Here is a 70,639-nt window from a genome sequence, read left to right as displayed (position 1 = left end):
AAACCAACTAAGGCTGAAAATGTTTTTGGAATAAAAGGAAAACACTTGACTTCACTGATGGTAAACGGGAGTGCTACTGTTAATTAGATATGGTTATAGGGGTATTTTTATTTCTGTGCATTTGATTTTTTTTTTTCTCTCAAAAAGAGAATAATGAAAAATCAAATCTGTCCACCTCCAGCCTGTTATGGTGCTTTTCCATTACACAGTTTTAACAGTTCTCACCTCGACTTGACTCCAATCAGGTTTTTTTGTTTTCCACGACAATTAGTTACCACCTCGATGTGGGTGGAGTTGTCAGAGCAAGGCAGCCTGAAAGTCCCTTGACGGCATATGTTACGGCAGCATACTCGTCGTATGCTCATCACTGTTTAGTTTTTCAGCTTCTCTGGATACATTGTAAATGTTGCTCGTACCCGTGAGCGGCCATCAGCTGCAAGACCCGACAGATGTTCTTGCTGCAAGTTGCTCCGTCAAGCTTTTTCATTGTTGTTTTTGTGTGGCACCCAGCATGGATGCGTCTAGACCTTGTCGTTTGACCACAGCACTGGTTAGCTAGCTGTTTTCTAAACCGGGCAACAATTTATTTCTTGTAAATAGCTATCATTGCCAGGTTTTTGAAAAATGGCGGCTTTAATTTTTGTGAAGGAGTCGCCCTCATGAACCATCCTGTGTCGTCACTCGCTGTCCAAATTTTATGTGGTACAAGGAACTACCACTTGATGGAAAAGCTTGAAAACAGATTAGAGCCGAGTGCCGCTAGCGGAAAATCCCATAAGTGAACTCGCCAGAAGTAAGGAAACCCCATCCATTCCCTCCATGCTTTACTTCTTAGCTCCACTTCTCAGACAATGCAATCAGCCATTTATGACATCACAAGGACACTGATAGTACTCCCAGGTTAGTGACCACACAGCCAGATATTTTTTCTCTCTAAATCTGTTTGGATTTGTTTTAGCAGGAGGCTAAATCTTGCTTCTGAAGCTAAATAGTGTTTTTGCAGAGGGCTGTAAACAAGAGTGCTAAATACGTTGTATTCTTTCGATCTTTGTATTTTTTTCTTGCTTTCATAACTCATCATGTGGAGAACAAGGTAGATCTGAAAACACAGATCCTTTCAAATATAAAACATTTGCCAAAATGAACCAAATCATTTTTTTGTTTTAATTATTTTTCTTTTTCTACCATTGGCAACTCAGCCGGCCATAATTCTAAAATTGAACTGATTGTGCTGATGTGTTGAATTGACGTTGGTGCCTCTTAACACCTCTTTTGGGATTATTGCACCATTGATTTGTGGCTAAACTTTGGGACCAGAGGCCGTCCCTGAGAACTGAGAGCTCTGCCAACGCTGCTACCCACACTGTGACCGCACACTTGTGATGTCACCGGGCTGCATGGAGGGCGAGGGAGCGCCGGCCTCGAGTGCAGAGGAGCAGACTCCCTTGCACCCTAGAGCAGGTTGACTCGGCCATGGGTGAGCAAACTCATACCTGGGTCAGGAGGTTATGGTTGTTCACCCCTCTGAGGGCTTCTGGTTTGACGATGTTGGGCCATAACTCCTGGCATGAGTCATATTAATATGTCATGCGTGCGTAGAGCTTATCTTGCACCAGGGAACATAAATTACAATCCACGCCTTTAATGTGACTGGGAGCAAAGCAAACAACGGAATTTCAAGTGCAGCTCCCTTGCAAAAGCACCGCTAGCTCTCTATTGTATATGCAGATGTGTGCGTGTGTGTGCTTTTTTTTCTTACTTCTTAGTGCTCTTGTTCCTAGAAAACTGCTCTACTTGCACTCATCCTTGTTATAACCCATTTCTTCTTGCTCGCTATGCAAATTTCTCCACTGTGGGACGAATAAATGATTATTCTATTTTTTCGTAGTGTATGGAAAGTTAACACAAAGACTTTTGTATGTGCAACAACTGACAACGTACAGTCCAAATATGTCAAATTCGACCATGGTAAATAAAGAAAAACAACAAACAGCTAACACTAAATATTGGAAATGACGCTGAAGGAAGGACACAGCAGTATCACATAAATACACAAAACCATACAAACTTACACTTAAACCTCATTAAGGAAGTAGAATATATCATGTAAAGCACAACAAAAATTGTTTAGGGTGATGATCTTTTAAGCACTAGATCCAGAAACTTATTTTTATTAATAATATTATTGATTATTATTGCTTCTTTTCTCTCTTTAAAAAAAAAAAAACAGTGCAGGACGTGCATCATCCACGAGTAGTCGGCGCTCTTCATCCTGCTTTAAAACGCCGCCTAAGTGCGATTCAGTCCGGAACATACGGAATGTGCGTAAAGAGGCGCTCATGCTGGACGCAAAACGCTCTGCCCACCGGGCGCCGTCGCGTTCGCTGCGCTCCTCTCCAAGGATGATACCGCGCGTGGATGCTCTCGTCCCAGACCTCCACCCCGAATAATCCCGGCGTCATCCCACTCCCGACGATCCTTAATCTGATCGCGGGCTCTCACTCCACTCCCCCCCCACCCAACCGCCTTCTATTTTTCCAATTTTTTTGGGCTCTGTTTTGTTTTGACGCTCTCCACCTCGGTTGCGTTGCGCTTGGATTGTGATCGTCTTCAGCCTTGCCGTAGCCCCCCGCGTTGCGTTGGCGCTGCGGAATAGCCTGCAAAGAGCAAGAGGCGGCAGCTGCGCACAATCAATTCAAGGGGAGGACGGAAGGGGAGCGACTAAAAAAAAAAAAGAAAAAAAAAAAAAGAGGAGCTAGACGCCGAGGTTGGATAAGTGACGATCCGGAGGACTGAAGGGGACGAGAGGAGAGATTTTTTTTTATTTTTTATTTTTCCCCCCCAAAGAAAGCCAAACGCATCGACCTTACACGCCGCAGCAAGCCGACGCGCTTTTTGTTGTTGTTGGAAAAAAAAAAAAAAAGGTAGGTGGATTGTTGCACAGGTGGAAGACGAAGAGGGGCGAAATGGCCGGCGTGATTATTGTTGCATTTGTTACCTCATCTGCATGAATGCGACCGAGTAGAGGGGCGAGAGGAAAGAGTGGGGGGGAAAGGCGGCAGACGATGAGACGGGCAGAGGAAGCTGAATAATGGAAGGCTCAGAGGCTGCACAGATGCGCGTTTATTGGGGTAAATATTTCATACGAGCAAAAGAGACGGTCGGCGTCGATGTCAGCTGGATGGGGGAACAAAAAAAAAAATCCGCGCCAGCCTTTTCAGATATGACCATACAGCACGTCTCTCGCTGTCTAAATTTATGTAATCCCTCCATGCCTTCCATGCGTCCACATATACCCCCCCCTCATTAAAAGAAAATCTATACGGATCATTCTTGGCTGCGGTCGTGTTGTCATTAGCGCGAGGCGAGCGGGGGAATGGGATGCAAAAGCCATTTTGTAATGCAGCATGTGCAGAATTTAGGCCCATTCGGAATTTCAATTGCGCTCCGCGAGAAGGTGCGCCGCCGTAGCGAGCGCAGCTGCATAGATGAATAAGGCCATTCTGTGGAATCGTAGCAGATATTATGCCAAAGGCTCGTATGATGAGGAGAGGCTGCAGAATGGAGAGGTTCGAGACTGCGGGGAGGAGGAGGGGGTGGGGAGGTGTCTGGCTGTGCGATATATGTCATATGTATGTGTTTCTCTTTCATGCCTTGTAGAAGTTATATAATTTTAATGCACATAACGTCACCGCCGGTCAGGGATGCGTTGGGTTTTTTGGCACCGACCGGCTGGGTTTTTCTTCTCTTTCCTCTCCATTTTGTTGCTCTGCTGGCGAAATGCGTCTCATCCTAGCCCGATTCCCACGTCCTGAATCAATCTAGTGTTGTCATAGTTACAGCAGATGATGTCGGCCCTGCTGCACCTGTGTCGCTTGAATGTTCCTCCCCGACCGTCTTGTGAAAACGTGGGATCTAATTGGGGCCCTGCGTAGGTATGAGGCAGGAATCCCACGGCCTGCATCAGGTTTATTGGGGGTGAAAGAAAGAAAAAAAACAGAGAGATGATTATTTTTATTTATTTATTTTATTTTATGTTTTTCGCTTTCAGCCTTTGCCTGAAGCCTAACAACGGTGCTGCGGGAAAGACCGGGGCGCAGTGATACAATCAGGTGTTTGCGATGATGTGATTAGTTTGTAGCAATTGGTCAGCAGGCCTTCGCAGCTAATTTGTCTTTTCACAACTGAGCGCTTTCTCGGGGCCTGATGGGAGAATCGATATCCACATGGACTGCAATCTGCTCCCGAGACATGGAGCAAAGGCTGGGGATTGAGACAGAAAAATGTCCGGCATGTTATACATAAGCTTGGAAGCAGACGATGAAGAGCTGCTTGTGTCAGATACCCCCCCCCCCCCCCCCCCCAAAAAAAAATCCAAATTGTGAAACACCAGAACATGGCTCGAACGGCGGATAGGTCAAGGCAACAGGCGTCCGTCCAGGCTGGTGGATTTAAGGTCTCTCCATGAATATAATCTTCACCCCCAGTATGGACTCGACGGTCCAGGCCGTCCCTCTCGTCCCTGATGCAACTACACAATTCGGTTGACACTGAACGGCTCATCCTTCAGCCGCTGCCAGAAGGATCCGGTCAGACAAAATGGCCTGGCAAACGCATCTTTTCCTGCAGCGCCGACGCAGCCAAAGGAAAACTCTGTTTTTTTTTGGTTGTTTTTTTCTATCACGGCGAGCCGCCTCGGTTGCAGAGCAACGTCAGAATCCAGAGCTTGTTGAAAACATCTTTGTATTTATTCGATTTACACGTATACAGAGAGCATACATTTATGGGGGTTTAAAAGGGGACGGCTGTTGAGACGGGAAAAATCCGCGAAGGACGTTGTTGACATTCAGTCCCGGTGCCTGAAAAGATCGAATGAAAAGCAAACTCTCCTCCGGTATGAATAATAATGAGCCGGGCCCGATGTCTAGATTGTTATTGGTGCTTTAATGAATACCTTGGATTTTGCTGGATCGCTTTTGTAGATTTGGAGTAATTTTTGACTCTGGGTGATACGGGTATTAGAAGATTGTACGAAACAAAAACAGGAAAAAGCACAATCACCTGCTGGATGGGGACCAGGAAAGGCAGCGACGTAAAAAGCGCCGTAATGAGCATTGCAGCAACTGGCTCACACACAGTCACATTCAGCACTCCGCTTTAGCGTCCCATTGCCGTAAATCTGCCTTTTCTTGCTCAGAGAACCAGTGGATGTGTCGTTATTTCTTTGTGCCACTTACAGTTGGGACAGATGCGCATGTGTGAACGTGCGCGTGCAAGTCTGTGTGTATTTGTGGGATGTGCCGAGCATCATAAAATGTCTATTTTTAGCCCGCGCTCCCTTATGAGGCTCCTTAATAGCGGCTTTAGGAGTTCTCAGATCTAGGCTTTTTGAAGGAACGACTTCGACCCCATCTGCAAACGTTAAGAGCCAAGGTTCAGCTGAGCGCCTCTGTTTTGGCTTTAAAACATTTCCACACGGCGCAAATCGGCAGCTTGACGCTCGCTCTCTCCACATTAAAAGGCCCCGCGGAGACTTTTGACGCCGCATCTCGACGAACAGAGAAAAGGTTGTCAGAGTAACAAATCTTCAGGTCAAACAAACGCTCACAGAAATTGGGGTGTTTTGCTGTCGTTCTCCAGCTCAGCTAAACACAGTAATGTGGAATAGGGCCCGCTGGACAGTTGTGGGGGAGGAGGAGGTGAGGGACAACAAAAAAAAAAACAAGATGGTGAGTGAGCAGGTTGCCACAGCAACTGTGTTTCTAGGAGCGCATGCATCGTCGCTGCATTGGAGAGGAGGACTAAGGACCGCAACAGAGCCTTTTACATCTAATCCTAATCCTATTTACCAGCCGACAAAAAAGATTAAGAAAAAAAAATCTTAAAAAAAATACATCCCGCAATTAGCTGGTAATCTAAAACGAGGGTTAATGCGAGGCGTGGCCATAGGTGGGAGAAGTCAGAGTGATTTTGTCTGTTTGAAAATCCACCACAGGCTTGTGACTGCCAGAGTTGCGGTGGCCAGATTGGAGTGCCACGAGGAAACGATGAACACTTTCTACTTGGTGTAATCATTGTCGGGGGAAGCTGCCCAACCTTTGCTAAAATTAGTGAGTCTGCTGATGCCTCCAAGCCATTTGTGGATAAAGATGGATTTGACAGCAAAGACGCACAAAAGAGCCATGAAAGAATTTCTGCTTTTTCATTTTTTTTCCCTCTCGTCCTTTCTTGTGGTTATTTATACATGTTGTCGTCTCATGTGCTTACGTGCTCTTTGTGGCCTGCAGTGTGTGCGTTGCTTTTTAAAAATGATAATTATTATTATAGTATTTCCTGTTTCTTAATTGCAAAATTAGCACTGTTGCTGCATGCAGAATTTGGTGAATGAAAGAATCAAGCAGGAGTCACACTGGAGTCACACTGGCAGCCGTGATTGCGTTCAACAACCTCACACTCCTGCAAATGCAGTTATCTTTTGTAGCCAATGTATATCTGAAGAGAGTGAGAAAAGGAGAGATGAGAATGTCATCTTAACAAGGCCTGTCATTGCTCCTTTTTCTGTGGCCATTTTCGGATCATGACCTAGACGCTTAGCACAAAGAAAATGGCAGCTGACTCACACCTTCAGGTACGGGGCGATATTGACTTAGTTACCTCTTCGAAGGAGAACGACTGAACTAACTTGTCATTTGCTCTGGTGACACGAGGCTCCGGGGAATTAAACTGAATTCACGTGTGTGCGGCTTTCTCGTATTTTAAAGCTACTGCACTTACTTGACCTCCTTTCCCTCTCTGCTTTCTCTCCTCCACCCCCATCCCCCCTCCCTGACAGTGAGCAACAAGAGACCTCCAAGAGACGCCCGTCTCCCGTTTGAATTTGCTCCCAATCACTTGGCATGGGAAGGAAAAATACAGTTTTTCCCAGCATTTGAACAGAACAAGTCCTGGAGCAGTCACAGAACCATGAGCAAAGAAAAAAAAACTGTCTGTTAGACGGCGTTCAATTTCGCCTGCAATTTTTTTTTCTTAACTGTTAAATCCTAACAGTGCAAAACATTTCACAGGTTTACAATATGAGCATCAAGATAAGCACTTAAATTCCCTTTTTGTGGAGGTGACTTATCAACATCATAGCAATAGGGGTGGGTCATGACTCAGTTGCCATGCGTCTTGTCATGGTGACCAGCCCCTTTACCCCTTCCCCCCTCCTCTGGTTGGTCCAGCTTCTGTTGTGGTTCCCCAACCATGGGCCTCAGCTGACAGGGGCAGCACCGCCATGCCCCACCCTCTGTACCTGCTCCAACCAGGCCAGCAGGGTCATCTGTACAAGGAAGAGCTTGGATCAAGTCCCAGACAGTATATCGGAGAACACAAGATACCTCAATCTTCAAGAGAACACAATTCAGGTAAATATGGCTCAGTCTTCAAGCACACCATTCATAAAGTCCGGGTTGAGATTTTAATCAAAATATTCCAACTTGCTGACTAAACATGAATTTTGACCACACCAAATCTAACCTTTCCACAACATGCCTCCATGATTGTGTTTCCTAACCAGGTGATCAAGTCTGACACGTTCAAGCACCTGCGGCACTTGGAAATCCTCCAGCTTTCGAAGAACCATATTCGGCAAATTGAGGTGGGAGCTTTCAATGGCCTTCCCAACCTTAACACACTGGAGCTTTTTGACAACCGTCTCACAGTGGTGCCATCACAAGCCTTTGAGTACCTCAGCAAGTTAAGGGAATTATGGCTACGAAGCAATCCCATCGAAACTCTGCCGGCATTTGCCTTTCATCGTGTTCCCTCTTTGCGCCGTCTAGATTTAGGGGAACTCAGGAAGCTGGATTTCATCTCAGAGGCTGCATTCGAGGGTTTGGTCAACTTGCGCTTCTTGAATCTTGGCATGTGCAACCTGAAGGACATCCCTAATCTCACTCCGCTAGTACGACTAGAGGAGCTGGAGCTGTCAGGGAATCAGCTGGGGATAGTCAGGCCCGGATCCTTCCAGGGCCTGGTGGCTCTTCGTAAGCTGTGGCTAATGCACTCCAGAGTGTCAGTTATTGAGCGCAATGCTTTCGACGACCTCAAAAGCCTGGAGGAGCTCAACCTCTCCCACAATTCCCTGCATTCTCTGCCGCATGACCTCTTCATCCCGTTACACCAGTTGGAGAGGGTTCATCTCAACCACAACCCCTGGGTCTGCAACTGTGACGTTCTGTGGCTCAGCTGGTGGCTGAAAGAAACAGTTCCCAACAACACCACATGTTGCGCTCGCTGCCATGCTCCCCCACCGAAAAAGGGGAAGTACATTGGGGAACTGGACCAGAGCCACTTCACCTGCTATGCCCCAGTGATTGTCGAGCCACCCACTGACCTGAATGTCACGGAGGGCATGGCTGCTGAGCTGAAATGTCGCACAGGAACCTCCATGACCTCTGTGAATTGGTTCACTCCCAATGGCACTCTGATGACCCATGGATCGTACCGAGTCCGGATCTCAGTGCTTCACGATGGAACGCTGAACTTCACTAATGTGACAGTGCAAGACACCGGGCAGTACACTTGCATGGTAACCAACTCTGCTGGAAACACCACCGCGACCGCTGTGCTCAACGTGTCCGCGTCAGACCCCAGCAACAGCTATAGCTACTTCACAACCGTCACTGTGGAAACGGTGGAGACAGTAAGAGGAGAGGAGGAGAACTCGGCAAGACAGTATATAAATGAGACCTTCATAGATTTTCCTAATCCCACTGTTCAAAGAGAGGTGCTGGGGGGCCAACCTGGCATCACCATTTCACCCTCTCTCTCCTCCCTTTCCTCGCTGTCTCCCAGAACCAACCGCGCCACAGACAACCCAGTGACTGTGTCCATAATAGATGTAACTAACATCCCGGGCCTGGATGACGTCATGAAGACGACCAAGATCATCATTGGCTGCTTTGTGGCCATTACATTTATGGCAGCCGTCATGTTGGTGGTTTTCTACAAGCTCCGCAAGCAGCACCAGCTACACAAGCACCACGGTCCAGCCAGAGCCATTGAAATAGTCAACGTAGAGGATGAGATTGGAGCCGGGGCCGGGAGCGGAATCTCGGGTGGTTCGACCATGAAGTCCGGTGGAGGTGGTGAAGGAACCCTGAGGATACACCGCCCGGAAATAGCCAACCTCTCCAGCATTGGCCGCACGGATACTCTCAATCACTACTACAAGACCCATCATTTTAACAACAACGTGATGGGCCTCAGTATTGGCCCGGAAGGGATGGGACCAGGTATGCTCAACAGCAAGGGCCAGCCGATCCAGGATATTCCCATCTCCTGTACATCAGTCCCGATCTCTACGTCAAATTTGCTCTCCTCATCAGGCAACGGCACCAACACCAACTCGAGTTCCATGTCCCCACCGCTCCCAATGTCTCTCCCCATGCCTACTATGGGCCTGCATGGATCGATCAAGGGTTTCATGGGTCAGAGCCAGAACCCTCAAATGGAGCCACTTCTCTTCAAAGGGAACTCAAAGGAGAATGTCCAAGAGACCCAGATCTGATTTAAAAAGATAAATAAAAACGTAAAAAAAAAAAAAAGAGTGTAGAGAGAGAATGAGCAGGAGTACGAGACAGAGGGAGAATTGACGATGGGTTTTATGCACAGAACGATTAGACACTACAGTGCATTGACATTACTCCGGGAGCAAGGATAGACTGACACGGCAATACACAAACACATAGACTTATCCGTGACAGTGTACTGAGCCAAGGATTACCACAATGGGTCACTTGTGTTTGTAGTAACGATCATGGCCATGGAGAGGAAGGAATGGACATCGCTACAATGTAAATCTGTGCCAAAGCAAATGTTTTTTGCAGTTTCTACAAGCTGTGTCTGGTGAGGAAAAAAAGAGAAAAAAAAACAAGCCTTTCAGAGTAATCAACCCCCGAAATCGTTGGCCAGCAGAGATGAAAGACATGCACAGCACCCACCACACTGATAATTCGAGATGTTACAGAACAAAATCCCAGCGACACTTTTCTTCCACGCGAACACAAGCCACACACACACTCTCTCTCTCTCTCTCTCAAGTGACTCTATGGACTCCCTCAAGGTGACAGTTATGTAGGCATAACATAGATGGACAAAAAGGTACAGTACAGTACAAACTACTGTGAAAAATCCACAAATTATATAAATATATTTTCATTTAAATATGTATCATTGCAGACTCCGATGCAAAGATATTTTGGGGTGTATAAGCTGGTATAGTTTGTTTCTTTGTGAATATCAGGGGGTGGCAATTACTGGAGGTTGGTTATGACACATGTTTTCAGTTTGGCTACTTCTCAGAAACATAAGGGCTCAATTGCAACACTCATTGTGACTCTTTGAATTGGCTTTGTGACATGAAGTCCATTTAGGTTGTAGAGCAGCAAATGCCGATCTCTGTTTGACAGACTTTTTTTTTCTGTTGCTTCAGTAATAACCATGACAGACTTTTGTGTTCTGAGAGTGTATTAAGTATTTTGTAAAAGCCAGCGACTTGGTATTTGAATCCACAGTTCTTATACTTAAATGCCAGCATCAAACAATGGTGAAAACAATGTTAAACAAAACGCAGTGAGGTAATCTGATGCAAAGAGGAGCTGTTGACAGGCAGAGTGTTGTTTGAATCAGATAAGTAGCCGGATATTTGCTTTTGACAGGACTTTGATACGACCTTCTTGCTCACGGTTACCATATTTGTGCCATAAAAATGCTGTCACAAGGATGGTCAGACATCTAACTACAGCAGCATTTTAAGAAGGGATTAAACATCCACCTAAGGGTGATTAGAATGAATGGAAATGTACAGTATATTAATAATAATAATGTCTGGTTGTATGACAATTGTAAGATCCACATTTTTACAGTGTAACTTTCATATGTTAAATGCCATTTACGCTTCTTACATTTCAACTCTGTATTTCTTTATTTTGTTAGTTTGATATAATGTGTACAGTTGTCTAGCCATGTATCATTACGTGTGAAATAAATCAATCATATATTGGGTTGTGGCTGGTCAATATGGCAACCACACAAGAGTAAAGAGTGAGACATTCTGCAGGCGCCGCTGTGCTAAACCTGGACTGAATGTATGGTTTGCGGTTTAGACATTAGTCACGCTGTTAATGATAGGCCACTCTGTTAACATGGTCAGACAGGCTGTTAGTCACTTGCCTATAGATGCTTTATGGACACCACTTGCTTCACTATTTTTAACGGAGGATTGGTTTCCTCAATACAGGCACTCTTATGCAACTCCCCATGCTTCTTACTTTTATTACAGTTTGCAGAGACGGGAAGGAAGCGAAGACCAGAATAACATGACGTCATTTCGTCAAACAAACCCAAAATGTTTGTTGCAATTGAGCACAAACTGGACATTTGAACCAGTTACCCCACACGCTTATGTGCATCAGGTTCATCTTTGAGGTTTTGACTGCAGTGCAGCTTTGTTTGCGGTTCTTGCTGTTTTGTTTTTAAGTCTTGTTTTTTTTTTTTTTTTCATACATATATATATAGGAGCTGTTTTATGTGAGTGATAATGGATTTCTCGCTTATCAGCAACAAGCCCACACGTACCGGAGGAAAGAGGGATGGGATCGAGATAGGCACGGCGCTCGTGATAGAGAAAGTGATGGAATCTTGCAGAATCCAACTGGATTGCGCTCTCGTAGAGGTTAAATCCATGAAAGGAACGCTTTCTCTCCCAAACACACCTGCTTAAATCCTCCTCCGATTTCATAGTAAAAAAAAACAAACAAAAAACGACCAATCAAGCAAGCGGGGGGTGAAATGTAGCCACTCCGGGTCAACCAAGTGTGCTCTTCGGTCGCCCGGATCTCATCTCCAAATTCATAGTCAATGCAAATCTGGTGGGGAGGATTGGTCTGCAGCCCTGCCGAGACACAAATGGAATATAAATGAAGGCTAAAGAGACAACATATGGCCGCTCCCTTGATGTGCCACACTCAGTGGCCCCGCCGTCGGATTTCAAACGGCATACTAAACCCTGCCGTTATCCCGAGCGGGAGCGCGTAAGCTTCTTTGGCGAAACGCGTCTTACCCCGACTCCATCGCCGTACCAGTGTTTAGTTGTAACGGTGAATAATGGCCATATACATGTTCCGTTTGTACCTCTGGACGTGACTCACGTTGAAACCTGCACAGTTTTTTTTTTTTCATCGCCGTCGTCGTCCTTACTTAGGAAACGCGGAGGGGCTTTGTTGCTGCTTATAGTATCGCCGCCGCTGCTGCTCCTGTCTGTAGAGGACACGGTGGGATTCCAAAAGAGGTCCATTCTTCTGCGGTGTCAGACAAGTGTTTGTGTGTGTGTGTGTGTGTGTGTGTGTGTGTGTGTGTGTGTGTGTGTGTGTGTGTGTGTGTGTGGGAGGGAGGGAGAGAGAGAGAGAGAGAGAGAGAGAGAGAGACCCTTTAAATCGCGGATCACAACCTCGGGACCTGAGTGCGTATGTGCACACTGGGGCTGTTGTACCACACTGTGTTATATGGTGGTGAACTGATGCAGTTTGGCTACAGATGGCGTTTTGGCACACGTACCTCCCCCACTTCCTCCCTCCACCACCGTCCCCTCGCTTACAATGGATGCTTCAGCCCAGATGACATTTTCTTTTTTCTTTGTCCGATGCAAAAACTCTTCAGTGAAATGGATTATCATATCCCAGACATCAAATTGCAAGACAAGAAATGGACTGACCTTTTTTAAAAAAAAAAAAAAAAAAAAAAAAAATTTGGTTGTTTAAAGGTAAGCAGTTCTGTTTGAAAAGTCTATAAAACAAATGGCGCTGGTCTCTTCTGAAAGTGTGTTTTTTTTTTTTTAAAGGACAAAGAACAGTGACAAGCTATATAGAGAAAATATTAGATCTATTTAGTACGAGACAATATTTGGAGAAAAAAATACTATTCATTTTGTGTTTCTTTTCCTTTTCTCTGCCAGTTGTTGGTTGTATTTCCGTATGTGAAATTAATCAGTTGGGGTCTTTATGTATTGTCATTAAATGTGATTCTTTTCACACGTTCATCCAGGTCAACGGTGTTGCAGAGGAGTGATACCTGAGTTATGGCAGGATCACCGCAAGCTGTGCTTCAATGACTGAGAGGTTTTATTCTTTCACTGCGATTTCTGTGTCTCTTAATCTCACGCCCGCTGTGAGGAAGTTCATCTCGCTATCGGAAGCGCACACCGTTTTCATCCTTTGTTGTGATTTCATCATGCGGAGCAACAAAACTAACTGAAAAAAAAATGAGTTAACAAGTTTAACATGAGGATGTTTCACATAAGTTATTGCGTGAAGTTTTATAAAAGAATATGACCAAGAAAGTCTGAAGAACACCTGTGTTTATACTGTTTTTTTTTTTCTTTTTCCAGCTTGTTCAAATATTCATGAAAAGAATCCACTGAGTGTGGAGCTGTGTCCTAAATCACATACTTCACTCAGTAAACTCGAACGTGGTAGACTTCAATTTGATGCCCCTATTGTGTGGTGCTCCAGTTTTTCACATTGGAGGACAGGAATGACAACTTTTGTTTCCACATTGTCTCCTTGTCTTCTTCTTCTTCTTTTCTGTTTTTAAAGATGAATTCCCGACAAGCAGTAGAGACAGTGAACATGACATTATTGAATACATCCAACATCGAGGCCAAGGCGCATCACAATCTTGAAACATGCTGCTGTAGACGGTAGCATATTAGTCAGCATGCTAATGGCATAATGCAGCTTCTGTTACCATTGCCGATCTGTTGTCGAGTGTGTGGACTGAGCATCGTTCCACACTCAGTTCACCGAGCATTTTGAGTGTGCAACGCGCTAAACAGAATTTTTGAAGACTTCTCTTTGTGAATGCACTTTCCACACTACTTTATTCAAGCTATTATCACCTTTACTGCAGAAGGATGAGAATTAGGAAACATTGTTTGCTTTGGTCATCCTGCTGTATGCAAAATTCACATTCCAGTAGCTGACAGAAAGACAAGGCGTTTATTTTTTTATTTTTTTTAATGATTCCTGCTCTCCACTGCGATTAATAATGTTTCTGGAGCAAAGTTCACCAGCCCATGAGCCCCTTGCTGATTGAGATCCTAATACAAAGTTATTTGACTAATTGATTAAGAGAGTCGGCCGTACAAGTACAGTCATATTAATTCAACAATTCGACACCATAATGTTCTGTAATTACTACAGCATGGCGACTGACTCTAATGAATCAAATGGTCCGTCATGTTACATTAGCATAATTTTAGATTAGCCATTGCCTTTTTTCCCCCCCTTCCTTCCACCCTCCCTTCTTCTCCCTCAGCATATTGTGGTGTATCTGACTAACAAACATGCCAACGTAACAGTTTAGAGAGGTGGAGAGGGGTAAAATACACTTGTCCTGGTGTTGTCAGTGGTAGCAGGGAAGTGTGTTTGACAGTGGTTGCCAGCAGACAAGACAACTCATTTTCATGCCGGTCAGCGACGTGCAGGGCACGCGGGGCCTTATCGGTGCATCATTATTGCGACTTCGTACGCCAAAACGGTCAATGTTATCAAGCTTTCTTCCTCCGACCCGCTGCGTTCCCCGGCAGTTTCCATTTGATGTGCGCTTCCAGATTTGATATTTTTAATCCGACTCTGAACCTGGAGCTCAGGTAAAAGCGCGCGGGCCCACAAGAGGTCTCGCCGCACTGCCGAGCCTCGGCTGTTGTTTCATAACCGCCGTAATGAAACAACAGCCTCCAGGGAGTCCTGCGCTAACAGGGCATCGGCTGTGAACCGTGGCGGCGATGTTGAATCATATGTTTGGATAAAAGTGATTTTACTGGACATGCCTCGGAGGATTGGGGGTGGGGGAGGGGAGCTGAGATGCAAAATGATATTTATGAATGAAATTCTACTTGGTCTCTGGAGATTTCGCCTCTCACGAGAATCCCTATCGACCAAACGTTTAAAGCACTTGTACATATGTCGAGATGCGAAGAGAGAAGACAGCCGCTTGCATATGCGCGTGTTTCAGGTAGTGGCATTTTCCTGAAAATGTCACCCAAAGCGAAGATTCAATATCAAACGAAAACCTTGAGGTGACCGGATTCAAAGCTGCGTGCGTTTTTGCAGCTTTTCTGACGTCCTTCTCTCTGTCTCTTCGCGTGCGTCGTTCGCATTCCGAGCACACGCTCCGTATAATGAGTGCAAATGGGGGACTTGCATTCGCTTTTCTCCCGCGATGGCTGAAAAGGGTATAACGCTCGTATGAAGTCGGGAAGGGGGTGGAAGGGTGTGAGAAGCGAGCCAAGAGTGTGCATGCAGCAAGGAGTGGGGGGAGGGGGGAAGGGAGGGTAGGCGGGAGAGAGAGAGTGGAAGGGGGCTGGGGCAGATACGTTATTATGCGGTAAAGATCAAAGAAAAGTGCAAATATATTTAGAGCATTCTGTCATCCGGGCCTGGATGTAACGTGATGTTAGCTGAGCTCCAAGGCGCCCAGTTTTAGCCCCTGCAGCGCATACATGCATGTACGTGCACAGGAGGTGTATTTATTTGCATTGCCTCTTGTAAGTCAAAACCATGAAGCCTTTTTTTTAAAAGACAACAAGAGGCTGATGTAGCTTGGGACGGGAAAAAAGAAAAGAAAAAAGAACTAGCATACTCCCCGTGCAGTACATCTCTGCATCCCTTTGCACGGCCCCCGCCGCAGTCGTTCCCCTCCGTGGCTGCACTATCCTCTCCTCTTCCCTCCGCTGTCTTTTCCCCTTCAAATTCAATAACCTTCCAGCTGCGTGTTCCTCCAGGGATTCCCTGGCAGCTCCCCCAAGCCCAAAGACAGACTGCCGAGTCTGTGGGGAACCTGACACAACATAAACTCCGCTGTGAAGCAGAGGTGTCAGAGTCTGTGGGCTGCATCCGCGCTGATCGAGGCACCGTGAAAAACAGGGAGGGGGGGGGGGCGACTCTTGCAGCTCTGCAATTAAGAGGCCGTATGGGAGGGGGGAAAAGAGAACGTGTTTAACACAAACGTGGCGGGCGTGACGGCGCTCTGTGATTTGCTAAAGAAGGGAAGTATTTGGCAGTGGTGTCCTGCTACTTTGTATGCTAACCCGGACACACTTGTATGTTCCAGATGCGAGTGAGTGTAGAAAAATAGACTCTCATGAAACGTCACGTTTGTGGTAGCAAATTTTGAAATGAAGACCTTGTGTCATTTTTGTGTATGCGTACTGTTGACAGTTAGCTACCATTGTTTCTGGGCCTAACATTAGCGTGCTAGCATTTGTCAGAAACCACCACTAGCTAGTGTGGCAAGGCGCAGAGGGCCGGGGCGAGCTTCAAATCCCAGACTCCTGCTAGCCATGCGCGCTTAACCATTCGGCCAAAGGGATATCCCCAAGTAGCCAGGGCGCACGTTCAATTGAAGGCAAAGTGACAGGACCGCCACTGTCACACTAGCTTAAGTGCAGCTAGCGCACATTGTTGTTTGTTTTTTTTAATCAGGAATCGATCTTGCAGCATGTGATTTTCAGACATTTACCCCTGATAAATTGTCATCTTGAGTTCTGAACATTTTTTCAGCAGGCCAGATTGTAAGTATTCATTAAATGCAGCCGCTAGTTGTCAGCCATCAGCACCATTGGTAGGTGCAAAACCTTCAGATCTGGCCGATCTGGGACAATACTGTTGCTGCATTCGAGTGTACTGACACAAGTGTGCAAATTTATGTTCGCTATCTGTTTTTATGACAATGGAACGCGAGCAGTTGTAAGCAGGCTTCGCTCAGCCTTCGAAACCAAAGAATCACAGGAAGTATGAGGACACAGTGACCCAGTTTGGACTTTATTTCACGTAAGAAGCATAAAAAAAACGAGCTTGAATCCTTTTGATTTCCATTCTGCGGTTTGTTTGAAGACTCAGATTTTGACTGTTATTACACGGAACTGTGCTGCGCGAATTATGAGCCGCCGCTCTCGGAGGGCTTTCTCACTGTAGTGAGCTCACTTTGCTTTTGTTTTCCCCCCCCCCCTCCCCCCGTCTATATTTGGAAACCCTTCTCTTCTACCATTATCATTAAGAGCACTGCAGCGAGCCGCTGGCTCAGGAATATTGTTTCTTCCCCTTTTCAAATGAATAATCGAGATAGAGAACGAGAGAATGTGCCACACCGGTTGCCGTGTTGTGTTACTTTCTAACGGGGCCTCTCTGTAGCATTGTGCAGCAACAGCTCCTGGCCTCTTCTGGGGATATCACTCAAGCCGATAGAGCAGTCAACCTCACCGACAGGGCACGTCACCCGGAAAAAAGGGAGAGAAAAAAATGTTCCGCTTTTTTCCGCTAAATACTGCTGATCTGATACAGCTGTGTGTGAACCACTGAGGCTGTGTTCTGTGTGTGTGTGTGTGTGGGGCCCTAGATTGTTCCTGGATTAGTTATGCCAGGCCTTCATGGTGTGTGACATTTCTCCCTTCCCTTGTGCCCGAGAGCGACGACTGTTATTTATTCATGGAATTATTTATATGCGTGTTCATACGACACAAGGAATGGCTTTTCTTTCCCTTCGTGAGCATCGCTCACCATGTAGAAAGAAAGAAGCGAGGAGAAGAAGAAGAAGAAGAAGAAGAAGAAGAAGAAGAAGAAGAAGAAGAAGAAGAAGCTTCTGCATGTTTCTCAGATTAGCGACCTGCGGCTGTGGGTCGGACACAAGGATGTCACCCTCTTGATGTTGAGTTTCTGCTCAAAAAACAAAACAAAAGAAAAACTGCATTGCACAGCGAGCTTCATCGTGACGCTCTGTAATCACCAGAAATAGTTTTAAGGAAGGATTTTCCCCGGCAATCGTCAGTGCAGGAAGACGTGATTTAAGGAAGTCGCTTTCCTGTGAATATTTGGTTTGCAGCATAAATTATGAGGAGGCACTTCCTGCGTAATTACTGAGGGGGGAAATATGTCACAAATTGTTCCCCAAGCGCACGGCTTCCTACACACAAACAGGCCTTGCAGGCGGCTGTGTTGATGTTGTTGGGTTATCACACTTACTTGGCTATTGATTCTCCATAACTGCAGTTACAGAATGATGATGAGCAATGATTTTTTTTTAATTTTTTACTTAGCATCCGTAATGTTGTGACACGTTTTGCTCTTTATGGCTCTCTGAATTATGCATCCATCTTCACCGACTCGATGGCTCGAGTAATACTCACATACGCGGCTGTGCAACTCCAAGGAATAGTTTTACTATTTCGGGAAGCACGGCGTTCGGTCGCCTTTCTGGAAAGCGCACCAGAGGATTGGTCCTTTCACGCCTGTGCGAAGCCACAGGAAGCAGCGCTGGATGTGCTTTACACAAAACTCTTGGAAAAGAAGGGGGGGGGGGAGTAGCGTATTTGCATATTCCATGATGTGTTCTTTGATTTATTTTTTTTCTGCTCAAGATTTTTCTTCCTGTAAGGGACAAAATTTGATTGTATCCTTCTGTCTGTTTTCTATCACTGCCTCGCCTGCAGCCCCAGCCAACGGGTCCTGGGCCTACTAACTACTAACTGCTAAACCACTGCAATCAGTTTCTGCCCCAGAAAAAAAACAAAAAAAAACAAAAACGATTCCCTGTGATTTTCAGCATGCCTGCTGGATCCTGAAGTTCCATAAAAACAAGATCACGATTGAGGGAAAGAGCAAATAATAGGTTGAGAGGAATCCAATCGTAATATACATATATACATATGTGTATATACATATACACACACACACACACACACACACATTTATATCACATTATATTGACCTGCTCTTTGAATTTCGAGAACTTAAGGCTGGAGCCAATTAAAGATCTTTGCTAAACAGGAACATTTAAAAATAAGATTTAAAAATTAGATTTTTTGATCTTTTTTTGCACATTGGAAACACGCATTTTTAAGATGTAAGTAGACAAAAAACAAAACAAAAAAGAAGAATCCACATAAGCCAGCCTTGCTCATCATGTATCATGAGGTTTGACGCTGGACGAGGATCATGAGGGAAAAAGGGGGGGGGGGATTTCCCGGCACAGGTTGGCCAACACATGATGAACAGGAGGCTTACTCATCTCTGCCCCCACCCCACCCCCAACCCGTCCAGCCCAGCTATCTTGCGCATTCCCCTTTTGTCCTAAAGAAGGACGTTTTCGCCCCATGGGGGATGACAATATTGACATCAAGAGATGAGTTATTGATTGAGCGCGGAGGACGGCAGAGACGGACGGCAGAGACGGACGGCAGAGACGGCCGACAGGCGGCGGCTTGTTCGCCGAGCAGCTCAAACATCCGTCTGCGTTCGGGGCGCACGCACAACACAACGCAATACTTTCCTTCCATCGTGATGCGTATCTGTGTGGCTCGGCAAGATCGACCCACCAGGGGGTGGAGGAGGAGGTGGAGTGGTGGGGGGGGGGAATCATAGAACCATCATCTGCCCGCCAACAAATCTTTACATGTTGGAAATTTGATGCAACACCACTTATGGCAGTGTGTTGGATGTGACTTCCAGCGATCACGAGATGGAAGCGGCTGAACTGAACTGGCTGGGATGACGACACCGACAGGAAACAGCCGCGGGGCCTTCGGATCGCTTCCTTTGCACCTTCCATCAAGGCACATCTTCTTGTCATGTGACACCCCCCCCCCCCCCCGCCCCCTTGCTCCGCCTCTCGTCGTCCAACCCCCAACCTCGATTTACAACCAGCTGAACGTTTTGAAAAAAGGTTTTTGTTTAAAGTTTTTGTTTTAAAGTTCAGCTCGTCCGGGACCAAGCTGAACCTTCCGGTCGCTTCCAGACGATGGCCAGGAAGTGACCGGAATCTGATGATGCAGGCGGCAGATGATGCGGCATTGGTCAATGTCACGGAGGGGGGGGGGGGGGGGGGTGTGAAGAGAGAGAGAGAGAGAGAAAGGGAAGAAAGATTGAAATGGCTGATGGGAAACATGGCTCATTCTGTGGGAGAGATCAGTGACCGCAGACACACACACACACACACACACACACACACACACACACACGCACACACACACACACACAAATAGATTCCCACAGGCAATTATGCTAATGTGGATGTGACATGCGATTTATTTATTTATTTATTCAGCAGCAGCAGCAGCAGCAGCAGCGAGAGGGGAATTCACCAACACTCGGCTGCACCTCTGCTGCTGCCGTTAGCATTAGCGGCGTTCACACATCATCCCCTCATCCTCGGCTGCTCCCCCTTCCTCAGCCCCACCGCCATGTCTCACCCCCCCCACACACACACCATCCCTCCCCCCCCCCCGCCTGCGTCCTCTCCTTCCTGTTCTCGCTGCGGTGTTGCTATAGCAACGGAGAAATGTGGGAATACCTCCGTCCTTCAGAGCGCGGGAAAGGGGAGGCGTGAGTGCGCGCACGCGTGTGTTCTGTGTGTTTGTGCGCGCGTGCACGTGGGGCGGAGGAGGAGGCCGAGAGGGGGGTGAGAGGGATAGAGGGAGGGAGGGGACAGAGGAGGGAGGCAGACAGAGAGATGAGCCGAGCGGAGGAGGAGGAGGAGAGGACGGGAGCGTGGAAAAGACTGTTAATTAAAAAGACGTAGAGGCGAAGTGTCTCTCAGGCCCCGCCCCCCACTGCTGAGGCCCCGCCCCCACGGCCCCGCCCTCTGCTCCCTCCACCCCTCCAACTGACATTCAGCCCCCGCGAGGAGATGGCGTGGGCGCCCTCCCTGTCCCCGGCCGTGGGTGGCCGCGCGGCTCTTCCGGAAGGAGGTCGGCGCCGCGTCGAGAGGCCTCGGACGCCGCCGCTGCCGCCGCCGCCGCGTCTACATAGAGCGCCACACGCTGGGCCCCCTACGCACGGCGCTTGATTGACGATCGCCGCGTCTCCTGTATGTCTCCATTTGTAGTGAGGCTGCAGTTTCCATGACAACGCCCAGACTAAAATAGCACCCCCGCTTTCTTCTTCACCCTGTTGCCCCCTCCCCCCTCCACCTGCCCCCCCTCCCCAGCCTTTCTCCCCTGCTCGCAGTAGACTCGGAACTGTTCATCGCTGATCTTGGCCTTGGTTCTATCAGGCCGAGTCGTCCCACGCTGTTCATCACCCGTCCATTCATTGCATCAGATGCGGGACACACACACACACACACACACACACACACACACACACACACACAGTCACACCTGCTGCGGCTGGCAGCGCCACCAGCATCGCCGCTTTATCCTGGGGGAAAAAAAATGAAAATGAAAATAAGTAATAACTAAAAACAAAACCCCAGCGCGCCCACACCCAACCAACGCGATTACCTGCTCCTCTTGTTTTCAGTCTCTCCGTCGCCCTGCAACGGATTTCTGTCAATGTGCATCATCCCTCTGTGTTGCCATGACAACGGTCTTGAAAATCACTGCAATTATTTCAACAAAGACAAAACACACACATGCACACATACATATATTTGTGTGTATATATACATACATATGTATGTATTTATAAATATACATACATATATACATACATAACAGCTGCTTGGGGAGAAGGATCGATTGTTGGATGGACTGACGGACGGATGGGTGGATGGGTAGACAGATAGATGGATGGATGGATAGATGGACAGATTGGATGGATGGATGGATGGATGCGGACGGAGATGTTTGCGAGTGGCAAGATGCAGTGTAAAAAGTCAGTGAGTGACCCACCGGTGAACTATTGGCTGTGTATCAACTGTCAGGTTCTCCACAGCAGAAGTGTGTGTGTGTGTGTGTGTGTGTGTGTGTGTGTGTGTGTGTTTCGGCACCATGTGGTCCAACTCCTCTCTTGTCCCCCGCCAGGACCCTCGAGTAATACATGCGATACGTCAGTCAGTCAGTGCAGGTGGATTCACTGACCCATTTGTGAAGATGCAGCGGCTTTATCAAAGGCGACCTGTACCAGCTGTGCCTCGTGCATGTGTGTGTGCGTGTGTGCGCGGGCTAGTGTGCATATCCAGAGCAATCCGCTCGCCGTCACAGCCATGGAGGGGATGATCCGCATGTTGGTTGAAGGTAACCAAGCAAGTACTTTTGTCTCCCGCTCCCACCACGACATTTCATGCTGCAACCACATCAGGTATAAGAAAGCTTTGGCTTATGTACTTAGCATGCAAAAGGGACAGGTAGCAATAATAATAATAATAATAATAATAATAATAATAATAATAATAATAATAATAATAATAATAATAATAATAATTATTATTATTATTATTATTATTATTATTATATATAATGATATATTATATCATTATATATAAGAATAGTAAAGTTGCTCAAATGCACACTGTACTTGGAGAAAATGGGGTTATTCTTGCTGAAAAACCAAAAAAAGCCCAGCCCTCCATATGCTCTCCCCGGCCCTTACTGAGGTTATACATTTTTAAAAACATGCCATTAATATGAGGCCTCATTAAAATAAAGGACGCCCGATAATTTTCCCCGCGACATTTTCTATTTTCGATCCCCGCCAAACAGGGGCGGACCGGGAGAAAGCGGAGGGCTGTTTTCAGCGCAGATTCAGCTCCGCGCTGCCGAGTACTTACAGTAGCACAACATGTTTCCGCGTGTAATTATGTGTTTTCCATGCTGATGATGGATTGCTGGGGCACGGAGGTCTTAAATACATCAGGCGAAAAACACGAAAACTGTTGACAGAGGGAAATATTGAACTGTGCCATTTGTTTTTTGTTTTTTCCTTTCGTTCGCATCAGCCGAGTGACTTTTGCTTGACTGGATTTGAAACGACCTCCTTTAAAGGACCCGAGTGTAAAATTCTAAAGACATGAAACGGAATCACAAAATAGACAAAGTCACTGAAAGTGCTGTGATCAACGCTGTGATATGTTTTTCCCATTATGCCAAATCTACACACTGGGGCTTCCAGCCCGACTTGTCTCTGCGGGATCATATACACACGTTCTTTATTCTTTCTTTCTTTTTTTCTCTTTAGATCAACATGACTTACGTCTTATTAGCAACAATCCACCTCGGCGCAGACTACACTGCGTGGCATGACAATAGATGCTATCTCGCGCCGCTTATCGACGATGATGTCAGCCTTGTATGGCACTAAATCTTCACACTCGCTAATCCTGTTGTGTCCCATAAAGCTGCTTTGATACTAACAGATACTTACTCGCGTGTCGAGTCAGGGAAAACACTCTGGGCCCTGTAATTTTGAGGCCAAACCCACGGCGGATGACATAGCACATCGTAATGAATGTTTATGGCCTCCAGGCCCGGTGTGTGAGCGCGCAAGAGTGAGTGTGTGTTTTGTGTGCGTGGGAGTGCGATTTCAGAAGCTTATTGGTGCATCTTAACTTGGTTCTCTTGAAAGTTTTCTTTTTAAATATTTTGATATTTCGGTAAAGCTGACTCTGATGCGTGGGCACCGAGCTGAGACAGGAGGTCCTCCCTCCTGATGGACTCCAGTCTGGGATAAGAGATCCTCCATGCAGATACGGAGGTAGTGAGTTACAGGGTCCAGAAACACGCCTATAAAAGCTCTTCCCCCTCCGGCACTCGTTGTCAATCCGAGTATGAGTGAAGATTCGGGACGGCTCGCTCTGCAACGCTGTGCACCAGAAATGCAAAATGTGTGAACACGCGTGCTGAGGTAAGTGCTTGTGCTTGCACTTTTTCCTTAAATGTGCTGGATCTTTTTTGACAAGGCCTTTGGTTGTTGTACATGTAATCACTTTTACCTCCTGTAATGATGTTCCCATTTATCCTAAGTGCAGAGTGAGAACAAAGTCTCTTTCATTGTGCTAAAAAAAAAAGAAAGAAAACATTTTGGCCAAATTTCTTTTGAAGATTCATGTGCTTCTGTTGCATCAGAATGTCAATGGTTTTATAACCACAGTGATGAAATTTGTTTGAAGCATGGTTGGTCAATTCATTGGTCAAATGTAATGTTTTTAATGATTTAATAAGTAATTTGGGAGATGGATGTAGCGATGATGTGCTTTTACAGTTCATATCCAAAGTTTCAAATACATATTGACCACTCTTGTATATTCAACCTCTCAGTTTCAGTTAAAATAAATAATAGTATCTATATTTATTCAAAAATGGGAATATTCAAAAAACTAAAAGAAAACAAAATGCAAAACTCAATCACTTCTACCTACAGGAAGCCGTGAAGCCGGATTGTGAAGATATCCAAAAAATGTATCTCAGAGATGTACAAATGTATTATCATTAACACAATTCATAATTTTACAAACTTAAATAGTGAAATTTAATTTTCTGTATGACTTGTGCCAAACAGTCCTTGTCATGTCAATTTATTTTGAAACACATTAGTCCAAAAAATCTGACACAATGAATGTGGAAGCGTCACACACTCATAGGTGACACTTCTCAGGTATTTTGGAACTTCCACAGCGCCGACATCTGCTACCGTCCCATCCAGAACTGATGCTCTCCATCAAAAATAAATGTTCTGAGAGGGAAAAAAACCAACTGAGATGGATTCGAGTGATAGCCGCCATTTGGATTTCTTAATAATTTACGTAACAAATCACATAAATCATTCAACTTTATTAACATAAAACAGAGCATCTCTCAAAACGTTACACAATAAAACATCTAAAAATAACCGCAAGTGTGTGACGTGCTGGTCTGCATGTCTAAATGGGAAAAAAAAAACTATCTATAGTGGGCGGGGCCGAGGGCCCAGGCCAGAGCCAGCAGTCAGCCGCGGCAGCCAAGTGAACAACCCTCAAAGTACTTCGGCCGTCAGTGCACTGCGGTGGCTGAGAGGAGGTTCACAAAAAAATTAATTACCAAAGTCTTTATCTTTGTACTGGAGCCTGAACTCCTCCCCGACGCCAAAGGCACTGTTAATTTCAAGGACCACTTCCTCCACAGCCACGTGCCGCGGCTACGTTTGCCTCGCGCCGTCTTCAGTGCCAAGCAGGCCCCCAGACTCCAATATGGCGGCCCATTCATTTGAATGAAGTTGCTCACCCAGCGCGTACGCCCAAAAAGTTTTTGACTTCCTCATTAGTGGGCGCGCAGAGCATGCGCATCATGGATGCATTATAAGAACTGGATACCGGACTGGCAATATGACAGCGCACCGATTTTTCCCAATGGCCACTCGAGGTACTACAGCAAAAAAATCCCATCGAACCAAAAAGCATTTTTCCCAAAGACCGCAACACAAAAAGAAACGCCTTTAAAACAGCTGACTGGATGACTGTGACCTGAAACGCGATTCATAGCAAATCGTTGTAGATTTTTCAGTTATGGTCTTGTTTAAAAAAATGATAAAGGCCAGGAAATCACCAGAAAAGACTTTATACCCAGCGTGACTTCACGACGTACGTACGTCTCAGCTTGTTCTGATTGGCTCCGTCCTGACGTGTCTGTAAGTGACGTTGTCCAGAATCATTCTGAATGGCCAAATAGATCATGTGAGTTACAGAGACGTGATGCGAAGTGACACAACTGTGCACGCTCTATGGGCCCATTAATGCGGAAGTCATGAACTTTTTTGGCGTATGCGCTTGGTGAGCAACGTCATTGATATCAATGGGCCGCCATCTTGGACTCTGATGGCCTGATGCGCACTTCACACCATGCCGCTGTAACTCCCGTGATACATCAGAAAGAGCCTAAACACAGCAACACGTATTGACGCTGTGATTAAACTCTTTTCTGCTGATTTTCTGCCTTTTATACTATTTTTGAAAGTCTACAAGACCATGACTGAAAAATCTGTAATAGGACGATTTGCTGTTATCCGCGTTTCAGGTCGCAGTCGTCCCGTAGGCCGTTTTGCAGGCGTTTATTTTTGTATTGCGATCTATGGGCAAAAGGCTTTTTGAGCCCATGAGATATTTTTCTGCAGTACCTCGAGTGGCCACTAGAAAAATAATCGGCGCCAGTCCGGTATCCAGTTATTTTTTAATATATTCCACGGTACCAGCGATTGAAATGAATGGGCCGCCATCTTGGACTCCAGGGGCTTGCAGCCAAGCGGTCGATAGCCGTCAAGGAAGTTGAGGGACGCATAGTTTGACAACAGCAATTGAAGCCGCAACAAACTCACTTTGAGGCCTTAGCAGCCACTCAACAGCAACTAAACAACATAAAATGCATTTTTAAGTGTAGTGTGTGTGCCTGTGTCTCAGTGTGTGCGTTCATTGCTGGTCCTTATGTTTCTTTCCCCTCCCTAGATTGACAACACGGGGGTAAGAAGATGCGGAGGCTCCACAAAACTTTCTGCTGCCTCCTTGTCCTGTGCTGCGTCGGCTCGCTGCATTGTCGAGTGCTCAAGTTTGTCGTCGCCGTAAGTCCGCTCGCCGCTGCACCCCCCCCCCCCCCTTCATCCGTTCGTGCTAATAAGATTTATCCGACCGCCGCTCTTTTGAATCTTATCCGCGAGTCGCTTCGGATCGCGTGAAGGGTGACGCCACTGTACGTTTGCCGCCGATTACTCTGCTCCTCCGAGAGTTGTTACATTTACACATTTATGTCACAGAGGATTACTGGGAGCCTCCAACAGGGCCGAGTGTATCTCCCCCAGACATTACTACTTTGTCCATAAACCTCTTTGCATATATCTCCTCCACACTAGAGCAAAACACATTGGGAATCACGTCAAAAGCCTTTTATTCCATGTAATGAAATATGCATTGCTTAATTTATCTGCTACCTTCGACCTCACATGTTGCTGTTGTGTGTATGTTTTTTTTTTTTTTTTTTTTTGCCATGTTACTTTAACTAAGTAAAAGAGTTAGTATTATCTTTTTAGCTCGTCACGCTGTGACTAAGATCCTGTTTCACAATAAGCTTCAGAGCCTTGACGATGAAATTTCACTTTTAATGGAAAAACATTTTGAATTTTCACTTGGATGAGTAATGCGCTTCGACATTGGTCCGTTCCAGCTCTTCTTTATCTCGCAAAGTTTATTTTGTATGCATCACAAATGACGATGACTGTGCTTAACTTTGGAAACTCTGGCTTTGCTGCTTGTTCAAGGTTTGTTTTCAGTGCTGAGTCACTGACACGTGCCTGTAATCCTGCTTAATCAGCAAGTGTGTCATTTCACCCCCTCAAAAAAAACCAAGTCCTCGGGTTGATGATGCCGACGGAACCCGATGATGTCACCAAGTCGACTCCTCCCCTGTCTCTAAATCCTGCCCTGGCTCCGGCTGCATTTCTCTCAGAGCGAAACTGTATCCATGTGACCGAGACGAGATCTCTGTTCTGACTTTCAGGTGTTCAGACATGGTGATCGATCGCCGATCGGGTCATATCCCAGGGACCCGCACGGGGAGAAAGTGTGGGCTCAGGGTTTCGGACAGCTGACTGAGGTATCGAGTGTGATGCTGAGTGGCTGAGTCATTTTTAGAGATCACCCTCTTTGCTTGTACTCGGGATAGAAATACCCAGATCAGAAATACCCATTTACAAACAATGTAAACATGCAAAATCAGCCCAAATATATATACGTGATCTCATTGCAACATTTGAGCAAAGGTGACAACAACCAAACAAAACTGATTTTGCCTGCAAAACAAATTATTAAATAGTTCACCTATATTCCGAATACAAATGCAATCCAATGTTGTTGTGTATCAATGATGCGGTAAAACAATGGCATAAAAAACAATAATACTACATGATACGCAACTACAGTACAGTAAATACAGTACATTTCGGTTCAGGTTTGACCTTGAAGAAGCTTTGCAAAATACTGTAAATGCCTGAGGTGGAGGAAAATCATGTTGCTGACTTTTAATTAAATTCCCTCCTGCTGTGACACCGTTCTATTTTCAGGTTGTTATCCAGTTTACAGTGGATAAATATATTGTGTGCGGCTCTGGCGGCGCCCATAGAGAGGGCAAAATCTGATATTAAGGAGTAGTGAAATAAATCTTCCAATCAAACGTCCCAAATGATGCGTTACTTACTTTACCAAGGTGTTCCACCAATAATCTGCACGTCTCCAGAAAACTGCATGCAATTCCAGAAGTCAGCTCCTTGTGATGTCACAAAGGGTACTGCGAGGTCAGTGCCCTCACCTCCAGCCAGAACTTGTGGCTTCGGGTCCATCTGAGACCACATATTTCGCATTTTTCACGTCCAGAGAAACCAGAAAATCTGTTATTCTTTTGCTGGCAGCTGTTAACAGAGAGACATTTTAACAGTAACGATTAGATGTGAGAGGCTGCACTGGAGTTTAGGATGGAAAATAAAGATCTGTAGGAATCTTAAGTAGGAGTGGGAATCACAAGTGCAATACAATATAATACAGCCCACGATAAAAAATATCACAGTACAGCAATTATGTGATTGTCAATATTGTTAACTTCCGCACCAATGTCCCATATTGACATGTTTAGCTCTCCGTTTAGGTGCCATGGCGTAGCAGCGTCTGGAAGAGGGAAAACTGCTGACAGTGACCGTGTTTTTATGAATTAGAATATCTATAGTTGGTGCTGGTGATTGATTCTGGTGTTGCATCGATATTTTGTCTCACCCCTTTCTTAAAGGTCAGTAAACTTCCAAGAAATGAAAAAGAGTCCATCCTTTACTTCTTTTGCTTGTTCCCTTTCTCTGAAAGTGTGTGCTGAAAAAAAAAAAAAAATCAGCCCTTTATGATGTAACAAATAGCCTGAGTGATACACCAGTGACGCCTCTGCCAGGTTAATTAAGTGACAACACTTCCGACCGGTGTCGGCTCTCGAGCCTGTGACATGTTTCCAAACATGTGGGAGATAAATATTTGAATACTGTTATAAATACTGTTTTATTCAGACCTAAGGAGGTGCTTGTATAATTGCTAATCTGCTACACACGAGTTAAGATGGAAGGTAGTACAACTTCAGACTTTTCTATAATAATAATTTTGTTTGTACTGCACAAAACAACGATTGCAACTCATAGCACTTCACAACGGGTTAGAATTAGATCGCTGAAAAAAATCACATTCAGAATCACACTGAAGATTGTTTCCAGCAGCGTTCAGATGCTGGTCTCTGATTGTGGCCTCCTCTCCTGCAGCTCGGCATGAGGCAACAGTTTGAGCTGGGCAGGTTTCTCAGGCGGCGCTACAGCGGCTTCCTGAGCGACGACTACAGCGGCAGAGAGGTCGGTGCTGCTGCTGCTCCGCTACGTGCGTGCGAGTGTGTGCATGTGAATCCTCCTTCCCCTCCCCCATCCTCCCTCCCCTCCCCTCCCTGCACTTCCTCGGCCTCGTACCTCCCGGCCCCTTGCCCTCTATAAGAACTCTCTTGTTCTCTCTCTCTCTCTCTCTCTCGCTCTCTCTCTTTCCCTCACTCTCTCTGTCTCCCTCTCTCTCTCTCTCTCCCACTCTCTCTCTCTCCCTCACTCTCTCTCTCTCTCGACCAACGACGACTAATGACGCCGCCGTGCTTGTCCAAACATGCGCAATCAGGCTCATGTGTGGCCAGCCACCATCTGTAATGACTGTAACAACACGGTTAATGAGCGTGACTCATATTGGTTATATCACTGGCCTGGCCTTGTAATGTGTTTTATATGTGGGCTAATCTCACCCCCCGGGCCCCGTGTACAGTACGGTTGGCAGCATGCATGTTGCTTCAGTGTGGCCACGGGCTGCACGCTCAGCATTCTGTCATTTCCCTTCGCCTGCCTCTGTTGTCTTTCCACTCGTTGTCCTTGTTTCTCCTTCCACCCCCTCCTCACCCCTCCCTTGTCACTCTCCTCTCCCTCTCTCTCTCTTTATCCCGGCCTTCGGTGCCGCTTACCCCCCCGCCCCTCCGATTCTGAAACAACGTGGATTTACCTTTAAAGAGATAACAACAGCAACAACTCTCTTCAGAACCTGTCTTGGTGATTTGTTGCCCGCATCAACTTGCGCCTCCGTATCTTTTTCCTCCCCCCTTCTCCTTCTCCCCCCTATCCCCGCGTGTCTATTTTAATTTGACAAAAAGTGAGAGTGGGGGTGCAAAAAAAAAAAGAAATGGGGGGTGGGCGGTGGGAGGGGCTAAGAAACGTTCTCGGCATCACAGGAACATCCAACTTTATCAGCGTGATTTACTGCGCACAGAAATTTGACCCAGGGTGACAGAGAGATACAGACGAGCGAAGGCTGATGTCAGGAAAGATCACAGTAAGAGGGATCCTCGCAACCCCTCCCACCTCCCCCCCCCCCCCTCCTCCCCCCCTCCCCCCACTCCCCATCCGTTCGCATCACTTCTGACTCCCCTTCCCTTCACGTTAAGGGAATACCTCGGTTGACTTGGGAGAAATGCAGCTCCCCCATGATACACTTTCTGGCTCCGCTCGGGTGCCTTCGATTCTTTCCTTGCATATTTATCGCGCAAAAAAATAGAAAGAGAGGAGGACGCGCTCCGTCTCTGGCTTCTGCGGATGCAAATGCGATTCCTCTGATGCACGTTTCATGTTTCTATAAAAAGGCCGGAATAACTCCCGCAGGTCTCGCTTGGAACGGCGTTGGCGACAAGGCCCGCTGCCACGCACGCTTCTCAACACGGCTTCTCCCAACAGCTGTACGTGCGGAGCACCGACCACGACCGCACTCTGATGAGCGCCCAAGCCTGCCTGGCTGGGATGTTTCCTCCAGCCAGACGCCCGCCTCCCATCGTGCCCCAGTTACAGTGGCGACCTATTCCTGTGCACACCGTCCCCGGGGCCCAAGACAAGGTGGGCTGCCGAGCCACATAAATATTTTCTGCCTCCGCAGCGGAGTGGGGGAACTTGTAGGAGTAAATTTGTGTTGTTCCCTGCTTCTGTCTGTGTTAACCTCGCCTGTGAACCTCTCGCTCGCTCGCCGCAAGAGTTTGACAGTGTGGAATGAACGTCTAACAGCGCCCGGTGGACCTTCAGGGCTGCTTTCCACTGACGCCGTGCTTGTTGTGTTACCATTCTCTTAAAGCTGCTGAGGAAGTTCGGGAAGGACTGCCCCAGGTTCAAGAGCCTGATGACTGAGACCTTTGAGAGTCAGCCATACCAGAAGTTCCTCAAGACTCACCAGGTGAGAAACCACTCAGAAAACGCCATGTAGAAATCTGAGGTGGAAGTTCAGCTCTGAACTCTCACTCATCCATCTTTCTGAAGCTCAACTGAAAACATTTTCAAATCCCACTTACATGGTTGAAGGAGTTTCAACTGCAATAAAAACAACTGCTGCAAGCTCCTGTGGAAAATGCTGATGAGAGCTGCAAGCCATTTAGAACTAGATAAGATAAGATAGCCTTTATTACAACAAGATTGTGGGGTGCAGCCCTCATCAGTGCACCGCAAAACACTAAGGAATAGAAGTGGTGGTTATAAATAGAATAGAAAAGTGAATAAATAGAAAAAGTGTTGACAACAGTTGAGTAGATTAGTGTGGATGTTGTTAAATAACAACTAGAAGAATGTACTTCCTATTAATCAATTGTAAGGAAACAGCAGTGGGGAACATGTCGCCACTGTGCTTTTGACTGGCTGTAGTGAGTGTATATAAACAGTGGGCTAGCCATGGGCCGGTCTCTCCAACAGATCAAATTGGTCCAGCTAAATGCAATAGACTGAGGGTTTATTGAATCACCCTCCAGGTTTTTCAGCTCAGTAAAACTCTGTTTAAGTGAACACCAGAGCTTCATTTTAGCAAAGCACACCATTCTCTAGCCTTGTCTGTTCCTGACAGAAATGATGTTTGTTTTTCCAAAATGCTACTGATGAGAGGAATACAGCCGCCTTATTTAGCCGCAGTTTGCCTGGTGCCCTCATTTTCAAAATTAACAAATGTCACAAAGTGCACATTGAGCCGCCGCTGAAATATACACCCCGCAGTTGCCAGTGCCAACGTTATCAGCACCTCCAGAGGACGCGTTAGTTATGCTGGAGACATCGTGTCCTCTCAGTGATTTTCTCAGGCACGGTGACTCCGCTGCTTCTGAAAAAAAAAAAAAGCTGCACGGTGCAATTTCTCTCACATTCTCAGAGATGCTAATTAACGGCTCGATTGAATTAGATTAAGAATTACAATAGACATGTTTTAATTAAACTGAGTCCCATGAGCTACCTATTAAGGTGGCGCCGGAGATGAGGCCAAGGCCTGGAGCACTGAATTTTAACACCCTCTGCTGGATGCACTGTACCTGCATGGTGGGTCTGTGAACTGAAATGGTGTCGTGATTTTACCGTGTTGGTTGGACAAATGTTAAATATACAAGCTAAGCTACAGGAAACAGAACATATCCTGTGTGGAAAATTTAAAAAAGAGAAAGAAGAAAGGAATGACTGCAAAAAAATAAATAAATAAAAGCATCCTGTGGTGAAAGACATTGAGGGCTTTTGGAAGCATCACATCTTAAAGGAATGTCAAGTGTGAAGAAATGACAGGCTGAACTGTCAGAGGCAGTTTCAAGGATTTTCCAGCCATGTTGGCCGTGGATTCTTCAAAAACAAAAGCAAAGCTATTCTGGGCTTGTCATGTTTTAACTGTCCGTCAGGCCAGTGGAAGTGGCAGTACATCCCCTAGGCTACCAACACTGCACTCAACCAGTGACTGAACTCTGAGCACCATCGGGAGCTACACACAGTGTGAGGAACTCAGCAGTGTCATTTATAAATTCTAAAGATGGGAAATGTTGATATGATGGAGCTGCCAGTTGGATGGTTACCATTAAATGGACTGGATAGTTATGATGAAAAGATCAAAGATAAAAAAGCATTTTAAACAAAGCAAAATCAATGTCACGTATAAAAAGGTTCTAAATCAGCAATAATAAAGGAATATAGTGTGACATTTGCATGCATTGCAGGAAATGGAGGAAAAATACATATATGCATTGGATAATATAACATAACATTTGCTAACAGTAAGCATGCGTGTTTGCACATAGAGCGGTAAGGAGGCGGCCATCTGGTGCCACCATGTTTTTACAGTAATCCAGAATGCGCATGTGTTCCGGGGCTCTTGAAGCCACAGCTGCTGAAACAAACACTGCAGATGAAGTCTGTGAGAGTGTTAAACCCTCGTCGTCAAAGATGCAACAACTCGCCGGACTTGGGCGACGACGTTAGAAACTCAGGATTAACGTCAGGGTGGCTTTTCTTGCATGAAAGTCACTGACAAGCACGTTAATGTTTATATATGTGTGTGTATGTATATATGTTTGCATATTTATGTATATACGCGCACAGATATGACATCAATATATATGTGTAAATATTAAAAAATACATATGATTTGCCTGCACTATGCCTTCTTACCACTAGGTGTTACTAAATCTTTGGCCTTTTTAAGGTTGGACCATTGCAATTTTAGATACAGACCTCTTTTTTTCTTTTATGTTTGTTCAGACGTGCAGCTGCAGATGCGGGTGACCGTGTATCACTCTTACTCTTTCCTCATCTTCGCAGCACTTTTTGGAGTCGCTTTCCAACAACACGGGCTACCCTGTCGAAAAACTGCTCGGCAGGAAACTGTGGCTGGTCTACGACGCCCTCAACTGTCAGGTGGGCTCGTGTTCCCCAGCAAGGACACGCACACACACGTACACAGTAACATTCCGGCGCTTCCACGCTGCGGCGTGCAAATGCTTAATTACTGATACCGACAGCTGCTGCAGTCGCGGAGGAGGAGGCTTTTCTCCCACACATCTGCAGCAGAGCCATGGGCCGGGCCGAGCGCTGTGTGGGACAATCCATTTTTTTTTTTTCACACGCACAGCAGAGACATGAATAGACAACATATTGAAATGATAATTAAAGCATTATGGGATGGGTGGATTCTAGGCCAGGTTGAATGTGCTCATTCACACTTGCAAAATGAGCATCTGTTATCTTCAGACCGCTGCTAAAAATAGCCGGGATAATGGAAACGATGAAATGCGGGCCGCTTAAACCGCTTTTGTTGCGATCTGCGAGCTGTGTAATGTGATTATTGGCGTGATGCGGCGTAATGAGCGCAATTTATTTATTCATTTCTCTCCCGGCGCAGAGGATTCACAACCTGACTCTGCCGCACTGGGCCACCCAGGACGTCCAGGACACCCTGAGGAGAATGGCTTCCTTCGAGGTCACGTACAGCATCTCCAGCCACCGGCGCCAAGAGAAGGCCAAGCTCACGGGAGGTGAGCCACTCACCCTCTGCTGGCGGTGACGCGATCAGCTGATCAGCCTGGCGTGACTGCCGGCGCCGCCTTTGTTTCGACATTTTTTTTCTTTTTCTTTCGCAAATGGCGGGGTCGCGAGCAAATTTGAGCAATTAGCAGCAGGGTGACCGTGACGGGAAGACTTGGTGCTTAATAGGGTCAAACGTTTTGCTGTCGGGGCCAATAATTTCATTCACACCAAAGCCACCAATGTGCTAATTCACCAGGGCTCCTGCTAAATGCCATCCTGTCTAATTTCTCCATGGCCACAGAGGAAGGGAGCCCCCTCAGATTCATCATGTACTCGGCTGTAAGTGCACCGTTCAGAACCCTCCTCAACCCCCCCTCCCACCTCCCCCCCTCCTCGCCAACGTCTGTCTCACCTCTCCTCTCCTCCTTTCCTTCCTTCCTTCCGTCTCCCTCCTTGTGTAACTTGCCGTGCTGCGCACTCTCTCTTGCAGCATGACTCCACTCTCATCGCCCTCCAGGCGGCTCTGGACGTGTACGACGGCATTCTCCCTCCATACGCTGCCTGTCAGCTCTTTGAGTTCTACCAGGAGGATGATGGGTAATGACGTCCCGTCAGCATGCCCCTCGTGCACTCCGCCCCCTTGCCGCATATTTAATCAACCCATCTAGGTTGAACGGCAGAAGTCTGCTGAAAAAAAAAAAAAAAAAAACAAAAACCCAAACCTGCTCGCCGCCCGGAACGCACGGTGATCTAATTTATTCCACGAGTTGTTTGCGTAACACAACTTTGTGCGCAAATCCTCGCTAATCACCAGGTCCTACGCCCTGGGGATGTATTACCGCAACGACTCCAGGCAGGAGCCCCACCCCAACCCGCTGCCGGGATGCGAAGGGCAGAACCCGTGCCCCCTGGCCGTGTTCAGCGAGCTGGTGCGGGACGTGACGGCCGTCGACTGGGAGGCCGAGTGCGGCTCCAAGAAGTGGTCGAGCGCAGGTGATGCTGCAGATGCAATGCATTAAATCCCCTGTCTCCCATCCCCCGCTGGCCCTCGGAGGTTGTTTTTTTTTTTAATGGCCTCTGCTTTGACACATATTTGGGAATCATCGGGGTCTGACGACAATATGTTTGTCCCTGGCTCCACTTTGGGGGAACCAGTGGATTTACCTTCTGGAAAGTATCCAAGTGTCCCACTTTCACGTTTGCCTGAACAGGATTGTGTGTGCCCACCCCCCCACCCCCCCACTTCCCTCCACCCTCCACCCTCCACCCCCCACAGGTGTCATTACTGCTCTTGCACTGGCCGTGGCTGTCCTGGCAGTGGCGCTATTGTCCAGCATAGGAGTGGCTGTCTACAGGGGGAGAGCCCATTACTCCAGAGCGGTCTAGTGGACTGGTGGACCAGAATCATGTCAAAGAAAAAAAAGAAGGTGCTCCTGCAGTGTGAGAGCCGCCTTCATTGTAACATGCTGTCTTTTTTAATGATTAGGTGTGCTAGAGTCTTCGCAAAAATGTGTTTTGATACAAACTGAATAAATTATTAAGAGACACTAAAACGTCATCAGTTTGACTGTATTTTATTGATTTATTTTAACATTTATTCTGGACTTAATGACATTCACTGTCTTGGTTTGTATCGCTTCACGTTCTCTGCTGCTCCGCCGCTTTACTTCTTCTGCGGGTCCGTGGCAACTGCAGGACAACAGAGCCACAAACAATGAACATCAGGTGTGTGAGCACCTATGAAAAAACTCGGGGCCTGAAGGCCTGCACTCAAGGCGTGCCAGACTAACACGGCCCTCATATGTCTCAGCTCATTAGCCGCTCGGCCGCCTCTGTTCCTACCTCTGATGTCCAGCTTGCACTCCACCTCATCCTTGCCCAGCTCGTTGACCGCCATGCAGGAGTATTTGCCTCCGTCGAAGGTGCTCGGCTTGCGAATGTTGAGGGTCAGCACCCCCTGGTTGTTCTGCATCAAGTACTTTGGATCCTCGCCAATAATCATCTTGTTCTTCATCCAGACGATCTTAGGCTGTGCGGAACACATTTACATTGGGGTGAGAGGTGGAGGGGAGGCTGTGTTACATGTTGGATCCTTTTACAGCTTTGATGCTTTTAAGGAGAAGATGAAGGATCTCCCTCTTTGCATTTCTCCTGTTGTTAAGCTAGCATTTCATCAGGTCACGCTACAGTTCCCACCGAGCCGTGTACGTTTGTCGCTACTTGATGTTGACTGTCACGGTGTCAGGAGCAGGTGGGCGGTTACATGATCCCGAGGATGAGGAGAAATTGCATGCTTTAGCGTGATCACATGACCTGCCTGGCCAGCAACCAGGGAGCAGGAGAACATCACACACCGATTGCCGTGTGAAGTCACTTTCTATTTTCAACGACAAGACGCCACCAATTCTGTACACAGCCGAGTTTCTAATAAGCTGACGAGTACAATTATCTCCCAAACATCAAGGAAACATCTTGTCCCTTGTGCTTTGATATACTAAAATTATCTGGTATTTGCTTACGACGAGAGGCATCCTTTGCGGCTGAATTATTCTCTACGGAGTCCTCTAAATAGGTACACGTGCTCACCCTTGGGAATCCTTTGACGGCGCAGCTGATGGCGGTGCTGTAACCCGCCACCACAGATCTGTCCACCAGGGGCTGAGTAAACTTTGGCACACAGGACATGTCCTTCTCCTTGTACTGGTTATCTTTGAGCACCAGGCCTGTGAACAGGTGTGGTGCAAAACACAAACTAAACAATGTGACACATGAAACTATTGGAGTTAGCATGTGCAGCACACCCTGAAAGTAACAGACATATTCACAAACCTGTCTTGGCGATTTTAGCTGTGTTTTTGCCCTGGCACGCCTCATCGCTCGAGCCGCACATGTTCTCGCTGTAGACGCGGAACTTGTACTCGTTGCCCATGATCAGGTCTGACGCCGTGCAGTTTGCCCGTCTGTTGTGCTCATAAACCGTGAACCATTCCTGAGAAGAGAGAAGGATGAAGCGGACACTGAGGACAAAGCATTAAGGATCTTTCAAGACGTTCTAGCCGGCTATCACTTGAAACTTTTCACGCTAGCTGAATATTTTTCTCTGGAAATTTCAGAGGTAGAATCTGAACGATCCAACTGCAAGGTCAGCTGGCAGGATTGTTCTACTGAAGTGCTACTCCAGCATTCTGTCCCTCTTACCATCGTCTTCAAGTCTGCCTTCTGGATGGTATAACCAGTGATCTCAGTGTTGCCATCATCCTTGGGAATATCCCACTCCAGTGCTGCATTGAAGCCCCAGATATCTGTCACCCTCACATTACGAGGAGGTCCCGGTTTTTCTGGAAGGATCACACAAATCAGAAGCTCAGTCACCATAATTGGCTCTCAGGTGAAACAACTGAGTTGCGCCTTACCAATGATCCTGATTTCAATGCTGGCTCTGTCCTCCATGTTTTCAATCTGCAGCACCAGCTCATATTTTCCAGAGTGCTCTCTCTCTGCCGAGCGGATGAAGAGGATGCTGTCCACGTTCGAGTTACGGACATTAACCATCTTGGGGTCAATAGGTTGACCATCCTTGTACCAGGTTGCAACAGGGCGGGGTTTACCCTTTAAGGCAGAGGAAGGATTCATTAAGTCAGCGATTTGTCCGTGGAATGTTTTAACATTACTTCAAAATGATTTGTTGAACACAGAACTCTACTTTAAAAAGGACTCTGTGAATTATGTCATGGTGTTTCTTTGCCCATAAAAGAGAAGCAAAAATAAATACAGTGTTGGATAAAGTCACTAAAAATAAAGAATGTGTGGTTCCATTCTTTTGAGACAAACACTTAGATCTGGTAATACGGATATACCATAATGAAAATCTTAGTGAGATCCCAACTAATCCTTAAAACATAATCGAATTAGCTAACATGATAAAAGTAAAATTCATGGGCTCCTAATTGTCAACAGATGAAGGACAATCTACTTCAGAGCTGTCAGAGAGTCTTGCAAAGTAGGTCATGCAACACATGAAAAGAGGAGCTCTACCATAAATAATGATGTGTTCAAAGAAAGTAGACATAAAACATTAAATGATGCTGCAAGAGGAATTATATGGGTTTTTTTTCCCGATGTTATTTCTTTTAATTTCACAGCAGTAAATACACTTTGATATGTCAATTAATAGGACTTCCCCCTTAGAGATGGAGTGGGATGCCTGATTGTTGTTAAGCAACAAAATGTAGCTCTTACCTTAGACTTACAGTGTTGAAATAATTTCATGACTTGTAACAGGGAGGATGGCAGCCCTGACACAAGGTCACACTTTTGCAAGAACACATATCACTTTCAGTCCACACCTCACACACCAACATCCACAGCTCTTGCCTGGCAGCAAGAGGCCAGTGAGCTACTGTCTTTGTCTATTACTAGTCTCTGTATGTTTGCAATAGAAATTACAAAAAAAAAAAATAGACAGAAGAAGACATTGGAGGAGGAGGTGAGAAGGAGCAAAACAAGAGGCGTATGTTCTCACAAGAGGGTGCTCGGCAGGCAACCAAAGTTTTACACTCCTTCATCAGGCCTGCAGGGGTGCCGTGTCAACGGCAGGGGTGTTATTCTCTCTGTTACAAGTTGATAAATTATAAAAAATAACTATGATCTAAGTTAAGATCTATGATCTTATGGGAGAAAAACAACAGTATTACCTTAAACCCTAATTTTTAATTCATATTTACTGTTAGAAACCCAGATTGCAAAAAGGTCCAAACATTAGATTACATTCATTGTTTTGTTTTTTTAATGATTCCTTTCAGTTTTACAAGTGTTTGAGGTTTGTGTCTAACCTGGAAGGGGATGGTCAGGTTGATCTTATCTCCCACTTTCCTGATGTACTTTGTCCTCAGGTCTCTGGGGAGGCGGATCTTAGGATACTCTAAAGTAGGACAGGTCATCTTGTGAACATACATCACACTTGCGTAGTTTCTGGATTAAAGTTCTAGATGAGAAATGAAAGCTTCGGAGAACAACGTCATGGCTGAGTGTTGCTGTAGCCTTTTAGCCGAGCCAACATGACTCACCCATGATCTCACGAATGGTGACGGGCTGCGCCATCGTGGCAGGGGGACTGCGTCCAGCGATGTTCACTGCCACAACTCTAAAATTAATCTTCTCACCCACGGGGAGGCCGCGCACCACGAAGCCCTGCCGCTCACAGAGATCCTGGTTTGCCACCACCCACTCAGTGTCTAAATTGAAAACACGTGACGTTACAAAAAAAGCAGTTACGAAGTCACGCGGCTAATGCATCGAAACAGAGGAGCATAATGTTTGACTGCACCACCTCCTTCTTTGCAGTATTCAATGACGTAGCCATCCAGGCCTCCGGCTCCGATCTTCTCTGGAGCAAGCCACTTCAGGGTGCAGGTGCTGTCCGTCACATCGTGCACCGACAGACGCGTCGGCTCGCTAGTCGGAGCTGAGGACGACAGAAGGACATATGCAAGACACTGGCTTCCAAAAGAGAAGATGCAGCCGAGGTGGTGGCACTACGTACCAATGGGCATGAAGGGCTTGGAGTTGAGGCTGGGCTGAGACATGCCGATGCTGTTGATGGCAAAGACCCTCATCTCATACAGGACGCCCTCGATCATCCTCTTGGCCTCGTACGTCGTCGACTCGTAGACATCAAAGTTGAGCTTGGTCCACCTGCTGGAGCCTTTCTTCTTCCTCTCCATGAGATAACCTGGCGAAGCAGAGAGAGGTCGTCAGCAGCGGCAGGAGGTAAAGTCCTAGCACATCTTTCTTCATGGGAGTAGAGATGTTGTCTCGCCTTTCAGTGGCGCGCCGCCATCAAATTTGGGGGCCTCCCATGTGATGGTGGCTGTGTCCTCGCCCACTGAGATGCATTTGACGTTCTCAGGAGGATCAGGAACGTCTGAAATGAGTACAGGGGAAAGAAAAGGTAAAACAAGAAAATTCTGCAGAATCCACCCTTGCCAGAGTTTTTCTGGAAGATCTTCGCTCACCTACGATCTTGACAAACAGCATAGCCTTGTCCTCGCCGGCAGGGTTGTTGACACAGATTGTGTAGTTGCCCTCATCCTCCCTCTCGGCACCCTCAATGACGAAGCAGCTCAGGTCCTTCCTGGACTCCACCCTGATGCGGCCCTCCGTGTTGCTGATTACCTAGTGAAGGTGGGATCGCAGGTCCAGTCGAGGTCCAATGAACTCAAGGTAACAGCTGTTTAAGCAGTCTCTTTGTTCATATTTTTTGAAACCTTGAACCTTTTAAGAAGACTAAAGGTATGTGTTTCAGTTGTGATTGCATTGTTTTGTCACATTTAACATGGGCCAATCTGCTTAGACATTAAAAAACAGCTTTCAGCTCTTTTTTTTTTCCGAATTCTGTCATTTTGCTACTAACCCGACGTTCATTGGCCGCGCTGATTGGTCTGAAAACAAATCTAAAGTTATATTTCAGCAATAAGCCAATGAGATGTCAGACGTAAAAACCAATTAACTTAACCTCTAACTGCCGAGAGATTAAAAACAAAGATTCTCAGTGTGTATTCAATCTAATTGGTTCAGTCGAGATACAGGAGAAAACCACATGACATTTCCTCTGCAAAGTAGGATTTTGTATTAAACAGGAACACACGTTACTCTGTGTTTCAGGATCTCACACAGCCGTGCGCATGATCTTCTGTACCTGATCTCCTTTGGACCAGACAACGGTGGGCGCTGGCTCCCCTGTGATCTCCACGTCCAGGCGAAGTTTGTTTCCTGCCACCACGATAATGGTGTTCTGAGAGACCATGTTTCCAGTCGTGTCCAAGTGGATCTTCGGAGGATCTGAAAGAAGTTTAACATAAAAGTAAGACAGAGTTCATGTACGCAAAAGTCGCGACTTCGGGAGACGTATAAAGTTTTAATCGTTCCTGAGCTGGGGACGTTCGGCCCTACCCACCTTGTCTCGGCACGTAGTCGATCTTAATTTCTATTGGGGAGAAGCACAAAGAGTTGCCGACATTAGTCAGTGCTCAGATGATTAATGCGGCCTCGGTTCTGCCTCCGCGCGATTATTCTGTCTTCCTCACCCAAGAAGTTGAGTTTGGCAGAAAGTGACAGAGCGTATCCATCAGGAATAAACGTGTAGTCTCCAGCGTCCTCTGGCTTCACATCATCAATAATCAACCGATGAAACCTGAAAAAGAGAAAACAGGCGGGAGGTGGAGAGATGAGAGTGTAGAGAAAACATCAGCTTGATTTTGAGGGAAGCTTTGTTTTATAGGGAGCAGACAGTCCTTTAACTTAACATTCGAAACTTTAGGAATCATTTCCAAATGTTGATTAAAATGTAATTGCAAATGATGTGTCCATGAGGGGATGACAAAAATTGTTTTCTCCCCCTGGCCGTCCCAAAAACTGTGATAGATGTTCAGGTTTATCTCCACTGAACTCCTGATTCAGATGAATGGTCAATTTACAAGGGATTTCTGGGTGATTCATTGAAAAAACAAAGAAAAACAAAGCAAATTTTAAACTTCAGAAAAACCTGCATAGCTTTTAAACAGTGAAGCTCCATGTGCCAAATCAAGGCTGATGTCTCTCCTGGCTGGTATCTCCAACAATGCTTGTTTATTTTGTGACCCTCAAAGTGATGACCGCTAGATTTCTTTTTTTTTCAAGGAGTGGATTTAAGAAATACATACAAATAATCTGAAAATTTCCAACACAATAAAAGAATTGATGCATACTGAAGGAAATTTTATGGAACCGTTCCGAACAAACTTAATGAGTATTTGTGCTTTGCTGATATTTGTCTTTCATAACACAGAACTATAAGGTTCACAATGTTGTCGGACCTCTTAGTTCCCCTTCTACACCATGACCTATGAAGCTGGTTTCAGTGATTTAAAAAAAATGATCTCAAATCTCATCACAATTTTGTGGAAAATGCCTCATCTAAATTCTCATCTAAATCTCCTGCTTTTGTTGAAAACCTTTTTTTTTTTTTTTAAATATGACTTTTTTTTTTCTAACTATCACCTTCTGGTCAGGAGAAGCAACACTAGATAATGGATGAATGGGTGGATAGATGATGTGAGCATATAAAATGTGGATTTTTTTTCTTGTCCCATACCTTCCAATGTGGGTCATCTTGATGCGCTCGCTCGGCAGGACCTCCACACCATCCTTGAACCACTTCCCTGTGACCTTATCATCAGACACCTCGCACTTGAACATGGCCTGGTCCGTCGCCTTGACTGTCAGATCAGCAATGTCCTGCAGCACCTCCAGCTGTTTTTCTGCCGAAGAGTAGGTGTTGGGGAAAAAAAAAAACACAGGACAAGAGTTCAGGCAGGAGTGCGTGAAAAGCCGAGTCGGGCCGAGGCTCTTGATGGCAACAGCTTGACACCCGCTGCCATCAGCTTCACGTTCGTTTTAGAGCCACTGGACCCTGAGGCTTGTGGTTCAAATCAGCTGCATCCTCAGCACAGAAAAGCAGGCGGCTAAAATGGTAGAAACCCAGACAAAATAAAGCAAATCTAGATTCTCTTTGGACAAAATCATCTGAAGGCACTTCATCCCATTTGAATAATTGTGCACATGAAAATGCATCCCCGTGTTTCCTCAGAAACAGAATGTTTCCCAGTGGTACCTTCCACTTCCAGCTCTCCCTTGGTATGCCCCCCGTTGGTCCACGCATGGTACATTCCGATGTCATCCAGCGTGGCCTCCTGGATGATGAGCGTGTGCTTCTTCCCATCTTTCTTGAAGCGATACTTGGAATCTTTACTGTCTCTGTGGAGCTCAATGTCCTCAAAGAACCTGGTGAGAGGATTTCAGTGCCACATTCTTTTTCAGGCTGGACTCTTTTTTTTTTTTTGCATTTACGTCTTAAAAAGCTAGTCGCTAAATGATGGATTCACTGACCACATGACGTGGGCGCCCTCCTCCGACACCTCGATTTCAAACTCCACCCTCTCTCCAACCACCACGTGATAGTCATCCATGAGCTTGGTGATAGTCACTGGGGGCTCTGGGGACCACAAATAGGCGGACAAGGGCTGAATATGCTGTGCATAATCTTTTACACTTTCACTCAACACAGATAGAGCAAAGGCAATGAGGACGCCGCACCTTTTACGAACACCTCTGTGAAGCACTTGTCCTCGCCGACCACGCACTCGTAGGCGGCGTCATCGGCCAGACTCGTCTTGTTGATGGTGAGCGTTCGGGCGTTCCCGTTGGCCTCTATCACGTACCTTCAGGGACATTAAAGACAATAAGAGTTGGTTTTATTTATTTTATTTAGAATTTGTTATGTTGTTTACCTTTAGCTGTTTTAGTTGTTAATGTGAAAAAAAAAATCCTTTCATAAAATAAGATTTTTTTTTTGTTCATTTCACACATCCATTTTTCACCTGACTCAAAGGTCTTTCTCACACTCAAACTCAGAAACTAGGGGTCTGTAGCCTCAGGGGCTATTCCGCATCATTTAACAGGAGGCATGAGAGGTCTTGGCAGGGCAGAAAGCCCCCGGGCGGCTCTTCGTGACAGGCGAGGACAAAAAAAATAAAACATGTTGATGGGAGTGTCGCTTCGGACTATGACTTTGCGACGCAGATAATTTTAGCTCGGTATTTATAAACCATTCCCCCTTCAAGTCCCTCTGAGCTCAAGGATTAATCCAATTCAGTCTAATTCTGTTTAATTAAGCAAATGGTTTATATTGGGGCTAATGCTGCCTTCAAGTGCTCCTACAAAATATTGTACTTCCCAGATGTAATTATAGCACGGACGCATTTGAGACCTTTGGTTAGGAGAAAGCAGTGCCAAAGAGAAGAAAGTTGGGCAGCGCTGCTGTTGCAGGTCAGCGCATCATAACATTGTGAATGGGAGATTGCTCATTTAGCTAGCTTTGTTGCTGCTGTTGGAATGTTAACATAGTTCAAGTGTCGTATATTTTAGACATTGTAAGACATGACTAATCATCCTAAAAACTCCTTTGCATCTCTAGCTCTTTGTTTATAGGCTCCTGCCGAAACATTCAGAGTTTGTGTCCTCCTACTGCTGAAACCTAAAATATGATCCAATTGCACTTTGTTGAACACACCATAATATATTTTCTTATGTAAAGAATATGGTGCAGAGGCGCCCTCGTCTCTTGGCTTTATTCATCGTCAGTTATAGAAGCTCTTTCCAAACCCCACTTCCCAGATATTGTCGAAAATGTAACAATTTCTTGTGAGTAGTTGGGCCCTGTTCATGTGTCTGTGACTGGGGAATACAAGATTTCTTTAAGGGATGTTAAACCAATGAAAGAGAGCTTAAGGAACAAACACGGGACAGCGTGTTGAAGTGTAGCGAGTGTCTTTGTGCGTTTGAGCACGTACTTGGCTGAAGGCTTGATCTCCTGGCCGTTCTTCAGCCATTTGACTTGCACGTTGGGGTCGACCACCTCGCAACGCAGGACTATCCTTTTGCCCTTCTCCACTGAGTAGCAGGACTCGAGCCTCTTCAGGAAAGCTGCAGGGGAAAAAAAACATCCCTCGTGTACATCACAACCTCCTTGTTCATCTCCTCTGTTCCTCTCAGGCTTGACCCAACTCACCCTCGCTGTGCTTGGGCTCAACAACCTTCATCTTCTTCAGACGTTTGAGCATGCCCCTCAGGTCGGTGATGCCATACTCAAAGGCGATTTTCTCGTATTCACTGGGATGGGCACTTTTAAGCAACTCCCACACGTCAATTTGTGGCTCCTCTTTCTGGGGCCTCTTCCTGTAAGTCAAATTGTAGTGGGTAGCTTGTGTAGCCCAGGTAAAAATGTTCATAAATGGATGAATATAAGGGAAAAGGGAAGAGATGGCGTAAAAGGGGTTAAAATGTTCAAATGCATGTATCTTTGTGGTATCTTTCTAGAGAAATGCTAGGCACAGAGGTTGTACCAGCTAGGCCTTCTCTGCTGGCCTAAACACACTTAGAAAAATAAATTTTCCCGTAAATATGATAATTAACTTATTCTCTATAGTCTGTTCTTTTTACATCATATAATATCCACTTGGTTACATTGCTTCCATTGTCATATTTTACTGTAGAGTTTTTATGCAATCATATTTCAGCTAACATGTGTTGCCAGGTTCCAGGAAAAAAAAAGTGGAGGAAAAGTTTGCTATTAAAACTTGGATTTATGGCAAGTTAGGACATTTCAGGGAGTTGCAAACTGAAACGTCTGCCCGTCGTTTTCCGAACAGTTACTCAAAAGGCCACTCGTTGTCCAAGCGAGTGGCCAAATAGTGGTGGACAGGTGGCAAGCAGCTGTTAGCTAACCCAGCTAACCCCACAAGCTTGGCCTGGACATATTCCGACCTGAGTAGAAGGATTGCCGGAGCCATTATGGAATTTCAGAGTTCCTCTGGCTTTATGGAATTCACCCAAACTCCACTGTGAGTGTGCTCTACTCCTACCGCCACCTTCTGGACAGAATCTCGGGAGGACATCATAAGGTTTTGGTAATGAAGTGACCACTGTGTTTTGTGTCCCCACAAACACAAGCAGCGGTCCAGGCCGGCCTCTGTTTATTTGATTATAGATACGGTTATTTGGGCTTGATTGTTAACATTTGAGTTTGTTTTAGAAAAAAAAAGGTGTTGGAAACTGAACATGTGAAAACAAAAACAAAAAGCGCACTGGTACTATTTTTATGTTTCCTCAAACCTAAGTATTTGTATTTATGATATTTGCAGGTTAAAGGGTCAGGCCTCTTAACTATTTTTTTTAAAGGTGGTCTTTTAGTATTTTAACTATATCTGACCAGACAGAGATTGTCTGGAAGAAAGACAAAATGTTTATAATATCCAAAGGAAAACGTAGGCCGTCATCTGCATGTATTGAAAGTAGACGTGTTACATTTAACACAAAAGAAGAAAAAAAAGATAGCATATCAGATATCTCACTTTTTTGCGGCTTTGAGCAGAGCGCTGAAGTCCAGATCTCCGTCGTCCTCTCCAGCATCCCTGTGTGCGGAAACGGAAGAAACGGTGACCACAATCAACAGCGTCTAATTAATAGGAGCCCTATCACGGCCATTTCCAGAACCAAAAAATTAATTTTGGTGGACTACGCCCATCAATAAAGAAGGTTTGTTTAGTCAAAAACTGCTGTTTGAGCTGTACAGTTACAAGAATTTATCTTACTCCTCTCAGCCTGAAGATGCTCTCTTCCCCCCTCTCCTACCAGCTCCATGCAGTGAAATCTCACCCACATTAATAAAAAAGAATTATAAAAAGTCCAGATAGGTGTTACTATGATAATCAGGTCGGTTTGTGACATAGAAAGTTATACATAAAAAAATGAAATCTTCTTGTTTCATGGGAAAAGACGGCCCATCTAGAAACGCGCAAGCTGTCATTTTTTTGTACTTGGTGTGCTAGTTTGCACACAATGCCAGTAACGCAAAAAGACAACGTTAAACTATAAATTTCTTTCATGCATATTTTCATGGCCCCTTTATCGTAACACTTCACACCACCTCCGCTGCACTTACGCCCTCTTGAAAGCAGACAGAATATCAGTTTGCTCCCCCTGTTGCGCGGCTGTAACGAGAGAAGCAGGACATTAGGATCCCCATCGTGTCGACGCCGTGCATGGAATCCCGGGGGTCTGTGGCCAGGGGGGACCGTAGTTTTTTTCCCACTCACTCACCCTCCACTGAGATCTCGAAGGTGGAGCTGTCACACTTGTCCTTGGCCGTCACCTCACACCTGTAGCTGCCAGCATCTCCCGCGACCACTTTTATGACCTTCATCTCGTAGGTGTAGACCTTTGGGGGGGATTAAACACCACCTGATTACCCTTGTCAGAGGTGGAGCAAAGTGACAGGACAGGCTTTTTTTGAACGTTGTGGGCACCTTAGTGTTGCGGTCGTAGGTCTCTTTGAACTGCATGTGCTTGCCGGCCTTGCTGCCCAGGTCCAGCCACTTGCCCTTCAGCCACTTCATGGTGGGCTTCCTGGTCAGGGTGGAGGAGTCCACCTTGGCGATGAAGGTGACGTCGGTTCCTGCAACAAATGGCCAAAGACACCCAACGTCACACCTTGGGGGTAGTCTGTTAAATAGTGCTTATAGGGCTGAGAGGTGTGGCGAGTCACTTGACAGCCCGTCATTTCTGACCTGCCACGGCCACCACATTTTCTGGCGGCTTCTCCACAAAGAGCCCAGTGAGCTCAGTGGAAATGGGCTCTGAAAGAAGCAGAGAGGTTGTTATTACGCCTGCTCCTCTCGCTTCATCATCTATTTTTAGTGAGGAAGACAAGCGCCGGTATAAAAAAAGAGGGTGGAAGGGAGCTGGATGTGTTTCAAGTGTGCAGGGTGTAAAAGAAAAAAACTGCAAAGGACACGTTTAAATACTGGGAGAGATTCACCCGCACACCTGCACACATGGGGGGGACATTGTGAGACAGAATAGATGTTAAGCCATGAACCAAACCAGACAAAACATTTACAATGTTTTTTTTTCTGCAACCATGTTTACACTTTACATGTATACACATACAATCCTTGTTGCATTCACTGTTTTTATTGTCATTTTTATTTAGTAAACACGATGACGATAAAGACAACATAAACATATCTATGGTATTAAAATTTGTATGTGACAGTTACTTAAAGTTTAAACATAAAATCGTTAATTTAAAGGCCCAGTGTGTGAGAATTTAACAGTGTCTAGTGGTCAGACAGCATATTGCAAAAAAAGTGTGGTAATGTTAATCTATGTATTCTGACATATTCACAGGATCTCACATAATTCTTTTTCCAGCTGTGATGTCGCAGTAAACTCACTAAACTGAAGCACATTTGTGTTCTGGGATTACTTCAGATACATGGTGGTGCAAGATGACCCTGATTATTCTTATTATTGTCAGCTAAGTAAAACAGGTTATTTTCAGTGACACTGACATACATATATTCAGACCGTTCATGCTCAAAAATAATGAGTTATTGATCTTAATTTGTTGAACCGGGTTCTGGGCTCGGTACAGTCCAACTGAAGAACCATAAGATGCCGCGTTGTGAAAATACATTTTAGCAAACTTAAGACAAGTAAACACTTAAGGGGTAGATCCTCAAAGAAGGGCGCGCAGCGGTAAGATGCGGCGAGATTGCGGCTGCAATCTGCGCCACAGATGCGGGGATCCACAAAGGTTTTTGCGCGAATGACATGCAGGCGCAAACACGCCCACGAATGCGGTACCTGAAACAGGTGCGAATGTTGCGGTCTGGCAACCTGAGAGCAGTTTGCGCCAAAGGTTGTTGGTGAGTGCGTGTGTTTGACAGTGAAACTCTGCTAGGATAAAGGCGCTCCTGTGCTCCTGGCATTGCGATGCCTCCTCCGTCTACCAGACTGCTGTCATAATGGAAAGAAAGTCAAGACGCAAGACGCGTTAGTCACCAACACCTGAGGACCATTTGTATTTTTCATAGCCTATCTAAAATATTGGCGTATATACTGTAGTCTGTGTCTATCTATATATAAGATTTGGGGAGCCATATACATATATATTTCAGGCTTTTCAGAGAGGAAAGTTTCACTCAGAAGCCAGAAACACTTGGACAGACAGAAGCTGCGCCTGGTTTTGGCTTGCGGTGTTTGCGTCTGTCAAACTGCCAAACTCTTTGTGGATCTGCCGCTGTTTGAATGAGGCATATTTGCATAGAAGGGGGTGTCATTTAGCGTGTTCTGACTCATTTAAATACATTCAAATGAGTCTGCCGCAACCCTGCCGCTACTTGCGCCTCAGCGCATTTTGCGCCGATTTTCACGTTTGCGTCCCCTCTGTGGATCGGAATCACCATTTTTGGCGCTATTTACACTGATTTTCTGGGGCAAAAGCTGCGCAAACGCTTTGTGGATCTACCCCTGAGTCGGTACAAACTCATTTTAGAAGAAGAAAAAAAAATCCACTGGCAAATGAACAAACTTGATATTAGACATTTAAAGTTTCAGGGCAAAAGTCATCATGGGAAGCAAACCTTGCAATGGCAACTTATACATTTTAAGGGTTCTTTTAAAAACAGTCCCAGCTGAGATCTGGTCCTAGATTCATGCATCAGGAACACACGGGATGCTTTGAAGAATTCCGCACTGTGAAGAACCTTCTTATCCTCACTGACAAGGTTCCATATCGTCACCCTATTAAAATAATGGCCTCAGTCATTTCTTTGAAGTCTTTGGGAAAACACAAAAAGAGATGGCCGGCATTATCAAGAGATGATTTAAGCCTAAAACTCATTTTCCTCAAAAAAATGACTTAGGCCATTATTTTAATAGGGTGACGATATGCTTAACGTATGGAACGATTGTCATGGCAAGTCAGTAAAAAACAAAAAAACAAAAAACAAAAAAACAAAACCCTCCATATTCAACAACAATTACAGAACCGTTATTCTGTAGAACTGTAACAGTGACACAGCACACAATATAATGCAATGAAATCGTAATGAACACATGGACATACCGTAAGATCATTAATGTTATTAACGTATCAGGGATGGATGACATGTGTTGATTGCATTTTCCATTCCGAAGTTCGTACACGCACAATGAGATCACCCCGATTACCTCCTTTTTGGACTGATATTTTGAAGCTAATACGTTGTAGTGGCTATTCAAAAAAAAAAAAAAAAATAGCAGTACATTAGGTTTTTCTGGAAGATGTGTGCAAGGTTTCATCTAGCATTTGGAGGTAATAACAGTGCACAATCTCCAAAAACAGTCTGCAGTTGGCCAAGTGATGATAACAGTGCCCCAACTCCTCACGCACGCTAGCACCCGCCGCTGGCTACAGCCTGGAACAGCCGTGGCATGATAAGCCCTTCCCACACAGACACTCCAGTTTAATTAACACACTGACGGTGAAGTCAGAGCGACAGAACTCTGGTTCTGGAGTGCAACAAATATTAACATCTCGCAAATAAAACAAAAAACAAACATGCACAGCAGATAAATAAAGATAAGAAGGATCCTTGATCCTTCTTATCTTGATTCCAGCTTGGAAGTGTTGTGCATTCAAAGATACTTTTCTGAAGACGCTGGTTGTAAGCAGTGGGTATTTGACTTTCTGTTGTTGTTTTTCTATGGTCTCCAACCAGTCTGCCCTTTCCGACCTCTGACCCCTGACATCAACGAGGCATTTTCCTGAACGCAGCTGTCGTTCACTGGATATTTCCTCTGTTTAGGACCATTCTCTGTGCGCCCTAAAGATGCTTGTGCTCTGATGAAAATCCCAGTAGATCAGCAGTAGGTCGTGAAACACTCCGACCTGGAGCTCATCTGGCACCAAAAACCATGTTCACCACCTTCACTTCACTTCCTCACGTACTCTTTCTTCCTCATTCCGATAAGTTTGAAGTCCACGTTGACATGACTAATTGCATTTAATTGCTACCATGCAATTAGCTGATGTTTTGTTTTTTTTCCCAAGCAAAAAATTCAACAGGTGCGCTTAATAAAGTGGTCTGCAAGTTTAAATCAACCAACCAACTCACAAGTTCAGCAGGCGACCAAGCCGTCACCCATATCTAAAAACCAGTAGATTTGTCTTTCAAAGCCAGTGACTGCTTGGATTTCAACTTGAAGATTCGCCGCCTTCCTTCTCTTTCAAACACCGCCCTCTTTCCTATCCGCTTATGAAAAGGGGGGGGGGGGGGGGGGACGCATGACTGAAACAGAAAACCCGTCACTAAATGGCCAATTAGTCCCTACTGTGCCTTGTCCCCATGGTAAAAACAGGCTTTTGATGGTGGCCGTTCTAAACAAGGCAGCGTGCCGGCCAAGGAGACGCGCACCTCCTCAGGTTTCCCCTGGAACTTTCCTCAGCAGCTGTCACTGGATTAGAGCCTGTTTGTCGGGCCGCGCTACCGGCGGGCTGCCACGTTGACATGTCAGTCATCAATCGTCACCGGCGGACCTGCTCGCTGCAGGACTAAACATGGCAGATGCTTCAGTAATAGCCCCCCATTTCTCCACCCCCATTGCTTTTTTTTCTCTCTGCTCTTTCTTTTCCTACTATCATGTGTCGTTCTCACGCCCAGCCACAGGCGCAGGCTTGAAGGATGGCAGGATGTTGTGCTCATAAATGCTAAGAAAAGGAGAAGACATGACAGCGTTGTAAGCCCACCCCCCCCAAACCCCCGCTTCCGCTCCCTTGAAGAATTTATGGATCTAACAAACAGGGGCAGCGACTAAACTTAACATTTAACGGTCTGGGCTCGGCTCCTCGGATGCCGTCTTCACCGAGCAGACCATATCTGAAGACAGTGTTTCAGCCCTGTGTTCTAATCCCCCCCGAGATAGAAGCAGGGTCAGGGCAGAAGCATTCACACCATGTTGGAAGGAAGGAATGCCCTCTGCGTGCCCTTAAATTAATAAACAACCCAAAAAAACCATCATCCAATTCATGTCACACGAAGCCAAATAGACGTTTGGCCTTTACATGTGAGAATTTTCTTGTAGATGCTGGAAAAGCACTATTTGAAGCAGGGGCTGTCAAGCTTATTTTCACCGGAGCTCACATCATCACACACAAATGTGCATTTGTGTGGGTGTAAAAGCATATGTTGGCACAGAGTTCTGTGTTGGTATAACATTAATCTCTTTTCATTTATCCGGTTAAGAAAACCAAATAACTTTCAAGTGAGCAACAAAGTTATTACATGAACTTTGTTCCAAATTTAAATTAAATTTCCATCACAACTTTTCTCATGGACATTTTGGGATATTTAACTCCGATTAAAACAAAAAAAAAAACAAACCCTAGAACCTACGGAATCTAGTGGTCGTCTACAAAAAAATAAAATTATTCACAATGCATTGTGGGAGATAAAGTTTATGGTCAATTAATTTAAAGTCAAGCGGCACTGGCTTTGAGTTCGGGCATGAACAGAAAGTGAAGTTGTGGTGGATGCTGGAGCAGATATCTAAAGGTCTTCCTGCAGCTTTTTGCTCCTTACAGTAGAGCAACACACTGAACTACATCTCGGGGCCTCGACTCTTCTGTTAACATCCATTACGCTGCACTAATTATGTCCAGAAAGGACTCTACTGTGTTTCAAAGACGTTACACCGGTCTTTTTTTCTCGTCTTAATGAAGATACAGTCTCCGGACTTTTACCCAGTGCATTAGCAACGGCTTAAAGGTCAACTAGCAAAGCCTTGTTTGCCCAAAGAGGCCCCGATGATTTATTACGCTGCGGCTGGCGGGAGGACGGCTTCGCTGACTCGACAGCGGAGGGCAGAAAATCTGATTTAACACCCGTTCAAAGAGGCGAAAGACAAAGGTTCCTCTTGTAGCGTCTGGGATTATTATTAAAATGTCACTGCGTCAGATGGCACTTGCTCTTTTTTTTGTCTGTGTGCCAGTGCCTGTGTGTCATATTTTTGTGGTGGCAACAGCTGCTATTGTTTCAACATGGCAAGGCTGCAAAAGAAAAAAAAAAAAAAAAAAGCACAGCTGTGGTACCATCCTCTCATTGTTTAAATTGCCCAAGGGACGACGGCGAGCTGGTATCAAAGTTCACAGATGGATTGGCTGACACCCCTCGCAGCGAGACACGCGTTTTGGGGAAATTGCTGGGAGAGCATAACCGGCCCAGTCGGCCAGTCAGGTGTCCGGCCTGGTTGGAGGTTAAGGACACAGCGGGGGGGCGTTAGGGTGGGGTTAGCGTTAGCGCACTTAGCCAACTGCAAGGCTTCGCCCTGTAACGTCGCAGAGCGGCTGGGATCCGGATCATCCCGAGCGTGTCTGCTAGAGCCGTGAACTCCGAGGGAGGATTTCCAGCCGGGATATTCTCGGGGCTCTCCAAGATGTAAGAGCCGGAGCGAGCTGAGCCACTTTGCATACTTGTTTTACTTTTTTTCCTCTTTAAATATATCTCAGCTCTTGCCAAATAGCTGCGCGGCAAAGACGGCGAGGGAGCGATTCCACCGTGGCCAGATAAAGCGACGCTGAGTGATGAGAGTTTTTTAGCTGGAGGAACGCGTTAGCGTGCTCTGAGGGGGGGAAACTAACACACCCCATTATCACAGACACGCCAAACAAGGCCTGCATTCATTAGGCTCACTGAACTCTTCACGCCTTTATTTCAGTCCTAACGGAGGTAATCGACATAATTACGCAAAAAAAAAAAAACAGAACCAAGGCCATCAGCACTCCCACCAAACCCCCCCCCCCCCCCCTCCCCCCATCAGTGACACGGGGATAAAATCAACACCCAACGTGACAGAAGGCGTGAGCAAGACATGGACAGGCGTTGCTCTTTTCTTACCATCCCCATCATCCTCTGCATCTGCTGCAGACAAGGAAGCAAATGTGACTGAAGAAAAAGCAGCTCAAAAAGCAAAAGCACATTGTTGCGCATAGAAAAAAAAAATGAAGATATAGATTTTTGCGAGAGCGAGATCAGCAGGCCGTGCAGACAGGAGAGCAAGAAGACGTTTTGCACGAAAGCAGCTCCGTGTCAGTGCATGCAGGATGCTGAAAGGCGCTGAAGGTACAAACACAGAGCAAAAATCGCACATGAACACGGCCTGTGATTGTATACTGTCTTACTGTAACTGCAAATGGAAAAGTAAATGTGTGCACATCCGTTCGAGCAGAAACTCAGACACCAACAGTTTCAATACAGTATATGTTGCTATACTGTCAGAGAAAACAACAAACCCAAAAACATCACAGAACAAAGTTGCAAAACTACAAACCATATAACTGTTGCATGTATTTTTGGCCTTTTACAAAAATACACCCTCATCGTTGTTATGCAGCTCAGCTAAGAATAACCTGAAATCTCATGCAATACGCATATGATCTTCACACTGTTTTTTCTCTCCCATGTATGCACACGAGTGTGAATACATTGGTGGGATTAGACCAACAAATGCGTTTCCACGCTTGCAGGATTCTTCCTTACCTCCGTCTGCTGGGAACGGATCTGAGAAAAACGGATAAAAGTCAGCTTATTTTCCCAACTGACACTGTTCATGGGTGTTGCATTTAGTTGGGATTTAGTAATCGGGGGATAAAAGTTAGATGAAAAAGTATGATCCCCCTAAAAAAAAAAACAGGCCACGGATTAGATTACTATAAAATCTCTCAATACAAGTCAGCGGATACAGAAAGATGAGGATTTTACTTTTGCAAAAGGCAAAACATCTTTCCAAGTCATCCAAAATCACAAACACTGAAAAACGTAGGGGGGTTTCTCACAATTCCCATGTCTGTAGTGATAGAACATGGAAACGGGCATTAAAGGAAGAAAAAACAGCATTCGGTTGCAGTCTTTCCATTCAGTGTTTGTTAAAATTCATGTACTAGTCTTGTCCGCCATTCCACACGAGGTTTGTTTCTTCACGGTGCACAAGTCCAACGAGTTGACAAAAGCAAAGACAACAATGAATCACTCAGAGAGGAGACGAGTTTGTGACCCCATGTGACCGACCCCATATGACCGTCATCAACACACAAACACAGCCGCCTCCAGTGTCCCATATAATACCTAGTCTCACATCTAGAATATCAATCCTGAACTCTGACGGGGAAGCATCTCATGATGAATTATTAGCGATGCCCCTCTTTAAAATGTCAGGATATCGGATCCTCATCATATTTGATTTTCTGATATTCAAATTTCAGTCATACTACAAAACAAGTCTGCAAACGAGTCACTGAGAGCGCTGTGTGAGAGTGACACCACATTAGACCACATAGTCCTCTTATTGTGTTCAAGGACCAGAAGTAAAATCATTTCTCTTCAGTGCGTACGTGTTGCAATGACTGTTGTTTGTAGCTGCTTCTGAGAGCTAGCGGCTAACGCTCACTCCCCAGGGTAGGACGCTAACTTTGCTCTTGCTTAGACTGACGTTTTGTTCTACCATCCATGTGTTTGGAAGGAGAGGTGATCTTAGAGGGCGGGGCTAAAACCTGAATAACCTGGGAGAGGTATCAGTGCCCTTTGTGACGTCACAAAGAGGTGGTTTCCAGAGTAGCTAGTGAGTTCTAGCACAGATTTTCTTTAAACAGTGCAAGCAAAACAAGTGAGTGATGGACTTTTCCCATTTCTGGCGGGAGACTGGAGGCGTGTTGTTGGAAAAACATCGGTAGATTTCATTTGTATAATGTGGGACCTTTCAAAACACACACACACGCCCATATGCACACAAACACAGTCTCAGATATGATGTGTGACGCATGGCTCTAGCTACGAAATGCAAATTGCTGCGGTAATGTGTGTTATCCCTCTTCAGTGACCCTCTGTGTCACCTCACATGACATGACGACTTATGGACCGCTGCCATTGGCAACGGACAATTCCCGAAAAAAAAAAGCACTTGTTGTGTGTGTTTTTATTAGACAATGCATTGTGTAACACTCCACGCCACATCGTAACACTGGGGTGAATGCATCAGATCAATCAGAGGCAAGTGGGAGAGGGAAGGCGGTGGGGGATAATGAAGACGAGCGTCCCTCACCGTCGTCCATCAGCTCCTCGGGGGCTAAAATTAGCAGATTTCTGTTAGACATCGCAATTTGAAAAGTAAAACCACGGCAGTCCGCTTCACAACACATTCATCCTACACGCGACGACAGCTGAGCTGACAGATTTTATCACCGCGACACTTTGAATGCAGGCCAGTATCACATGAGCACAGAAAGAGAAAGAGCTTGTGTAAATTTAATTTCTGGTCCCCTGTCCTCCTCCCACCCCCAGTTAGTGTCCTCACATCTTTCACACCTCGGGTAATCAGATCGTGTGCTGCATCTAAGTAGATTAAAAGTGCCTGGAGGTTGGAAAAAATAAAATAAAAGACAATATAGAACATGGATTGGGGGCAAACGTAAATAAAACAGAGGCGACAGCCTGGGCAATAAATAAAAGAATTCTGGAAGGAGCAGGGAGCCGGGCACCCCGTCTCCGACAAGGCGCAGCTTTGACGTGATATGTGAACAAAAGTGAAAATGTGAGAGCTATAATCAAGTGGCCGTGTGATAATGCAAGACACACAAAAGGTCAGGAAGTGGACTTACCCTCCCCCTCTGGTTTAGCTGAGAAATGGAAACAGGATGAGAAGAGGATTAGAAACATGCCTCAGACTGTATCCCCTCTCTGCCCCCCCAAACCTCCAACCCCCCACACACACACACACACACAAACTGACAACATCACACCTCCGACAACGGTGGCGACGCTTGTCCAAAATACACACTGTCCCTCAGATTGAAAAAAAAACAACCCTGTTTGCAATGTTGGAGCAGCCGATTGTCACATGGTGATGGACGGCCAGCGGCAGTTATCCGATTTCCAAGAAGTGGGGGGGATTAAAGTGATATCACTATATTATGTCTCTTAAATACTTGGAGGTAAAGGCACACCCCCTGTCAAACGGCCTCCTTTGATGTGCGACCTCTTGGCGCAGACTGAGCGAAAAGCGACACCCCAGAAATCTGCCATGTGGTTTCCTCTGATTGGTGAGGTGCATTTGGTAAAGTCCTTTGTCATTTGTTTTCCAGTCAGGTGTAATTGTTGCCACCGCTGGACTTCAAGGTTTTGCCTTAAGGGAATTCTCCACCGAAATAGCTGCAAGGGGGGGAAAGAAGCGCACCCCAACTCCTCATGTGTCCCTCTGAGGAGGTGGAGGAGGAGGAGGGGTCACTGGAGTGACTGGTAAAGGCCACGCCGGGTGTCTTGTGACCTCCCTGAAGACGCGCCACGCTCTCCCAGGATGAGCGCACTCTTCTCGAATAGACGGAGCCACATGACCTCGCTCACCCCACCGTCCCGTTTGGTCATAGACCTCACAGTGAAAAAAACAGGTGGAATTGCCTGGTGTTCGCATTTTGGTCTCGGAGACGCCCATATTCTGCATTATTTGGGCTGCCTGCGCGCTTAAAAAGCTTCAGGGTACGACAGGCCGCGCTGACTCGGATGCTCACACCAACAGGTGTCCGATCTAATTTGGATTACATGTAATGCTAAACCTGAGTTTGGATTCAACTATGTTAATCCCAGGGCTCTGTTTATGCAACGCCTTGAATACGATTGGAGGCTTAAAGATGCAGCGGCGGCCTGCAAAGAAGCAGGTCACTTATTTAAGTCTATTTAAGAAAAACAGCCGGGGAACCGCATAGCGCTCTAATGAAAGTGATTTTTAGCTTGGAAGTGTCTTTACAATAGCTTTCGATTGGTAAGCTTCAGTTTGCCTAACCTGCCAACTGCCTACAAAGCACATAGTATATGAAAAAAAATACTTTTCAATTGAACGGTTTTTAAAAAATATATTTTACCTTGCTGCAATTTATTTACAAAATTGATTGATGGCCTCGCTTCAACTTTTTTTCAAGTTTAGTTATCTTTGCCATAATGAGTTTGTCAGTTTCTCTGCAGAGAAACTGCTGCAGACCTTTGACCCCCACTCTATCTGCCTGTTTGTTTTTCCATCTTTATCTTCTGACAGCATGATTTACAGCCAGTGTAAAGAAGGAGGACAGACAGACAGGTATTGGATGACACGGCTCAACGACCAAAACCTCGAAACCTCTGCGGATCTCCGAGCGGCTGCAGCTTTTATCCCAGAGACACGCGAAAACAAATCTGCCTCAAGCCGGCTGGCGCAAACAGCAAAGATGTTTGTGGAGCCGACCGATGCGATTGGAATTACGCAAAGGAATCTTTGCAATGACTTTTCTTCCTTTTTAAATGGTTACATAAATTCGACTTTTGAGTTGGTTTTTGGAGCTTTTTTTTTTTTTTTTTTTTTTTTTGACTGTGCCACAAAATGACGAATCATCTCGTCGTGTCACTCTGTTTATGCTGGAGGAATATGACAACGTTCTGCCCGGGGCTCACTCAGCCTGTCTGTCAACACGATGAAAGACGCGCCGCCTATAATTTACTGCCAGACTGTTAAAAAAAAAAAAAAAACAGCCCCGTGTTTGATTCACTACATTAGGAAGCTGTATCACTTTCGGAGCAATAGCACAAGGTGCGGCCCACCGCTGGCTGAGTGGACGACTCTCTCGATGAAAGTGGGGGATAACATGATGATTTACATGAGCCGGTGCGGATGGGGATGGGGCGAGGTGGAGGGGGTGTCGTGGTAGGGGGGGTTGGGGGGGTGGTGGTGGGTGCAAACGGTTTCAGCAAAATCCGATACGCATGGGTGTGTGAAACTCTTTGGACTTACAGGGGAATTAGAAAAGGTCAGGGGTTATTTTTGGCTGTTTAGCTGAGGGCACAATCGGGCTGCTTAGTGAGGCGGCACAGAGAGAGAGCGGTCTCTGGCTAATGGCTCGCACGACTTCTTGATAAAACCAGGGAGGTCGCGTCGTGTGTGAGTGGCATGGATTTGCATACATTTCACTGGAATCCCCCTCCTCCGCCCCCTTTCTCCAAGAGCATTACCTTTCTCCAAGGTGAAGGTACCTGAGGGGTTACCGGGGTCATTAATATGCTAATTAGCACCGAGACATGTGACCTCGAGGCTGGAAGCTTCGCAGCTTCGTTTGGCTTGGAACGACGACGCAGAGAGACGTTGTACACGTAACCCGGCTAATATCTCAGGCTGTATATGGTGCATACAAAGAGAGCTGGTTATGCTCCCCACCCACCCATAAATGAAAAAAGTAGTGGCTCGTGCAGACCTCGGGAAACCTTTTGGCCACCGGGAGGCTGCGGCGGTGGGGTTAAATAATGCGAAGCTCACGTCAGACGAGACGCGCTAACAAGTCTGACAAAGCCTTTAGCGTTCTGTGGTGTGGAGCAGGAAGTGCACTGAGCCGGGAGTCTGATGGGCTCAACATTCTCACCGCAGCACTCCCAAAAACTCCATCCGGCTGACTCGCGGCCAGCGAGGCTCTTCTACGGCCGCCATCGGCTCGACGATTCAGATCGGCAGAGCGTCGGTGGGGTCGGGAGGGGCGTATGGGGGCGGGGTGTTTGGCAGGCGGGGCCGAAGGGAGGCCGAGCCGCTGGGCAAAGGTGAAGGACAGCAGATGAGTTTTTCCAGTGCCGGAGGTCGATATGAAACCTTGGAGCGAGTGCAGGGAATTGTTCTGATATAAAAGAGCCTTGTCTGGCGCTCTTTTTCCTTCCCCCTGGTGCACACGGAGCGAGGTCAGCTGCAGAAACATAAGCCGGCTCCGCATATAGCGGCGACACGTGGCGTCGCTGCAGCAGGATGCAGCCGTGACCCGGCGTGGCTGCTTTACAGTCAGAGGCCTTCGTGTAAAGTCAGCAGGGCTGCGCCCTCAGTAACACTGTGACCCCGACGATGATGACGATGACAGCGGCAATGATGATGATGGGGATGATGTCATGTTCCAAGTTCCTCAGCTCAGATCAGGACTGAGTGCGTCTCCAGATTAGGAACGTATGAATGCGATTGTGTTCTGTTTTGGTAACATTTCACTGTGTCCCGTTACAGCTGTGGATTTATTGTTTTGTTTTGTCATTTTTTGTTTTGTTTTTTCCACCCGAATCTTTGTTTGTTTCTTTCTTGTAGCCTCTCGGCGGTAAAACGGCTACAGCGAGTCGGACAAAGTTACACTGGAGAGTCGAAAAAGCCCCTGAAGCTTTTCTGCTGTTTGGAGGCACTGCTTTGAAAGCCAGCAGTCAGAGCTTTACAACAAAACAGCCTTAAAAAAAAAGAACAAAAAAACAAGGTTTTCCAACATCGGATCGACTCAGTTGGGTTTTTTTTTTCATGTCATTTTGTTATTTTTATTCTACTTTTTTTTAAAAAAAAGAAAAAAAAAATCATTCTGGCTCTGGTCGCTTTCTGTCAGTGTGTGTCTGCTCTGCTGCTGCTGTTGCTGCTGCTGCTGGGAAGATTTGTTTCACACTTCACTTTAAACTTAATTGATGAGGTCATCTCATGTATTTTCTGCCCTCAGTTCGCCCTCGACTTTCATCTCAGTCACTCACATTTTATAGCTTTTTGAAATAACATATCTTGAAAAGCAAATATATACATATATATATATATATATATATGTATATATATATATATATATATATATATATATATATATATATATATATACATAATTTATTTTATGCTTTCCCCCCCACCTTCATTCCTATTATTTTTAGAGTGCAGCCTGTGCTGAATCTACAAAAACCCTGCTGAAAAAGACCCCCCCCCCCCACTCTCCTAACATGCTTATATGCAAAGTTTTATCAGACATAAGATCTAACCGGCTCATCACACAAAAACTCCACCATCAGCAACTTTAAGTCTGCAGGCAGACTGCAATGAAATGCCGCCTTTACAATAAAAAAAAGTCTGTGCGTACCTTGCTGTACTGGCTCGGGCATGGTTATTCCTGCGTCTCCTGCGAGCTGCTGGAAGACTGAGGGGCTGGCCGCGCTTTGTTTCCTTTTTATTTTTTGCCCCCCTCCTCTGTTATTCCAAGCTCTCCTGGCACTCGAGCCGCACACCGCCCTCGAGTGAGCAAGCAGAAAAACCTGACGGCACCCCGGAGGAGCTGAGGAGGGCAGGGGGGTGTGTGGGTGGCTGAGGGTGGGGGGGTGGGGGGTGAGAGAGGGATGGAGGGGGAGGGCGAGGCGCGACAAGTGGCAGAGAGGAGAGGGCGAGGCGGCGCTGAAAGGGCTCTAACACGTTTATGAGCGGGCTGACGGACGGATTGAACTTGTTGAGCTGCGCCAACGGTGACCAGCAGAGGGGCAAACAGAAGCGGCGCTGAAACAAAAGCAGCTCGGCACAATTTCACGCCGGTCTAAAGGTTGTCTTTTCTAATCCAGCCGCACTTGGTGTTGACCGGCCAGGGGGCAGCCAAAAATGGGAGCATGCACATGGGCAGCTTGAGCAGCTTTAAAATGTTGTCTGCTAATGTTGTTGTAACGTGACACACAGAAAAGGGAATCGTAGCGTCGCAGTCGCCCAGTGTCGCAGGTTCACACAGATGTTACAGCAACTTATCGGGAATCAATTCAAACGGCAGAGGCAAAGGTGATGGCTCCTGGATTTAACTTCACGTTGATCTCTCCGCAAAGCAAATCCTTTCAATTGTTCCCCCACAGGAGGCGCCGCAGCGAGTTAAGATCGTACATTTAGTTTCAGCATAGTTACCTGCAGTATTTCATTTTACCAGCAGGGCCCGCTAAAAACGGTTGCAAAAAGTTGTCAATACAGCAAGGAGCACTCAAATTTTTGTTGCTCTAAAACGGCAGTAAAAATCATTAAGTGCTTACTTACGTACTTACTTATGTGCTTGGGTCACCCTCCCCCCACACCCCAAGTATAAATTCTCATATATGTTAAAGGCCCACTTTGTTAGTTTTAGTGATATCTAGTGGGGAGAAAACATATTGTTTTTTGTTTTTTTTCTGATGTCCCAAAACCCCTGAAGAGATCGTCCTTCTGTTTTGAATGTGTGGGTGGCTGTTTGTTTTTATGTCAATCTAAATGCTTAATATTAATAAATTAAAAAGGCTGGCATGATTTGACATCAGTGACTATTGACAACAAATAAATTTGAATATATATTTTTTGAGTGCAAATTTTAACTTTTACTTTCATTTTTGAAGCAGATTGCATACGAAGCTCCACTCAGTTTAGGACAGAAATGCAGGATTCTTACTTTGTGTTTAAAAGAAAAGTGTTCTTGACACCCACACTGACAGTTTTTTTTTTTTTTGTATTCATGACAGCGGTCATATTTTGTTTCATTCAACAAAATGAATATGTAATAATTGGGTCCGGATGCACTGTTTTGAAAGAATAATAATACAAAATATCAAAAAGGAAAATCCTCTCTATGTGTTGATTTGGTTCCAAGTGAAGACACTCTGGTGAGAATTGCTTTACATAAATACGGATGTAGAAAGGAAAAATAACAGAACTTTAAACATGCAAATCAAAACACAACTAATCACAGTTAACTGTGGAAATTCAGAGCTTAATCACTTAATCATTTGACATCTGTACTGCTGTCTATTGCAGTGACACAAATCAGTCTTTCCAGGTCTCCTCTGTGTAACGCTTCCAGGAAACCTCAGGCGTCAAATAGATTCAGGGGCATAAAAAATATATATTTGTAAGTGCTAAATTCCTGCTGCTATTGTTCACAGGCCTGTTCACGGCGCGCCAGTTGAAAAACAGCCGTCTGTTGCCATGATCAGCTGTTCACGGCCCCCTTCGTATCTGTCTTGTACCGCACAAACAATTCTTTGGTGTTGTACCTCCTGGGCCACCGACACCTCACTGTGCTGGTTTCGAGTCTCGGGCCACATCTTCATTAGATGTCATCGTGCCCCTTCACCACGCTGGGAAAATGCCCATAGATCAGCCGTTGGGCCACAGTGGAGACAGGGACCCCTGTTGCTCAGGGTCACGGAAGTGTGTTTGTGAAGTTCACTGTCTCCAGCGGGCCGGCCGTTCATCCACAGCTGCACGTCAGCTAGTTTGAAACACACACACAAATGTTTTGATACGTCACCCATCATTTCCTTTTAAATCAGGACATTTTATCCGTAACGTATGAATGCTGTTTAAACAGGATTTGCTACCCAGTGGACTCTGATAAACATTTTGTTAGTCCGGAAAAGGAGTCTCCTCTCTTTCCAGGAAATACACATTGACTTATTATGGCCCAGTTCTTCCTTCTGGCCTGGGATTGGTGGGTACAAGCCTCTCCTGACTCCTCCCCGTAAGTCCTGTGTCTTTCCCCAGTTTCCTGTAACCTCACTCCAGGACTCGGAGCGGCGCTGCAACCTGAGCACCTTGCAAGAGGGAGGACCACGAGAGCCTGCCAGGGACTCAGCTGGTCCTCGCCTGCTATTTGTCAAATCTGTAGTCACTTGGTGTTTTGATGAGGCGCTTGTGTTGTGAGAGCAACTCACTGCCGGTCCGGGTGTTTGTGGTGATTCTGCTCCTTCTGTAGGTTGTTTCACCTCTTAGAAGCTCCAGGTCTTAGAAGTGCTGCCTCATTGTTTTTCAGTATTGGATAGTGTGGCTAGTGGACTTTCATTCTCTTATTTGTTTTTGTTTTTGTTTCTTTAACATAATGAGATTCGCTTTGCATTCTAGTTCACTTTTGACATTTTATGAAGCCCTTCTTTTTTTGTCACAGCTTATTTTACCCACATCTTTTTGTTAACTTAAAACAATTTAAGAACTTTGACCCTTACTACAGGGAATTTATTTTCAATGCTTCTCTTCTCTTCAACGAGCTAGGTCGTAACGTGACTCTTGGCAAGATGAATAAGGCGAATGCTGAACAATTCTCATATTTAGGATGGGGCTACCAAAAAAAAATCAGATGGTGTGGGGGGGGCGAGGACATTATTTCCCCCCAATGATCTTGTAACTGATTTTCTCAAGTGCAAGTGTAAAACTTTGTAAAACTTCTTAGAATAATAATAAGAAAAGCAGCAGTTGGGAACAGCTGAGCGATTTGATGTCCACTTATATGAAGAGATCAGTGATGTGAAACATTAAACCACTTAAAACCAGAAAGTAGGAGGGCCAATTTAAAATAGCTTTGTGTGTGTGTGTGTGTGTGTGTGTGTGTGTGTGTGTGTGTGTGTGTGTGTGTTGGACAAAGGGAGGGCAGTGAGTTTCTCCCAGACGACTTAAATCCGTTCAGCCTGCTGCTGCAGGCGGTGGTGGGATGAGGATCCACTGGCAGAATGAAAAGCGACATCAAGTCAACATCTTGTAATACAATTTGTTTGTGATTAGTCCAGAATCCACCAGTTTGGGCCTTAATGAAGTCGGCAAAAGTATGAATTTCAATTAAAATTTGACAGCAAATTTGCTTTGCATGTGAATAACTGCCACATTGGTCGGGTTTTAAAGGGATTTCTGTTAAAAAAATAAATAAATAAATAAATAAATAAAAAGAGAGAGAGATCGTGATCTTCTCTCTTCTCTTCTTCTCTTGCCTTCTTGACTTTTGAAAATTGATTTTTTTTTTTCTGTTGTTGCTGGAAACAAACTCATTGTAGTTACATTAACTAACAGATTTACACCTTACAGAGGCTTCTGCTCCAGAACAAGAGACTGTGCTTGTTGACAGCTCGTGGTGCATTGGTGCAAACTATTTTGGACATTTCCTGGATTCCTTCTCAATATGATAAGGCAAGTCAATTGGGAGGCAGCTATAAATGTCAGAAGGGGACTTTTCTGAAAGGCAAACTTTTGATAAATTATGTGCACTGCTTTGTTTGTTTTACGACACAAACAAACAAAACACTGTCTGCTGCAGTCTGCTGCAGTCTGCTGCAGTCGCAGCCACATGACGAGGCTCCACTGGCCGCTCTGTGTGTTTCTCAGCTGTCGGAGGGTCTTTGTGAGCAGGAGCTGCTCCGGTTGCCGCTGTAAGCTGCATGCAAATAACTGAAATCTGTCAGAGCCATGTGAGGAAAATCTTTTTTGACTTTCTGAGAAACTGATACTCCCCAGCTTAATCCTTCACGCTGGATAAACTTCAGCCCTTTTTTACTGCTTCTGCAAATTAGACGTCTTAATTTAAACGTGAAATACAGCCGCCTTATAAAGTGCAGCAGCTCGGTAATTCAAGCCAAAGAGCGAACAAACTGTTGCACTGTCTGCGGGCCTGAAAAGGTGCTCCTGCTTCTCTGTCTGCTGTCGCGCTGAGTTAAGTTAAGAACATAGTTTTTCTTTTTTTAAATGTATATTAACTTCACAACTTGATTTTGTTTCTAATATTGTTTTCACAGTGATTGGATATGTTTAAATAACAAACTCTGGACACTTAAGCAGTTCAGTTGACTTATAGAGCTACATGATTCATGGGTTCTAAATTAACAGAATCTTTCGACTGGAATAAATTGTTAATTTAGAACCCATCCAGGCGCCACAGTGCTGAGGCAAGTTATCGTTTATAAATGGTACCATTCCTCCATCTTGTGGACTTAGAGAGAAGTGCAACTTGCCTTCTAAACATAAGGCCAAATTTTCTCAGGATTACTTAAACCTTGAGGCGGGAAACATTTATAGATACGATTCGTACCGCGATTTGTTCCACCCGCAACTCTCTCTCGCTCTCTCTCTCTCTCTCTCTCTCTCTCTCTCTCTCTCTCACACACACACACACACACGTATGCAAGGGTGAGGAACCAGTTACCAGCAATAGATACATATAGGAAAGTAGATATAGGAATAAATATGGTGAAAGGGTTGAAATGTTCAAATACATGTTTTTTGTTATGATGTAAATTCATGCTCTTACCTTCATGGTTTCAAAAAAAAAAAAAAAAAAAAAAAAAAAGGACTATTAAAAAATATTCAAATTGCCTGTCTTATTTAATTTAATTTGGTGAAAGTATATTTATGTTAAAAAAAAAAATGTCTTTCTCTGTCTTTCTAAAGAAATGCTGAACATGTGACGAGGGAGCCTGGATGTCTACAGCTGTGGAGGAAAAGTTTGTATTAAATCTGGGATCTACGTCAAATTAATCTATACGGACATTACAGGAGATACTTACAAACTAAAACGTCTGCCATAGGTTTTCCAAACTGTAACTCAAAAAGACACTTGTTAGTCAAGCCGGTTCGGTGGGTAAGTAATGGTGGACGGGAAGTTAGGCTTGCGGCTGTTAGCTAACCTAGCTAACCTCACAAGCGTTACCTGGAAGTATTCCGACCCAAATAGGACTACCGGGATTCGCCCAAACTCCAAACTCCACCGTGGGTGTGCGCTACTGTACCGCAACCCTCTGGACAGACATCCGCGAGTTGTTCGCATCTCTGGAGGATATCGCAAGGTATTGACCAGGTTTCATTTTTCTGCTCCATGAGGAGTGAAGTGACCACTGCGTTTTTGGTTCCCACGAGCACAATCAGCGGTACAAGCCTGCCACTATTCATTTGATAAAAGTTTTTATCTTTCTTCTTTGCCCGCTTGTAGCGTTGTGTGCATCCTGCGTTGATAATTGACGTTTGAGTTGCTTGAAAGAAAGAAAGAAAAGGAAAATAAACTGTTGTAAACTACATTTACCTACAGAGGGCACTGTTTTCACTCATCTGCTACAGTGGGATATCAATGCAACATGGAAAATATATCAAATATGCAACGGGATGATAGTAGAAAGTTTAGTAGCACGTCGTCGGACCGTCAGGCGAACATGAGTCGTGGTTCAACGTGGAGCAATGAGGAGACGCTTCTTGCCAAACGTCTTCGATGTCGCAAAATGGTAAACATCTCACAAAATCGACGTTGCATCCAAAGCTTCTGATGCTCCAAATTACCTGCAAACGCTTGTGTTTGCGTGGAAAAACAAACAAACATGAGCACAACGAATGCAGCACGCTGGAGATCCACGATTGTTTACCCCGACCCGTACCGTTTTGTCCAATGATTTGCACGATCTTTGCACACAATGTGGGTTTGTTGTCAAATCCTGGGACTCTCACAAAACCAAAAAGACACATTGTATTTTGGTCCGGACCAAAGAAAGCGAACTAAGGACTTTCCTGGTGTGAAAACGCCCTAACTCTTATTTTATTTTATTTTTTTATTTTTTATATATATATATATATATATATATATATATATATATATATATATATATATATATATATATATATATATATATATATATATATATATATATATATATATATATATATATATATATACATACATACATATATATATATATATATATATATATATATATATATATATATATATATATATATATATATATGTTGTTGTTGTTGTTTTTTTTTAGAAAAAAAGATGTTTCTTTCGAGACAGTGTTTCCGTGTGTGTTCTGAAATATGAGAGAATGAGAATAGCCCCCGAGCTATACTGTAAATCGCCACTAGGGAGAGACAGAGACTATATTAGATCCTCTCACTGAGACCAGCTGATTGTCAGGTGACGTGACTCATTCTGGAAAAAACAACAGCAACAAAAAAGTCTTCCAGATTAAACGTTTGACATTTTCAACTCTATTCTTACATAAACTCCAGTGGGGCTACTTTGCATGACCTCCAAGAAAACAGACTATTAGCCCTTTGTTTACAGCCTCCAGTCAAACTTTGCTGTGGCTTTGTCAGATGCTTAAACTGTGAGTCGTCTGTCAAAGGGTGTAAAGCTCGGGCTGAAGAGATGTTCGGTGAGAGCAGTCAAAGGCCTTGAGCGATGAGCGCCTGATGACTGTGTGTGTGTGTGTGTGTGTGTGTGTGTGTGTGTGTGTGTGTGTGTGTGTGTGTGTGTGTGTGTGTGTGTCCTATACGTTTCAGGCTCCAGACTCCCCACTGGCAGACATGTGATCTTGGCCACAGTACACTCTGCAGCGCTTCCTCAAGGTGGTGACCTCAAAGCTACACCTCTGCTACTTTATAGGTCAGTGACGCTCAACGTACAGCCTAAAAGTTGGGAAACAAACAGAAAAAATTATGCTTTGCTGTTTCCAGCATGTTTGAAAGGAGACGTAAACAAGGAGGTTGCAGCAGCAGGCTGAATTTGTTGTCACTACTCTGGGAGAGATAACGATGCCATTTGTGACATCACAAAAGGCAGAAATCTATGTGTGGTTGTTTTGTGAAAAGTAGAACATGCAAAGGTGGTACATGATGGATTTTATGAGGAATTTTCAGATAGACACATAATGTTAAGAAACACTATTAAACTGCATTTTTGCTTAATACTGCACCTTGCAGTGGGGCTCCATCATAAATTTACATTATGTCTGACTTCCCTGCAATAGCAGTAATTAATTTAAAAAAAATCCACAAGGCCTTGCATGATTTATGTTGAATATTGATGCACATAAACAAAATTACTTTCTCCAACAACATAGTTGCTTATTTTCTGTATAAACCTTCATGTCAAGTTTACACATTAGGTTGTGTTATAATTATTTTGTTGTTGTTGTTTCTTTTGTAAATGCTTTTTAAAAAAATATATTTTGGCTATCTAAAATTTATATCATTGTAAGTAGTGAATATATGTTATTATATAACTGTTTAAGATAGGCAGAGTCAGTGTGACATCACCTACGGTTTTGGGATCACCTGTTCAGAAGCCTAGATATTTACAACACTCTTCATTTAGGCTCTTTTTTTTTCACAACAGTTAATTACGTCCATCTTTATGTACAGTCAGTGGTTCACACACGCACCATCTGATTCATGCAGTAACTGTGCAGCTTGAAGCAGAGGACTGATGGAATGATGCTGCTAATACAAGTTTTGTAAGCACACCCTAAATTTCATGTAATATATTCATGTCTCTCGCACCTTGAGGCCTTTTACTAAGTATAATCAACGAGGCAATTGCTGAATTTAAGTCCCGCAACTCCCGACGAACTTCCCACTTCACCTCACCCAGACTGGCTCCCTCGGACAGATACGCTCACTCACATTATTTCCTTCCAGGATCTGCTTTTAAACTAAACTAAACAAGTTTAGTTTAGGTTTAGTTTTTTTACTGCACGCAGCCTCATCAGGGGAAGGGGAGGAATGGAAGACCCCGAGTGGCACAAGGTACGACACACAGTCAGAATGCCTCGCGTGGCACCAGTGATGGATTGATGTTGCTGTGCTTCCCACCGGTATTCCTAAACACTGCTGACAACTCGGCTGGGGTTGCAGCAGAACAAACGTCGCACCAGGCCTCTCTCCATTCACCATAAATCAGACGGTTGTTTTTACGGGTGAGGTTTTATGTATATTTAGTTCGTCCAGATCCCCCTCTGACACCTGCAAAGAGCGCTGAAAGCTTGGAGAGACGCGTCAGATTTATTTGCTTATTTTGTTGCATAATAAAAGACTAAAATAGGATTGAAAGGGACTGCGGTGACATTACGCAGCTCTGTTATGATGTAACTCAAAATGGTGACTTGTTCTGAGGTGAAATCAGCTTTGGTAAATATTTTACAGACACATCATGGTGAATATAAAAGTTTTGTCTCTGAAATGGGACTTGGGTGACATTCTTCCCCATTACTGAGAAGGAAAAGTTATTCAACCATCAATTTTATGAAGCTTATTCAGGTCCTTTCCACAATGAAGAACTTCCCTGTTTTGTAATCAGTGCAGTAACACTCTTGGCTGCTTCCGTTACAGTCACGCTGCCTTAACACAAAGGCAGACAGTGATGTTTAGATGTCAGTAATGCTGAGTCGTTATTGAAATGATTTGAAAACCGAGTTTTACTTTGATTAGTTCATACAATATAGCGAGTATGAGAGATAAATTGTTTGCATTACATCTGCAAAACTGTACTTAACAGACAAAATACATCGCTTGAAAACACATTTTACATTCAAATTTGCATAACATTAGTGTATAACTTAAATATTAAACCAGACACAAAAACAAAAATTAGCAGCTTTTCAGTGTCCATAGACTCTTGGTCTCCAGAAAACATACTTAGCCCTCTGTTTACAGCCTCCTGATTGAAACAGATGTTAGACCTTCCACATGTTGGAGGGGGGAAAAAAACAAAACAACAACAACAGTAAAACGGTCTCAAAAGGCACCCTGGTTGAAGGTGTTGCTGTAAACCTGGTAGAGGTGTCAGTGATACATCATAATGCTCTGATTTCAGTGCCAAACTTTTCTAAAATATCAACTCAGCGAAAGAAGTAGAGGGCAGACTTTCCTCATTTGTGGAAAATTGCCTGACTGGCCTGAGCTACAGACTGCTGCCAGAAAACATAGAGAAGATTTTTCTCAATGTTGGACCTATTAATACTTCTATATACACAACGACATGCGTTTAAATCTCGGATTCTCCCACGTTCAGCTCCTACTCGTCTGGTTTGACCAAGGAACAGGACGACTTCTGTCCCAGCCAGAATCCTGCCAGCATCCGGCCCTTGAAGGAGCTCCTCACCCGCCGCAGCAGCTTCACCTGCTGCTCCCCTTTGGCCCCTTCCCTTTCTTCCCCCTCTGCCTCCTCCACCGCATAAAAGCTGACGAGGCCCGCCGGCTGGTCCAGGTAAACCCCGATCCTGGTGTGCTGGGGGACGTCCCAGATGTCTTTGCTGGTGCCGTCGGACCACACCTGGTAGTGAGACCCTCCCCACCCGATACCCCAGGACTGGTCATTCTCCCCCAGGCCGCAGGGGCCGTCACCGGCCCGCCTCCCTGCTCCCTCGTAGGCGACTCCGACCACCACCCAGCCGGAATATCTCACCTCCCAGTATGCCCTGGTGCCCAGGATGCCTTCCTTACAAACCACCTTTGAGGAGAAGCGGACGGAATCATCCAAGCGCTCTTGTTTCTATTGAAACATTCAATTATTTGAGTAGTTTTGTGGCTGTTTGATGAAACCCACCTGGGGGACGTGCTCGTACCTCTCCGGTCTGTCCAGGACGGGACAGGTCACATCGTCTGTCATGCGGGACACCTTGGATCCGCCTTCTGTGATCCACAGCAGCTTGTTGGCTGTCTTGTCATCCAGGGACAGGTTGGTCCAGTCTGCAAGGATTGGGAGAGTGTCACAGAGGAAAAAGTAAGAGTGGGAG

The 70,639-nt window shown here is 45.4% G+C and overlaps 4 protein-coding genes across 7 annotated transcripts in view; 2 read left to right on the top strand and 2 right to left on the bottom strand.

The window, feature by feature from the left end:
• Positions 1-2,209: 2,209 nt before the first annotated feature.
• lrrc4bb (leucine rich repeat containing 4Bb) lies at positions 2,210-11,047 on the top strand. Of its 3 annotated transcripts, none has more exons than XM_076034418.1 (3): positions 2,210-2,924; positions 6,833-7,406; positions 7,559-11,047. In XM_076034418.1, the coding sequence occupies exons 2-3, from the start codon at positions 7,164-7,166 to the stop codon at positions 9,551-9,553; spliced, it is 2,238 nt and encodes a 745-aa protein (XP_075890533.1). In that variant the 5' UTR covers positions 2,210-2,924; positions 6,833-7,163; the 3' UTR covers positions 9,554-11,047. The 3 variants fall into 3 exon arrangements, with proteins under 3 accessions (XP_075890533.1, XP_075890534.1, XP_075890535.1); XM_076034419.1 differs by lacking the exon at positions 2,210-2,924 and adding an exon at positions 3,063-3,131; XM_076034420.1 differs by lacking the exon at positions 2,210-2,924 and adding an exon at positions 3,619-6,628.
• A 14,955-nt stretch (positions 11,048-26,002) lies between these two features.
• On the top strand, positions 26,003-35,675 carry LOC142893631 (testicular acid phosphatase homolog). Its single transcript, XM_076034415.1, has 12 exons — positions 26,003-26,342; positions 27,275-27,370; positions 29,064-29,150; positions 30,555-30,710; positions 30,943-31,041; positions 33,420-33,515; positions 34,000-34,132; positions 34,381-34,463; positions 34,615-34,721; positions 34,939-35,117; positions 35,401-35,520; positions 35,566-35,675. Exons 1-11 carry the CDS (start codon positions 26,253-26,255, stop codon positions 35,508-35,510), a joined length of 1,236 nt encoding a protein of 411 aa, XP_075890530.1. The 5' UTR covers positions 26,003-26,252; the 3' UTR covers positions 35,511-35,520; positions 35,566-35,675.
• Positions 35,676-35,682: 7 nt separating this feature from the next.
• Positions 35,683-55,709, bottom strand: LOC142893632 (myosin-binding protein C, fast-type-like). Its single transcript, XM_076034417.1, has 28 exons — positions 55,641-55,709; positions 54,062-54,103; positions 47,288-47,356; positions 47,027-47,175; positions 46,821-46,938; positions 46,663-46,711; positions 46,073-46,132; positions 44,731-44,897; positions 44,513-44,645; positions 43,257-43,381; positions 43,050-43,155; positions 42,775-42,944; positions 42,256-42,421; positions 41,210-41,316; positions 41,080-41,109; positions 40,822-40,964; positions 40,139-40,298; positions 39,943-40,047; positions 39,667-39,855; positions 39,454-39,588; positions 39,191-39,358; positions 38,957-39,045; positions 37,538-37,733; positions 37,323-37,462; positions 36,954-37,113; positions 36,711-36,847; positions 35,967-36,153; positions 35,683-35,813 (listed from the first exon to the last, which is right to left on the bottom strand). Exons 1-28 carry the CDS (start codon positions 55,690-55,692, stop codon positions 35,788-35,790), a joined length of 3,378 nt encoding a protein of 1,125 aa, XP_075890532.1. The 5' UTR covers positions 55,693-55,709; the 3' UTR covers positions 35,683-35,787.
• Positions 55,710-69,251: 13,542 nt separating this feature from the next.
• LOC142894242 (stonustoxin subunit beta-like) overlaps positions 69,252-70,639 on the bottom strand; it is a 2,307-nt gene continuing 919 nt past the window's right edge. The window contains exons 3-4 of one of the 2 annotated variants that reach the window (XM_076035509.1): positions 70,450-70,639; positions 69,252-70,353 (exon numbers count right to left, since the gene is read on the bottom strand). The exon at positions 70,450-70,639 is cut by the window's right edge and continues 92 nt beyond it. In XM_076035509.1, the coding sequence (XP_075891624.1) occupies positions 69,919-70,353; positions 70,450-70,639 (625 nt within the window). In that variant the 3' untranslated portion in view covers positions 69,252-69,918. The remainder of the gene's footprint in view (positions 70,354-70,449) is intronic. The other variant, XM_076035510.1, reaches the window with a different exon arrangement.

The sequence above is a fragment of the Nelusetta ayraudi genome, unplaced genomic scaffold (genome assembly GCF_046127955.1).
Source record: "Nelusetta ayraudi isolate G7.1 ecotype Tasmania unplaced genomic scaffold, CSIRO-AGI_Nayr_v1 ptg000042l, whole genome shotgun sequence".
In the NCBI taxonomy this organism is placed as follows: domain Eukaryota; kingdom Metazoa; phylum Chordata; class Actinopteri; order Tetraodontiformes; family Monacanthidae; genus Nelusetta; species Nelusetta ayraudi.
The sequence above is the reverse complement of the archived record's forward strand: the minus strand, read 5'-3'. Positions and strand labels throughout refer to the sequence as shown.

Coding starts and splice junctions, on each gene's coding strand:
- lrrc4bb (XM_076034418.1), top strand. CDS start 7,164: ATGCGTCTTGTCATGGTGACCAGCCCCTTTACCCCTTCCCCCCTCCTC. Junction 7,407..7,558: donor TTCAAGAGAACACAATTCAG/GTAAATATGGCT, acceptor TTTCCTAACCAG/GTGATCAAGTCTGACACGTT.
- LOC142893631 (XM_076034415.1), top strand. CDS start 26,253: ATGCGGAGGCTCCACAAAACTTTCTGCTGCCTCCTTGTCCTGTGCTGC. Junction 30,711..30,942: donor TCCCCGGGGCCCAAGACAAG/GTGGGCTGCCGA, acceptor ATTCTCTTAAAG/CTGCTGAGGAAGTTCGGGAA. Junction 31,042..33,419: donor AGTTCCTCAAGACTCACCAG/GTGAGAAACCAC, acceptor TCATCTTCGCAG/CACTTTTTGGAGTCGCTTTC.
- LOC142893632 (XM_076034417.1), bottom strand. CDS start 55,692: ATGTCTAACAGAAATCTGCTAATTTTAGCCCCCGAGGAGCTGATGGAC. Junction 39,359..39,453: donor TGAATACTGCAAAGAAGGAG/GTGGTGCAGTCA, acceptor TTTTCAATTTAG/ACACTGAGTGGGTGGTGGCA. Junction 37,463..37,537: donor CATTGAAATCAGGATCATTG/GTAAGGCGCAAC, acceptor TGATCCTTCCAG/AAAAACCGGGACCTCCTCGT.